The 64,579-nt window shown below is 33.2% G+C and overlaps 5 protein-coding genes across 6 annotated transcripts; 1 reads left to right on the top strand and 4 right to left on the bottom strand.

Annotated features, from left to right (window-relative positions):
- Positions 1-15,468: 15,468 nt before the first annotated feature.
- LOC128546036 (uncharacterized) lies at positions 15,469-31,321 on the bottom strand. 2 transcript variants are annotated; one of them, XM_053547859.1, is made up of 4 exons: positions 31,066-31,321; positions 25,323-25,589; positions 25,136-25,172; positions 15,469-16,140 (listed from the first exon to the last, which is right to left on the bottom strand). In XM_053547859.1, the coding sequence occupies exons 1-4, from the start codon at positions 31,066-31,068 to the stop codon at positions 15,524-15,526; spliced, it is 924 nt and encodes a 307-aa protein (XP_053403834.1). In that variant the 5' UTR covers positions 31,069-31,321; the 3' UTR covers positions 15,469-15,523. The 2 variants fall into 2 exon arrangements, with proteins under 2 accessions (XP_053403834.1, XP_053403833.1); XM_053547858.1 differs by lacking the exon at positions 31,066-31,321 and having other exon boundaries at positions 25,323-26,833.
- LOC123554634 (uncharacterized) lies at positions 30,584-33,146 on the top strand. The gene is made up of 4 exons (XM_053547861.1): positions 30,584-31,222; positions 32,153-32,410; positions 32,648-32,684; positions 33,028-33,146. The coding sequence occupies exons 2-4, from the start codon at positions 32,165-32,167 to the stop codon at positions 33,144-33,146; spliced, it is 402 nt and encodes a 133-aa protein (XP_053403836.1). The 5' UTR covers positions 30,584-31,222; positions 32,153-32,164.
- Positions 33,147-39,379: 6,233 nt separating this feature from the next.
- Positions 39,380-44,024, bottom strand: LOC123554630 (uncharacterized). The gene is made up of 5 exons (XM_053547076.1): positions 44,007-44,024; positions 41,663-41,881; positions 41,446-41,482; positions 40,312-40,410; positions 39,380-40,117 (listed from the first exon to the last, which is right to left on the bottom strand). The coding sequence occupies exons 1-5, from the start codon at positions 44,022-44,024 to the stop codon at positions 39,714-39,716; spliced, it is 777 nt and encodes a 258-aa protein (XP_053403051.1). The 3' UTR covers positions 39,380-39,713.
- Positions 44,025-51,256: 7,232 nt separating this feature from the next.
- On the bottom strand, positions 51,257-54,097 carry LOC123554627 (uncharacterized). The gene is made up of 5 exons (XM_045344880.2): positions 53,987-54,097; positions 53,269-53,493; positions 52,775-52,811; positions 52,554-52,652; positions 51,257-51,881 (listed from the first exon to the last, which is right to left on the bottom strand). The coding sequence occupies exons 1-5, from the start codon at positions 53,999-54,001 to the stop codon at positions 51,799-51,801; spliced, it is 459 nt and encodes a 152-aa protein (XP_045200815.2). The 5' UTR covers positions 54,002-54,097; the 3' UTR covers positions 51,257-51,798.
- Positions 54,098-56,568: 2,471 nt separating this feature from the next.
- LOC128558783 (putative protein TPRXL) lies at positions 56,569-63,634 on the bottom strand. The gene is made up of 3 exons (XM_053548997.1): positions 63,545-63,634; positions 60,270-60,402; positions 56,569-57,440 (listed from the first exon to the last, which is right to left on the bottom strand). The coding sequence occupies exon 3, from the start codon at positions 57,424-57,426 to the stop codon at positions 56,848-56,850; it is 579 nt and encodes a 192-aa protein (XP_053404972.1). The 5' UTR covers positions 57,427-57,440; positions 60,270-60,402; positions 63,545-63,634; the 3' UTR covers positions 56,569-56,847.
- Positions 63,635-64,579: the final 945 nt, after the last annotated feature.

Raw genomic sequence — 64,579 nt, 5'->3', positions numbered from 1 at the left:
GAACGATAGGAGGAACTGTAGCCCAAATTAGTCTGTTTCGTAGCCCATGTTCTCATTTAGCCCTGTATTTAGACGTTTGACCAAACACCTATGTAAACTACGGAGGGGAAGGAGATTTGTTTTTAACATTTGAACTGATCACATAAAAATGTTTATCAGGATATAACAGTCTTCCTGTTCAGGGACAACGCAACCATATTTTCATAGCATTTTTGTATTTGTGTCTTAAAGATATACTAGACCCAAATTTCATATTTGAATGCATTAGCAAATACTACATATAGTTTTTGTAAACATGAAGTTAACAAATTAATGTGTATGAACATGACTATGCATTAGTTAAAAAGATGGTACATGATGTAAACATGTATAACTGCACATAGCATGAATGTGTAAAACCAGTAAAAACTGGATTTTTAAATAATCGACTGTTACTGCAGCATATTTGATTTTGAATGTAGCTCTACAAACACAATTGACTGGAATATTTAATGAAGTTAATATTTGAAGTAAACATCTAAATGTACAATATGTAGAGAAAGAAAGCCATTGGATATCTTTATTTAAAGCATAGGTCAAGAACCTAATTTATCACATGTTTGACGTTGCGGGAGTGTACTAAAGCCATTAAATAAAAATGATAATACACTAGTGTAATAAAACTTTGACGTTGACGTCGTTTATCGTATATGAGACGTTGGTAAAACTGACTTGTTTCTATAATAAAAGAAAGTAGAATTTTTGATGTTTCAAAATGAAAAGTAACATGTGATAAAAAGAATATTTCATTTGTGACTTTCCACATTGAACTTATTAAACTCGTTAAATAAAACTGACAAAATGCTCGGCAGAGCCTCGCATTTTATCATTTTATTCAACTCGTTTAATAAATTCAATGTGAAAAGATACTCATGTATTATCCTTTATATAATGCAGTTCCGAATGGGTTGCAACGCAACGCATTTTAGTGGATACCATCCTGTTACTCATTTTTCTAGCTGAATGCCTAATAATATGAGTCATTCTCTCATCACATCTTTATCGTTGCACTTCACAGTTCACATTGTATTTGCAATTTGTAATTTGTGGATTCTCCTCTAAACATTTCATGTATTATTTTCTTTTGGTAAATTAGAGTACAGGGTTTTATGTAAATCTAGTATAACAGTAAACAGTACATGCATTTTGTTCAATGTTGTTGGACTACTTTTCCTGGCTGGTTCTGTTCATTTGCCATGAAGATCCTAAGCTTGCTACTTGAAACTATAAAGAAAAGTAAAAAAAAATTGAATTAAATTCAAGATCTGGCCATTTGTAATCTTTTTCTTTTCAATCAGTTTTTTTTCTGAACTCCAGTGTATTATGAAAAAATAAATATAATGGGGATGGACTTTCATTAAATACATAAACATCGGTATAGTCTTTGGAAAAATGCGACAGTCAAAAATAGTTCTTAGTTTTTCAAGTTATCATCACTTATTTAATGGGAATTAAAACACTTTCAAATGAAAAAAAAAAGAAAAAAAAAAAAGAAACTTCTCGTCCTCTATTAAATCGTCAAAGATTTCATCTATTTCAATTATATTTTGTTCTTCTAACACGTTGTCCTGGACAGGTTTTCTTGCTCTTATAATGACCTTTTTGTTGCTTACAGATGGTTGAATACGTTTTGATCACGTGTCAATAACAACGATCATTTTTCTGGTAACATTTTGACCAGTTTGTTTTTCATATCTGTCTCCATATTTAAAAATCGTTTAATTTCTCGTCAGTATTTTGATTTCTTACCATGGTGAATATATTCGTAAGTTTCAAGTTTTAAAGATTCGATAAGCTCGCAACTAGCTGCACATGTTTACAAAATAATGTTCTTTCATGAAAATAAAACGAATATCAAGTTAAAAGTAACATAAAAGATATGAAGCCATATATTGTCGTATTCTTAAATTGCCTATTCTCATATTGCCCAAATACTGATAATCCTTTTTTCTAATATTATAATAAGCAATGTATCAGACAACAAAGACAACTGAATATAACTAATTTACTTTTAGAGATTTTACATGGCACCACAGAATAAGAACGTAAAAATATCCAGGTATCACAGCTTATTTGTTTCAATCAGCATATCTGAAACTCGCAAATATTTTGTTTTATTTGTTTAGAGGCTATTTTTTTTTGCGAATATAAAGTAAAATGGGTAGTTAAAGGAAACCGATGTGTGGTAAAAGGTATGTATGTTGAGCATTGCTCAGAAAGGAAAAAAATTGATTTTTATGCGTAAAACTTACTCGGAACTGCATTGTGTTAAGTTTTTGGCCTACATTAGGAACAAACAGACCGGATTGATTCAATGAAAATACAGATGTATTTCTTAAAGGCACTGTTAACACCCATAACAGTCCAGCCATTATTAGAATATGAGTCTTTGTTTCTAAAACATTTTAAAAATGTCTAATCGAGTAAAAAATATAACCGCGTCGGGAATCGAACCCGGGCCGCCGCGGCAATAAAGAAGATTGTACTGCCGTTACCAATGTAGGGATAACGCATGTTTTTTCGTGTTATAACATCTGGAGAATCCCGAGGGATTGGTTGGTGCCTGAGTCCGTTAAGACGAGGGTACCAACGTATCCCGAGGGATGGATTCTGCAGATGTTATAACACGAAATAAACATGCGCTAACGCTATTCTAGGATTAAACGCGTAAAAACTGATGAATGAATACAATGTCACTCAACGTCATTAAATTTCCACGAAATGCGCAGGAATGTCTGAGTTGTTTTTTTTACGTGACGTCATTTCGTTTTGAATTATCCGCTTTGGGCCGTAATACGTTTAAGCTTTGCCACGGAACGCACATATATAAAAAGGTGTTATAATAGCACGCGAGCGCGAGAATCTCTCTATTAACACACGTTTTCTCTCCTGTTAAAACACCCCCGAAAAGTGACAAGAACAGCAGTTTTATGCTAGAATACAGCTATATAGACGATCTAGTTTCTAATGCGCGTTAAATATCGAGCAAAGCGCTACAAACGCTTTTCTATTTTCATCGTTAAAACAACTAATTCTCCTGTGTTTTCGTAACATATAGTCTGTCAGTAGTTAAGATTCAAAGCATTCTTAAGAAATATAGCATTTATTTCCAAATATCTAAAAAGTATTCCAACAATTACCAGATTCATTTTGTGAGATATGCTCAAAGGCTGACAAAAATCTCTTCCCCCGCTGGACTGTTATGGGTGTTAACAAATGCCGAAACGTTTGTTTGAATAAACATGTCCTAAGAAACAGATATATTTTATCACAAGTTCAGATGAGGATGATCGAAATGAACGCGAGACTGAAGGAAATAGATCCACATAGCCAACAACACTATACTGGTACAAGATATGTTTAAGCAATAATATATCTCATCCAGTGATTTGTCGTTGAATAAATCATTGTTCAGATGCGAAGGATATTTACATGTCTAATATTTACAATTATTTTACTGTGAGTCGTATGAATTTCCACAGCTAATGCGGTGCCCTTCTGGCTGCTTAGCATAAACACACACTGTGATACAACGTTATGTTCTTATTTGGTTCCTTCAAATCAGCATATAATATATATAACCCACGTGTTCCTACAAGTTAACACATTATTCACAGAGTACCTTCCAGAACATCAACACGTATCAGTTCAGCTGTAAACAGTTTACCACTCATCTGTTAATATATTTCTCTCCCTAGGACACAATAACAGCAAAACCTCTATTTTAGGACTCACAGCGGTAAGTGGCAAGTCAGCAACCTTAACCACGCGGCCGCAGATGCCTCTGTTATGAGTAATATTGTTAAAATACTCGGAGGAGGGATTATGACTTTAGAAGAGTTCAAACACAATGTTATTTGGTTCATGGACAGAGTACACGTTTGTCTCGTTGCCAATTTTCCTACGTATATCAAATTTGGTCGCCTTCATCCAACAATTGTAAAACTTGAATGAATAAGAAATAATTGATTTTGCATAAACAGAAGAGACAACTTTGACTTCTGTGGTTTAGCTATTAGATCTACAAATATGTCATGTGTAAGTTTTATTCCTTTAAATTTGAAATAAATGGGTTTGTTTAACAATATTATCATTTTCTACCTTTCACAGATACTGTCGGGCTTTAGCATACCACGTCGCCTTTTGCATTTGTAATTTGAGCACCTTCTTTCTCCATCGGCTTTACACGCGCAAAAATTGCGTCTTTCCTGGTAGCTTTCGTCTACGTGCAAAACTGAACCATCATGAGGATGAATGCACGCTGAAATGAGACAAATATAAATTTCATGTAATTTAATTAATATAATCGTAATTTCAAATTAAGCAGATGAAAATGCTTCTCAAAATGGTTAAGTACCAAACAGAAAACAGTAACACATTCAAAGTCATTAATAGCCTGCACACTTCTGTGACATATCCAAACTGATAATCAATCAACAGCTGATATATCTGTATGAATACTTTTTTAAATATACTCTTGATTAAACAAATTTTAAAACTAGGTCCTTAAATTATTCTGACTCTATAATGATAAAATATACTTGTACTTGGTTACAATGTTTGACATTGAAGTTTTCTGAAAACCTTCAAAGTGTTTAGCTTCAATTAGTCGCGAACTAAACGTGCTAGTTCTAACTCGATTCTAAATAGTTTGTGTCTACATTTCAAACTATTTTCATTTACTCTGTTTTATTAGGCTAATAGCAGTACATATTAGAAGCTGAAACGCAAATATTTTCTTTGTCAACGTATGAAATCTGAAAATTAAACGACCAATAAGCATTTATTCTAATACTACAGATATGAACTATAATTGTCTGCAAATTTATGACGAAACTTTAAAAAGGAAAACAATTTATATGTTTTATTTAGGAAATTTAAGGAAAAATAACAGAGGCAATAAAAATTGAATAACAATTCAACACGTGATCTTGTACTTCTTTTTATGTCTCTCTGAGATAGAGATATTTTAGGTGTTGTCGTGACTTTTCAACCTTTTTGGTAATAGAATGCGCGAGATGCCCACCCAGTATTTATTTCTAGTAAGGCCAGGCCCTTGGTAGAACCTTCGACCTTAAGCAGGCATTCAGTATAGCTTCTTTACATGTAAACTTCGACTTAATTAGGTGCTACAACTCAGAGCGGTAACAGGAAAGTGTTATATGGAATTCCCCTCTAAATAAAACTGGAGTAAAGAACTCCCCTCACTTGGTCTTTCCTTACATCATTTGAATACACATTTTCTAAACGCATGCTGCACACATAATAATTTATTAATGGTCATTTGTTTTCACTGCTAGAGGTGATGTATGCAACTAATCAATCATTTCATGATTCATACTCGAACGATTGTTCGCATATGAGCAATAATCTGAAATGGAATACAAATGTAGTTTGAATGGTTAAAATATTTGTTTATTAGAAAGTCAGGCTGATACAGGAAACAAACACATGCTAATGTTTCAGGGCAATAGAAAAACAAGAGATATCTAATGACTATATGAAAAAATTTATCACACCATACAGAGACATTTTACATATACCAAAACATTAAATATTCCTGGTTATGAAAAGACAGGTATTTAAATCTGTTTTATGTGAGTTTTGATAATGCTTAAGTATTGTGCAAACTTTAAAAGCATTTGGTCTGATATGTGCTGACATTCAGTTAGAAAAAGCATGGATTTATAAAATGTAAGTCAGGTCTTTGATGCCATTTCAAGAAGTCAAAATACTTGTGCGAAGTTTTAAATCATGCCGTGGAGATTTGCTGATAAACCAGATTACATGCTTTTGTTGTGATATCATTTCAAAATACACGAACAGTGCATTATGAAAAAAAAAACATCATTATTGAATTTCATACAAGGGCAAGTATACATGCACATTAAATAACTAGAACATTGATAAGAGTAGTTCCCCTTACATATCGGCGAATAGAGACAACTTCAGAATATAGAAATATGTTACAAGTAGATCTGAAAAAACTAAAACTAATTTATTTTTTCCTTGACGTGTTCTGAACATGTTTGAAATAAGAAATTATCAGAGATTGTGAATCAAATCCTAACTCCTATAGCATTTTCTTATCACTGGACAGAGTTTCAATACCAAAAATCAATAAACATACCACTTAACCTTAAACTATTGTGTCGGTGCGACGTTAAACCCAACAAAATAAATAAATAAATAACCTTAAACTATATTTCCATTTGTTTATGTCCATTCCCTACAACCAGTGGTTTAATCTCGCTATTTGTCGTTCATCTACAATCTAACAACCCAAGAAGCGTTCCTTATTTATTATTCTGCCATGCCGCAATATATGAATGTATTCGTTTTGTTTGCTTAACGTAGCACCGACACAATTATAGGTCATATGGCGACTGGGTACAACCATTGACCTTCCGTTAGCCAGCTGGATGGCTTTTTCACTTGAAAAATTCAACGCCGCGAATGAGGCTCGAACCGATATTGGTGAGGGACAAGTGATTTGAAGTCCTTAAGCACCCGGCCATGGAGGACCCCGACAATGAAAGAAGTTTTTATCTCTGCAAATGACCGCTTCATGCTCAACTACTACTGCACCATACCATTGAGTAAAACAGTTTTAAAGTCATGTTGAAAGGGTTAAACCACCAACTGCTTTACAGGCTCAAATTGTTCATACCGCTACTTGCTTGACCACTTCACGATCATTTCTAGAAAAAAATACACACCGCTCACATCCACCATGGATGAAGACCTGCAATTAAAAATGTACAATCTTATATTTATCAAGACATGATGTCTTTCAGACATAACTTATTGATAGCGACAAGCACTCACTGAGTTCTTCATCTGTCTCTGCAGAAATGATTCGATTATAATTGTACATTCTCTTTTGGGAAAGATAAAAATTGAAAAATTAAAATTATTTCTTGGTGTTCATCTATCACTAGAGCAAATGACAACAAAATCCTACTGCTAGGAAAACAAGAGAAAATAAATTCTGTTAAAAAAAAGAAGCAAATACATGTATAACCCTCAGTTTTATAGGTATGGGCTATTTTTTACTTCTGTATCCATCGCTTTTGGCGGAGAGATATACTTGTGTCGTTATCCGCTCGTCCTTTCGTCCGTCCTTCCGTCCATTGCAATGAATCGATTTGTCGCAATTTGAATAAAAGAATCTTAGAAATGTTAACTTCTATAATGAAAACTGCTCTGTATGTTTCAGTGAAATTTTCAGAGGACACTTTATGGCCCTTAGTACTTGTTTACATGTACATGTATAGTGTAATGATTTCAATGACACATGATCGAAATGTTAATTACTATAGGAAAATTTAGTCAGATAGTTTAAGGAATACAGGATTTGTGGTCCTTAGTACATGTATTCTGTTGATCTATTTTGACGAGAAAATTTGTAAACAAGATATTCCGACAATTGTTAATGTCTGTACATGGGTGATATAAACATCAAACCTGCTACATGTAAGTCTTTTTAAACTATTTTCACTTCCAGATTATATCAAGTATCTACTCAGACCTCACTCTTATGCCATTCTAAATCCCCCGCCCACTCATAAAAAAGCATACATTCGTGGAAAGGAGCGAAAAGACCACTTTTGGTATTTGCATTTCTATATTACTATCATGATTATACACTCAGTCATTGTAAACCTTGAGATTATAACGATCTAGTGTAGGTCGCCAGTATATTATACAAAACCTGAGTAAACAAGGAAGTTTTGCTAAGTTTATCAATAAAGCTAGACAGACATTAAATCGATAGACGCATTTAATCATGTTTTAGTTTCACGTAAACATATGGATATCAGGTAACTATTTTACTTTTCTATTTGAAGTATATATTTCACAATTTGTTCATGTTTAGCCCCATTCTGTCATATTACTTGACTATTACTATTTGCAAGGTTGTATATTTTGACCGACGTTTTAAACATAACAATATTTAAAGGTAATTCCTTCTAGCAACCAATTAAAGGCGATAGAAGTTCTATTGGGGATTAACTTAGTCCAAATAATAGGACGTTTGTAGACCTTGTGAAAACTTTTGACTGTCGCTGTCCCATTAGAGGGATGACAACTATAAAATAACAAATCATAAAATATTGGTCATCCCGATAAGCCAAATAAGTAAGACTAGGTTAAACTACGACAAGCTTATACTAGATTTTATACCCGGACATGTTTATACTAGTTTCCACTTGGTTCTGTAGACATGGTTTTGCTACTTTTCACATGATTCTATAGACATGAGTTTCCACGTCGTTTTTTTAGACATGTTTTTACTATTTTCTACATGGTTCTATAGACACGATTTTGCTAGTTTTCACAAGATTCCATAGAAATGTTTTATTAGTTTCCGCACGGTTCTGTAGACACGATTTTGCTAGTTTTCTCACGATTCCAAAGACATATTCTTACAAGTTTGACATATTTTTATTAGTTTCCACATGGTTCTGTAGACATGTGTTACTAGTTTTCGCAAACTTCTATAGGCATGATTTACTAGTTTTCACACGACTCCATAGACATGTTCTACTAGTTCCACATAGTTCTTTTAACACAATTTTACCAGTTTCCACACCGTTCTGTATGATTTTACCTTTATAAAGGAAGCGACCACTTCAAATATATGGATCAATGAAAATATTTTTAAATTAGATATTAAAATGCATTTTGTGAAAGTGCCTGCTGGTATGATATTGGTGCATATATTTTTTCTTTCATGTTTAAAAAGGTTTATACTGTTGCAATGCTTTGAAGCTTGACCACAATTATGTCATAGCCACTTTCCCCTTCTTTTGTGACTTCACTTTGTGTTTGTCAGCTTTTGACTGAGAAATCTTATTATAATATCTATAACATGCAAAATACCAACATAAAGTTAAACTCTAACACAAATGCACATGTATTGTAAATATTCTCAGTTCTGAAGCAAAATTATCATGTTAGATATCCATGGTGCGTTTCGTTCTGCAATGAAACCAACAGACTGTTTCTTTGCAACAATTATTATACACTTGATTCAAAACTGAAAAATGTGATGAACATCTTTCAATTCAAATAATACCGAAGCTAATTTTTAAATTGAGATTTCAGGTGAAATTTTGATTTTCAGCTGTGATAGTCACAAAATATGAAAAGTTAGATCATTCATTGTTCCGCCATTAAAAGATTCTGATCGATACATAGGTATTTAAAGAAATATGCCCCCAGATGAACATTGAAATTTCATTTTTTATGACAAGTAGCAAATTTAAGACAAGTAGCAATTGTATAAGTTGAACTGGAGGCGTGCATCTTTAATATACACACGAACGAAAATCATTTTACCTGTATTCGATTTAACTGTCATGCTGAGTTTGATTACTTATAAAAAACATTTATCTAATATAAAAAGTAAAGACCGGAAAACGTAAGAAATTCCTGTTGTCAAACATGTTTTAGAACATCATCGTATTATAACTTTTGTTCTATTCATTTTCTTTTTTATGATTACATCTTGCTTAGACTTATTGATACACTTAAAAAAATTAAAAACGTAACATCCGTCCTTTTGTGATACTCTATGTTTGATCTTTGTCACATGAGCACGTGGAGCTTTTGTTGAATGTAATTACAGCTCGTGAAACATGTATTCGGATAGGTCTGTATTAGGGTATTCAGCTATTTGATCATTGGTAATATTACTGATAATCTGTAAAAGTCACGATACCGTAAATGATTTATAAATTGACCAAAATGTTCAATTTTTGACGTTCAATTGTGATGTTGACCTGATTAAAAATGTTGGCATGTTGATTTCACGCGGTGTTTCCTGTATCGCAGGTTATCTAATTTTACTTTTGTGACCCAAACGTTCCAAAATAACTGGATATTAATTTAACATGTGACGTAACAATGCTTCAAACACCAGATGTTTGGAAAACGCTATTTTTTACATGAATAACATCAATTACGGTTTAATGAAAATGGGCTATAATTTTGAAAAGTTGGGCAATTTTGAAGAAATTGTGGCTCACGAGTTTGTAATCGGCATTCATGAACATAAGCTTTTGGAAAGTGCATGCTATAGATTCTTAATTCACGTGAGTTACAACACGAACTCCACATGCAGTTTTAGAATAATGATAAATGTTTTATAAATGTATATCAAATTTTTTGAATACAAGTAACAAAACGAAATATTGTCCACAATGGATGTTGCCTTTGTATTTTTCTAGGTTGTAAATTGTTGAATTGTGTTTACTTTTAGTAGAGGACATTTACCACATGCTCATTAAAAATATTTTAACATGTTAGAAAAATATTGAATTCCTTTTGTTCCATTTTAATCTATTAATAGTCATCTTTGGGGCATAATATTATCCAAAAGTTTTGACCTGGCACTCAAGAATGTTCCGTATATTTCCGTAAATTAATTTTCGATGTCCGAACATAAATAGCAATATTCCATATATTTAGTTCTTAATTGATGTACTGTCGCATGTGCAAGTAGTTGTGCGGACAAAGCGTTTAGCTGCCGATATCAAATTGTGTGTTCGAGTCCTAAGTCTGACCGGATATTTGTTCCCGTAATTTTATTCGCAAACTTACCTATTATTTGATTAAACGTATAGTGATATTTATGGTTCATTTATTAATAGTTATCATATTTCATAGCTGTAAAAAGAAGATAAAAAATGGTACTATTAATGTAATGAACTTTAAAAAATGCATGTGCTAAAAAGAAGTTTATTGCGGACATGCTTGTACGAGTTTGAGCAGGAAGAAATCACGTGGTTCATTAGCAGGGATTACATTTTTTTCTGAGTTCTATTGCCAGTTTGAAAGTTTGTAATTGATGACATCTTTGCGTGATCATCTGAATTTTGTTGGAATCTTGTTTTTCTAGCAGAAAGTTCTCAAGATGAGCTATTGCGATCACCCTGTGTTCTTCGTCAATATCTTTAGAATTTTTGTCTCTGTAAAATTGAGGGCAAGTTTAAAATTGGGTTATCTGCTGTCTTAATCTAGGTCACAAGGACATCTCATAGAAAAACGTTTTTTATTTCATTTCGGAGGACACTTTTTCTACTTGATCGTCATAAGTCCTTTAAAGAATATTTGTCTCTATTAAATTTGTGTCAAGTTGAAAAGTGGGGTGCCTCAAGTAAAAAACTATATCACTAGATTAAGTCATAGAAAATCTTGTTAACACTGTAGAGGCCACACTTTATTCTTGATCTTCATGATACATGGTCAGAATATTTGCCTGTTTGAAATGTAGGAAAACTTTGTAACTTTGACTCTTGGGTTAAAAATGACTTGGTTAATGGTTTGCCTGAGCCCGATTTACATAAAATATGGTAAGAAGTTTATTATTTTGAAATTTACATTAAATGATATCACAGAAATGCTTCTTTGGTGATCATATACCACATTTTGTTCAGTTATTCAACTTTATCATAAGGATAAAAAATTGTTTGTTTCCGGTAACATGCTAAACAAATTAGGGTAGGTAGGTCGGTAATTTTTCTTTGGGGTGGGAGGGGGTGGGACTTTCGGAAATAAGTTTTGTGTCAAAAAAAAAATACAAATGATGCTTTAGAGCATTAGTAAGTTGATTTCTTACATCACTGACCATGTTTAAAAGATAAACAGTGCAGTTTTGCAGTTTTTTTTGTTATAAAGGTGAGAAAAAATTCTCCAAGGCCATAAAACATTTAGGGTCAGGCCAAAAATTAAGATTAGGTAGGGATACTGGAAATAAACAATTTGTTAGGCCTAATTATGGCTGCCAGAGGGTTACAGGCCATCAGAGCTAAAAAAAGAAAAAATCTTAATCCAAACAACTTCTTTGGCGGTTCTTCATCGAATTTGGTCTGTAGCATATTTGTAATGTCCTCACCAAAGATTGTTCCAATAGGGGCACTTTACCCCTTTTAAGGGCTGCTAGTAGAGCTTAAAATGTGGTTAAATGACTTCTTCACATGAATCACTTGATAGATCTTCATCAAACTTGGTTTTTAGAATCAGTATAAAGACCTCTCCCAAGTTGTTTTAAAAGAGGGCGTATGGCCACTTTTGGGCCACTATAGTTTTAGGATGGAAAACTTTTTAAAGGGCCTTTTCTCAAGCGTTGCTGTTATGCAGTCCAACAATAATAGGATCTCTGCCCATTTTTTAACTTTGAGAAAAATTGGTATTTAAAACCTTTGCATGTAAGAAAGTGATGAGTTGGAACAGCCTTAAGTAGTCGATAGCTGCTCTTGTTAGTGTTTTATTATTGAAAAATGTGTTTGATATTGTTCACCTTTTCTTTTACTTATCACTTTGATGATACCGGATAATGTAAGTAACTCGATTATTTCAAAAATTCACAGAAATAAAGGCCCTTTAAACTAAACCTGTTTTGACTGCATCTGTTAGTCTTCAACGTATATAAAAAAAATCAAATGGACCAGTTTCTATAGATGGATAGATCATTACAGCGTTTACTTGTATGATAAACTGGGTAAACACGCTGGCTACCAATTTTGTATAGATCGACAGTATATTTGAGCAACAAGGAAGTATTTAAGGAAGTTAAATTTAACACGTTTTTACGAAAACTGCGTTTTTAAAAAAACATTGCACCTTGGAATGTCAGTAGTGTATAAACAAATACTGTTCTCAGCAGAATGGAACTTAAATCCTAGTGATAGAGTTGTGATAACATGTAAGTACTAAGATCTAGTTTTGGCTAATTAACGATCGATAGAGCTTGGGGTGTCACAAGGTGAAAATGTGCATTTTTGACTATTTCAGGGGCCATAACTGTAGAAATAGGGCGCAGACCCATATTAAAATTAGTAGGTGCGCAAGTTCATATCATGATTAAGACTCATGCAAGGTTTCATGAATCTATATCAAATACTTTTTGAGCTAGGCGTGTCACAAGGTGAAAATGTGCATTTTTGACTATTTCAGGGGCCGTAACTCTAAAAATAGGGGTGGGGGGGGGGGGGGGGACGGAGCCAGATGAAAAATAGTAGTTAGCACAAGTTCATATCATGACAAAGACTCATGCAAGGTTTCATCAATTTATATCAAATACATTCTGAGCTAGGTGTGTCACAAGGTGAAAATGTGCACTTTTGACTATTTCAGGGACCATACCTCTAAAAATAAGGGACGGAGCCAGACGAAAAATAGAAGGTGCGCAAGTTCATATCATGATTAAGACTCATGCAAGATTTCATCAATTTATATCAAATACTTTTTGAGCTAGGCGTGTCACAAGGTGAAAATGAGCATTTTGACTGTTTCAGGGGCCATAACTCTAAAAATAAGGGGCAGAGTCAAATGAAAAATAGGAGGTGCGCAAGTTCATATCATGATAAAGACTCATGCAAGGTTTCAACAATTTATATCGAATACTTTTTGAGCTAGGTGCATCACGAATTTTGGACGGTCGGACGGACAAGAGCAAATCTATATGCCCCCACCACTCATGTGGAGCACAATGATACATACAAAATGTATAAACAACTGGGTCATGATGACCATATATCGCTCACCAGACTTGACCTGGCCTACTGACCTAATTTTTTACCTCACATGACCCAGTTTCGAAATACATATACATGTATATCTAGAGATCATTAAGGCAAACATTCTGACCAAGATTCATAAAGATTGGGTCACAAATGTGGCCTCTTGAGATTTTCACAAGCTTTTCTCAGGCTTTCAAGCACTATTTGGCAAAAAATGAGGGCTATATTTGTAGAAAATAAGGGCTATTTTTGCCAAAAATAAGGGTTATTTAAGGACTAAATGCCCATGGGCAACATGTCAAGCCTGCTTTCCTTTGATCTGACCAGGTGACCTAGTTTTTGACCTTACACAACCCAGTTTCAAACTTGACCTAGAAATCATCAAGATAAACATTCTGATTAAGTTTCATAAAGACTGAGTAACACCTATTGACTCTAGAATGTTCACAAGCTTTTTCTTTGATCTGGCCTACTGACCTAGTTTTTGATCCACCATAACCTAGAAATCATCAAGACAAAGTTTACATTCTGACTAGGTTTCATAAATATTGGGAACTATGGCCTCTAGAGTTTTTTCCTTTGATCTGGCCTACTGACCTAGTTTTTGATCCAACATGACCCAGACTCGCACTTGACTTAAGAGATCAACAAGACAAACATTCTGACCGAGTTTCATAATGATTGAGTCACAACTGTGGCCTCTAGAGTGTTCACAAGCTTTTCCTTAGATTTGACCTATAGATTATCAAGACAAACATTCTGACTAACTCTGATGAGTTTCAAACTTAAATTGTGTTCTCGAAAGTGTTGACAAAATTTTCCTTTGATCTGGCCTAGTGACCTAGTTTTTAAACCACCATGGCCCAGTTTCAAACTTGACATAGAAATCATCAAGAAAAACATTCTGACCAAGTTTATAAATATTGAGTCACAACTGTGGCCTCAAGAGTGTTCACAAGCTTTTCCTTTGATCTGGCATACTGACCTAGTTTTTGACCCCACATGACCCAGTTTCTAATCTGACTTAGATATCAAATTTAACATTCTGACCAAGATTTGGGTCACGACTGTGGCCTCTAGAGCGTTCACAAGGCAAATATTGATGGACGATGGACGACGACCAACAATGACCAGTCACAAAAGCTCACCTTGAGCACTTTGTGCTCTGCTGAGCTAAAAATGAAATTAATTTAATACCAGGTTTACTGGAATGATAATTCATCTATATAGTAAATGTCATATCCAATCTTACAAAACGTGACATAATTGCATTATGAATAATTTCACAGCTGATACTGCTGGGATGTCACATTTTCTAAAATACATGTACTATTGATCATGTCTAAGATTTTTATAACTATAACAATTATTTGGATAGCTTTATTTTGTATATAAACAGCAAAAAATACTGGAACAAAAACTTACAATTCTTTAATTTTCTGCACTTGCACATTAACATCTATCACTACCAGGATTTCTTGAAATTTCCTGAGGTCAGAGGAAGATGTAAATTTTTTAACAAGAGGGCCATGATGACCCTAGGTGGGTCACCTGACATTCACATCTGGATCTGAATTTTGGAATAAAGAACAATGCTGTGAGATTATTTTTAAAATCTGACCAGCAGTTTGGGTGGAGATTTTCAAAGTTTTCCATATAGCGAAAACTAGCCCAAATCTCCATCATCCATTTTTTTATGAAAAAGAATGGTTTGAAGGTATTTAGAAGAGCGTCACCAAAGGAACATTTCACATTCCTTTAATGTTATTGTCTCGGCAAAAATGTGTCACAGACAGGCTTGTTTCTGTATCTCTTCCTGTACTGCCGTATGGGATAAAATTACAAAACATTATTCTTGTTCACAGTACATACACTCTTCTTCTGTGTAGACCTGTTGTTTATTAAACTTTGAGACAAACGCATTTCAGCCTCAGTAGTATACGAAATAAAAGTCGTTATATGTCAATTGGAGCACTGATTGTATCCAGCCAAATAAACTGCAGCCGTGTACATGTTTCTAGCTTATCGTAATCTGTAACATCTTTTTTGTTCTTCTCACCATAAACATTTCTAAACCTTAATTTCGACTCGTAAACTGCAATGCGTTCTTTTGCAAATTCAAAAAATTTTGCTAATGGTGCTTTGAGAATCATCTCTGTTGGACCAGAACAAAGGAATTTGTAGTGTAACGCAAACCACACTGCGATCACTGCTTCAAAGTCTATAACATCTTTAGGTATCTTGCAAGTAAATGAAAAATCTCTTGACTCCAGTAAAATGTCATTTTCAGCATCATAGAAAAATATTTTAAAGCGTTTATTTGATGCTGCAATGAATGGGGTTAAGAAATGTTGCCTTGCTGGACACCTCTGTTTTTGCAGAAAAGAAAATGTTATTGTCTGTGCTAATGCCTGGTCTCTGGCGTCTATGCTATCGAAACATTTAACTTTCTCTTCAGCAGAAGTCCTCTCAGCTGAACTTAAATCCTCGTCTTCTTCTGGAAATACCTGTATGCCTATATCATTATTTTCAAGAAGCATATCAACTTGTCCATGCCAGGCACTCCTGCATCCTGAAATATAAACCAGAGTCTGGACAGTTTAAGCACACATTTAACCAGATGCCCATGGGCAACATGTCGAGCCCGCCAGCTGTCAAAAGGACTAAGAGTTGCACATGACACCCTGTCTCACTGAGACAAACATTTATGCCAAATGAAAAATGATTGCAAAATGCAAAAAGTTACAGTTTAAGTTATTTGTAGTAACAAGAAAGGGAAAAGGTAAATTTTACCAATTAAACAAGACACAGACTCTTTTAAATGTGGGAGCCTTACTGAAGGGATAACGCATTTTCTTTTTGTGTTATATTATCTGCAGAATCCGGAGGGTTTGGTTGTAACCCGAGCCCTTTCAGGGGAGGATACCAACATATCGAGGGATTTTGTTATGACAAGAAATGAACATGTGCTAACGCTATTCTACCACAAAACAGGTAAAACCTGATAAATGAATATATTGTCACTCCGATGTCCGAGTTGACATCATTTCCTTATGAATGATCTGTTTTGGGGTTGTAATACGTTTACGCTTAGCCATGGAACACGCATATATAAAAAGGTTTTATAACAGAACATAAGTGCAAGAGTCTCTCTGTTAAAACATGGTTTCCCTCCTGTTAAAAAACACCCCGAAAAGTAACAAGTACAGCAGTTTTATATTTCATACTAGAATGGCATCTTAAACCAGATCTTGAACAAAATTGATCACAGTTTCAAACTTGATGCGAATGGTATGTCAACATATTTCTTATTATTCAAAATTTACCAAATCTATCAAGAAACCATTCTGTTAAGAGACCACTTTTGGCAGCCTCTTGGGTGGCCTCTTTATATGACGCTGACTGTAATTTTCATGATAAATATTAAACCATAGAGAAAGACTGAACTCTTGCACTAAGATCATCTGGAACTAAGTTAAAAGTAAAGCATGATCAGTACATCCTTATAACAGAAATCCACATCAAAATAACCTAAATGAATGTTGAAAACAAAGCAATGAATTCTTAGGTGAAATTACTCGGCTAACCAGAGCTGTCTGTAAGACAATGATCCACTCTTCGGTAATCTGACGGTAAAATGTATTCATGAAATATGCACATCGCCTTAATGAGGTGATTATTTGAGCCAAGTTTGATGAAAATCCTTCAAGAGGTTTAGGAGATACAGAGCTCAAACCTTTGACCTTGATTTGTGACTTTGACCTTGAGCTGACAAGGCTGACTCATGAGTTCTTGATGAGGTGATCATTTGACCCAAGTTTCATGAAAATCCTTCAAGCGGTTTAGGAGATTCAGAGTGGACAAAAAATGGAAGGCTCAAGCCTTAGACCCTAAGTTGTGACCTTGACCTTGATGCTGCATGGCTGACTTATGAGTTCTGCACATCGTCTTGATGAGGTAATCACTTGACCCAAATTTCATAGGTATCCTCCTTGGGGATTAGAAGATACAGAGTGGACACAAAATGGAAGGCTGAAACCTCTGACCCCGAGTTGTGACCTTGACCTTGAGCCAACATGGCTGACTCATAAGTTCTGCACATCATCTTGATGAGGTAATCATTTGACCCAAATTTTATAAAATTCCTTCAAGGGGTTTAGGAGAAAAAGAGTGGATATGAAATGGAAGGCAAAAACCTTTGACCTTGAGTTGTGACCTTGACTTTGATCAGGCATGGCTGACTCATGAGTACTGCTCATTGTCTTGATGAGGTGATTATTTGACCCAAGTTTCATGAAAATCCTTCAAGGGGTTTTGGAGATAAGAGTGGACAAAAAAATTCTGTACCAGTACAAACCTGGTGTTCTCCGCAAGTAACTGCCAACTTCCCCACATGAATCAGAGGTGGAGGACTAATGATTTCACAATATCGTTTATCAAATAGTCACGGAGAACATACGCCCCGCCCGAGGATCGAACTCGCGACCCCGAATCTGTAGACCAACGCTCTTACCTACTGAGCTAAGTGACTCATGTCATTATATTATGTTGTTCTAAAGATATATCCCGAAAGAGAAAATTGCCAAAAAACAATTATATACGAAAGGGGCATAATTCTTTAAAAAAAAAATTATTAGAGTTATGGGGGTTGTAACCACAGATTCAGATGATGATTATAAAGAAATATCTTAAATTTCAAGTCATTATCTTTTAAAGTACTAAAGATATGTCTATAAACAAAGCTTTCGAAAAAAATTACCATTAAAAGTTTTCGACGTATAACAACTTGGCGACCTTGAACTTGGGTATAAAGGGCCAAGCCCCTGCACATACTTTCTTTGTATGCTGGACAAGTTGCCATATGACCTATAATTGTGTCGGTGCGACGTTAAACCCAACAAAAATAAAATAAATGTTTATATGAAGTTACAGTAAGATTATAAGCAATAGTAACAAAGATATGACAGAAAAAGAAAGTTTGCCGAAAAACTTTACCCATAAAAATAACCTTAGTATAACACCTTGGTTGGCCCATTATATGTACAGTCAAGGTCACCCAGCCCCTGCACATATTTTGTTTGCATGCTGAACAAAAATTCTGATCCAAATATGCAGAACTACCTTAACTCATTACATTGACACAGTAACTGTTAAAGCGTCATATGGCGGTAACCCTTTGTGTATTATTTCATCAAAGTTTTTTTAAGCCAGTGGACGGCTTTTTCACATGAAGAGTTCTATGCACAAGTGAGGCTTTGAACCCAAATTTGTGAGCGGCAAGTGAATTGAAGCCAGCAACCGTAACCTCTCAGCCATGGAGGCCCCTCATAATAAGCTACATGAATTTGAAAATCCTTAAAAGGGCATTATTTTTAATACAGATAAACCCAACTCACAAACTAGACAAACAGGAAGCATGTGTTTTGACAGGTATAGGTAAATTGATTCCTTCTTAAGCCCAAATGTCCTAAAATTATTTTCTATGACCTATGTTTAAACATAAACAATCTAAACAGACTAAACAGCTCAAAGTCTGTCTGTTAACTTTTTTTTAACCTTTTTCAGGCTAAATTTCTAAAATGGATTGGTCTATCATTCAATTTGGGTAGTACTATTTATTACTTGAAGTAATGTTCACTGAAAATTTACTGACTGAGTAGCAAACAGTGCAGACCATGATCAGCCTGCACGTCCTTGGTTTTCACTGTTCTTAAAGGCAAAACCAATTACGGCAAGCAGGCTATAGGTTAATATGTTCAACTTCCTTACCAATAGAGGTTAAATTAATATTTCCGGTGAAAACAGTACTGTACATATTCTGAATGATAGACAAATTTGATAATAAGCTGAAGTAGCGCAAGGGTTCATGTTGCTTCCAACAATTCCAGAAATAAAGTATAGAACGTATTTAATATTGTTTGCTTACTGTTACCATTTTAAACACCAAAGGCTCAAAGTGAGCTTTTGTGATTGTTTGGTGTCCGTCGTGTGTCCCGCCACAATTTCTAAACACAGTCTTCTTCAGAACTGCTGTCCTCATTTATACAAAACTTCACAGAGGCCCCTTTCAACATTGCCAAAAGATTTAAAATACAAGTTTCTGTCCATGTATAACTTGTGCTTCAGTTACATCACGCCGACCATCTTTTTTAAAGATATTTCTTGGTTCTCTCTTTTTTTAAGGGTTTTGGTGTGTGGACTAAAACCGTATTTCCTACAAGTAATACAAGTAACTTCTACTATTGTCTAGAGTTTTAAGTTATTTTCAATAAAAGATGTTAAAACGTTATTAATTGCTCTTCTCGAAAATGCATTTCGGTTTATCATTTTAAAATATATGTGACATATTACAGGTCGAAGTGCATAATATTTGTGTTAGATAGGTTTGTATTCCAATATATATTTTATCCTCTTTAAGTGACTGGTGTTTGTTACCGCCTCGACATCCTATAGGTAGAGCGTCCGCTTCGAGAGTGGGAGGTCGTGGGTTCGATCCCCGGTCGCGTCATACCAAACACGTGAAAAATGGTACCAGTAGCTCCCTTGCTTGGCGCTTAGCATTAAAAGGGAAACTGGCCTCTTCTCTCACACCCTCGTTGCGATGGATTCCATCAGGAATGAGGTGTCGAGAGTGATTAATATAAGTTGTAGATCTTCCATCAAAATCGGCCTAAAATAAATTATGTATAAGCTATATATAAATATAATTGTTTTAGTATACGCTTGTTGAATGGCTTAAGTGTTGTTTACGCCGGAGCAAGGGTAGCATGAGAGATGCTGCACATTTCAGAACAGATTCAGTAAAATTGAGTCTTAGGTTGCATTCTATGCTGCTAAAGGATTTTTTTACAGATTTTACTAACTATCACAACCGCAATCTTTAAATGCCGTGTGGCGGCCTAAAAAATCTCCCCGTACTTGGATTAAGTCTTTTTATATTTTCTGGTCCTTTGGATCATGGAGTCAATTCAATAGAAATTTATGTGTAATAGAGTTCCGCTTATGCCAGTGCTAGAGGGCGTCAGGGGTGTTGCACATTTCATTACCTCTCATGAACAGACTCAATCAAACCGAGTCTACTATTATTCGTTTTTGGTTGCATTCTATGGTTCTAAAGAATCTTTTTATTTTTATTTTTTTTTAACTGTTACAACAGCAATCTTTAAGTGCTGTGTGGCGGCTGTAAAAAGTCTTCCCGTACTTGATTTCAGTGTTATTATATTTTCGGGTCCTATGGGATCGTGGTGTCAATTCAATAATATTTAATTCCGTTTAAGCCGGTCTTTTTTAGTTGCATTCTATGCTTTTAAGGATCTTTTTACAGATTTTATTGTTTGCCAATACTAAACACAATTGTTCGTGGTCCTAAGGTTAATAGATTTGACTATTGGTCGACAAGCCGTTAAATAAGTATTTTATAACATGACCTAAGGAATAAATTACAAAGTCTTTTTCTCTTACTTAAGCCCATCAAGCATATGTTGAACTATAGACCGTTCGCTAGCCCAAACTATAGACCGACGATTTATATTAGGAGTCAAGTAATAATAAAAGTTACATTTTGATAGTACAAACAAGACCTTCAACTTTAAAATTGTTTATATAGGTTCAGGATTGTAAACCTTCGCCACGATATCGGTTACACGGTTCATTTTACACCCCATTATCTAAAAGCGGAAGTTATTTAGTTTACTGACACATAAAACGTAGTTTATAATTGTATCTAAATATGGTAGTCATATCTGCTTGCGTAATTTACAATATCTCAAGGTGTTTATGAGTTTTCATTGAAACAAGACCTTCAACTTTAAAATTGTTTATATAGGTTCAGGATTGTAAACCTTTGCCACGATATCGGTTACACGGTTCATTTTACACCCCATTATCTAAAAGCGGAAGTTATTTAGTTTACTGACACATAAAACGTAGTTTATAATTGTATCTAAATATGGTAGTCATATCTGCTTGCGTAATTTACAATATCTCAAGGTGTTTATGAGTTTTCATTGATATTAAGTCTATTTAATAAGACTTAGAATAAAATTAACGTAACATTTTGAAATGTTTTAGGGTGACTTACTGCTAATGTGTGTAACTATGTTAATACTTAATACTGACAGAGATCTTATCACTAGCAGTAAGTAAGTGAAAAAGTACAACAAAATCATTTGATACTTATAGCTTTGATGAAAAGTATTCTGGTAAATACGAGGTGCCCAGTTACAATGTTCATTGTATGCATATTTCCTTAGAATGTTGCACCGCCATCAGATATAGTATTCTTACAGCAGTTCTTTAAAACTTCATTGTTTATTTTTAATGCACTTTTATACTTTACTTTTTCACGAGCTGTCAGAAATCCATAGTTTGTTGATATATTATCACTATTATCTACACATACATTATTCATGATTTTAACGTACTTTCACTAAGTTGTACATACAGACAACGAATAAATGCAACAGACCAAATACAGCTAATGATTTACTGTTTTTTATTCGATATTGTCAACAACGAAACATTACCAGAGAAAGAGTCTACACGGATGGTGTATATTTGATAAAAACACATGTTAACATAAAACATAAGATGTGAATATATCAAAACGAATATATAAAATAAGAATCCATGACACTGAAATTAAGAATCTAAGACGCCTGACCAAAAAAAAAAGTTAAAAAAAAGAGAAAAAAAAAGAAAGAAAGCAAAAACAAACAAACAAACAAGCAAACAAACAAACAAACAACAACAAACCCCTCCCCTCCCCCCACCAAAAAAAAATCCTCTAGTAAAACTCTAGTTATTAGGTTAAACAGCATTTATCATTGCTTACTCAACATGTATTACGTGATAAGACTTTTAGACATTTTCTGTTTTAATGCTGAATACAAATATTTACATAAAACTTTAGTAGAACGAAAACGGTGGTATTTGAAAACAGTGTTAGTTTTCAAAATATATTGTTTAGCTTTAACTTTATTATCACACACAAAAAAAACCCAACTGTTTGTTGGGGGCTTTTTAAATTGTCAATTGCAGACAGTCTGTAACATACAATTGCTAGTATGACTCAGTTGGTCGTCGGATTCGATACGTACAGAGGGGTGTATAAAGTAGATGTAGTCCTTACAAAACGATAACATATTCGATAAACTCTACTGTATTTATACACAAATCTAAGATTTAGCGTTAACGGAATCTTTTATAGAGGCATTTTCAAATGTAAGGAAGGTAATGAACGGTCAATTGGCGATCATAATAAAGATTTCTACAACAAGACCTTTCAGTACGACTTCCTAATGCAGTACCTTATTCGAAAAGTGTTTCATTACTACGACTGACGTTAAGAATGTCAAACTGATAACAATAGAAACAACCATAACTGCCAGTAAGTATGTCAACATTAACACATATAAATTGAATGGCATATTAAATCAGAACATCTTGATATAGTATTAGTTTTTGTTTCAGCAGAAATGTTTTCTTTTTTGAAAGGCTTTTACATTGAGAAACATCTAACTCAAATTCAACCACAATCCACAACGCATGCATTCATAGCAAAGTCATATAAGATTTATTTGCCGTCATGTTCAAACAAAAAATCTAATAGATTATAAAGGTAGTGAATCATTAGGAAGAAATATGAAAATATATTTACAACTTTAAAACGTTATTATGAAAATAAAAACAGGTGGCAAAATAAGGTGTTGAGTTCAATACATCCTTTAAATCTACGCGATAGAATAAAAACTGGATATAGTCACTTTCACTTCATAACACTTTTTGCCGATCATATTTTGATACTGATTCTTGTAACTAACTTCAAGACAAGCAGTAGCATCAAACACCAGTACTGACATGAGCGATATATCTTTATACACGGAGTATGCTAAAAAAATTGTTAGTACGGTCAGACATAACTTGCTCAGGATGTGATGTCGCAACATAAAGCCGGTCTCCTTCCACCAGCTCGAAGACGGCCCCAACAAAACTCGAAATTTCAGATCTTGATTCTGTCATATCACACCGCGACTTTGTGTTTTCCAAAAGTGTTGTTTCTGTTCCCTTTCGTGATATCAGATGGATGTAATGTTTCATGGTATTGTCGGTTTCAGTCGTTGTGTAGTCAAGTTTCATTTTGATTTGCGAGAAGACGTAATAAAAGCCTTTCTGTTCAACATTAATTGTACCATTATCTGGTAGATGAGTTAGTCCTGACAATGTGTATAACGGTGAAAGTGAATTCCAGATTAATTTGAAGTTCGTTCCAACTTGAACTGTAAAATAATCCTTGTAAAAATAAATTGTCCCTTACGCAGAATAGAATTTCGACATTATGATATCTGAAAAATTCTAAATGCCATATATTTGTACTTTAAATGTCGATAATATAGATAGAAGAGTTACATTGTTAAACTAAAATGAAATAAAACCATTTTACGATTATTAATCTGAAACTGTAATACTAGTATACCAGGTTTCCTGTCTGTAGCTAATCCTGCAAGTTTTGCGGCTGGTTGTTTCCCTTTAGATACATGACAGTTGTAATCCGTCAGATTAAGCGCAGTTATTTCTGTAGATTTAAAATATTGTATTACACCACTTTGATTTTTGCATTGAAATATAATTTTGTCCAAATATGTCTGTCTCTGTATTTCTGTTATTCATCCTTAGAGTAGTGGAGTTTACGTTTAACAAATGAAATAACTGACTGACATGAATAAGACGAATTCGAATGAAAATTTACAGAAAGAAAATCTTGCTATGTCAGAAACAATGCTCTTGTAGACAATTTCTAATTCATCATATCATGACAAATATTTGCTGTTACAAATGTTTATCAGCCACATAAAACTGTTCTAAATTTGTAATTGTGCTATCAATTTGATTTGATTAACCGTTCCCGATGTCAACTCCCGCTTTGTTTAATTATGTATTTTATTAGTTTGAAGTCTAAAATATATAACAACCGAGTTGATGAGTTTCTTGCAATATGAGTTTAGTGCTGAAAATAGTTTCTTTTAGTTATTTTAAGAAAATAATTTGGTAAAAATACAATTATTTCATTGGTGTTTTGGTGCTCAGACGTTGCCTCTTTCCAAACTGCCTTCTTCTGATGAATGTCACATCCCTACCAATGGCTTAATAGTCAATAATGATATATTGTTCACGAACCACCTGAAATAACTTTACATTTAGACCGATATCCAGTCATGCCTGATTAGTCATTCACATTGATAAAAAATCTGCATTGAAAATTAGTTGATGAGATGCATTGCATTGCATATTGCGAATTGTACCTTTTAGGGCAAAACACTTTAAACAAATTAGTACCTTAGATATGTATGATGCTTAAGATACTTCTCTGTGCAACATGTTAGTACGTACCTAAAACGTGTGTGTGTTTATTCATATTTACATACACTATAAGCAATGCAACGCTTTCCACACATCAACAATATATTTGTTTTTAAACTAGGCAAGTTTTATGCCTTTTTGTTTGTTTTAAATTGAGTTCACTCTATCAAAATTTACATAAGTTTTGATTGAAACCATTATGCACATACCTGGATTTGTATCGCTTTTATATCTAATGGGAGCGACCTGAAATTGAACGATTTTCAAATATCAAAGAACCTTGTGCATATTTACGCACACCAAAATTGTAAAATTTAATATGTAACAAGGAAGAGAAAAACGAGTTAAAAGAAGTTAGGTCAAATTGGTATAAAAATACATAGGAAGAGCGTTTACCTTTGAGACCAGTTTATCTAGCACAATGCTGAAATCTCCACAGCACACCGTGACGTTCTCCTTTTCCTTGTGTGCCTCTTTCAGACCATCCGGACACCTCTCTGTTTCTTCCTTGGAACCAAATTTGTCACCTGGAAAACATAGTTGTTGTTGTTTTGGAGCCAGAGGTTCATTCCTTGCAATTCTCCAGTGTGAAACCAATGTTACAAGAATGACAAGTTCCCCCACGGCTGTACAGACTAATATAACAACACAAGTTCTGGAGCTCTGTGACCATTTAATAAAAAGAAGCATTAATGTGACTGGATCTATCTATCTAATTCTTGTTTTAATAATTTACTGAATTAAGGCAAAGGCTAAGGAAAAATTGTAATGAAGTTTTATTTTTACACAACCATAATTGGCCTTGAAATTTGAATTATAATGAATAAGCCAAACTTCATGTCTGTTCCTTAAATAGTGTACATTTAGCGGACAAACAAGGTGAAACAAAATTTTAAACAAATCAAGCGTATTCGAGAAAAATATAATGAATCTATGCTAAACAGAGATATAACGAAGCGGGCGCCTGTTAAGTAAAAAGCAATGCTTGTCTGTCTGTCTGTCTGTCTGTCTGATGGATTTAAGTTTGCAGGAACACAGTGAAGAGAAAGCAATTTCACAAGAAAGATTTAAAATTGATCTTTACCATATTTATAACAAGTAAAACTACTGTGAGTAAATTTTAGCAATCCTTAAATATGCCAACCAACTGATGTATTTAACGAATTTACTTAATAGTTACCCCATAACCTGTTAACCTAAACCAATTTGAAAATCTCTGCCTGCAAACTGGACGGTTATACTTAAAATTTAAAGTAAAATATAAGGATCTCTTGTTAAAAATAGCAAATGTCTTAGAAAAAGACATAATATTATCAACGCAGATCTGTTGTCAGTGCTTCATACAATGGATGTTCGGAAAATTATGATACTAGTCTAATAACTGGTCGGAATAATGTGCAAGAAACATCATTAGGAATATATCTTTTCAACATTTAAAATGACACGCTGCAGGTATGCGTTGTGCAAACTTATTGAGAAAAGGCTAGTATTGTCGAGTGCACTGGTCTTTTTTGCCACTATACAGCTGAAAACAACATGTGAATAAAGTATTGCCAGTCAATACCAAGTCCCCTACTGGAAGGTGACCGTAGTTATTTCAACTGCAATATAACCTGATACTCTGATATCTGTCAATGATTTATATACAATATTGAGCTATATGATACAATATATTATAGCACACAATGTTTGGATAAGGATAATACACAACAATCTACAGATATTGGTTGCTTACAACATCTATAAATAAAAGTAGCACTTAAAGAACATTTTAGTTTTGAATTGGTTGGAAACTAAGAAAATACAATGTAATGAAATACTTCATCATATATTAAAGGGAAGTAATTCTGAAAGAAATACACCAACAAGTCTTTCGTAATTGGGTTCATATGACAAATAAGCTTGGTATTCTGAAAGTTATTTCGATAGCTTTGAGACTAATGAAATGATATATCTTTTCAACATTTAAAATTTACCCCATGGTTAGAAAGTGTTGCATAGCCGATGGAACTTATGGATCTGATATCCTTACTTTTTTGATATCCAGGCACTCCTGCTGTCGCTTTCATCCTGCGCTTTGATTTCGTCATATTTTGTGGAAATGGTCTGAAATTTATAAATTGCAAAATATAGAATAATCTTAAATCGACGAATATGTCAATTGTACTTGGTTTGAAATTTATATGTTCTTCGATTTACTTCTGGTAAACCACATTAACTTACTTTGACCTATATCGTACTGGTAATCAGGTATGACAAAAATGTTAAAAAAACCTTAACCTACCTTAATTGAATAGATAAGTCAGCTAAATTTAGCCATATAATTGCGCTTTTAAATCTATTGATTACTCCGATATCTTGATAAAACAGAGTTAAACCTGTACAATGCAATGTAGGATTGTATTAGTCACCGCTTTACGTTTTTTTCAAAGTACATTTAATGCCAAATTTAGTGGAAAAAACTTTCATTCTAAATGTTGACGAGTAGCTTTAATGACATTAAATACTTTTTATTCTTTGCCTTCAACAAAAATGGAAACCTGCTATGTGTAGCAATTCAATGATTCACATTTTGAACATTTAAACCATTTATTTGTAACTGTAAGTATATGTCCTCGTCATAGCAATGTGTCCCTTATTTTTTTCGCTTACCCCTGTATGACTAAGAGGTACATTTCAAACAAGATAGTATTTCGTATATGTGTATTCCGCATTCTGTACATACAGTGAGCAGCTTTTACCATTTTTCATAAGTTGTCAGTTTTACTTTTAGCCTTGACATTAACCGTTATTTCAAAAACTGCCTGTATTGTATGCAAATTTATTATTATCGGTATAAAATGTGAAGTAGAATGATCATCTTGTGACTGGTCAACTATAAAAAACAAATCTCTCAAATAATAAATCTAAGCGTTAGAAAATCCATTAAACGCAGTTCTTTTAATAATATATATATAGATGTGACGTCAAACCCGACGAGAACAAAAAAAGACAGCACAACTAATATTAAGCTCCTCCTCCTGTATGTCGGTTTATATATGGCAAGTACAGCTGCATAAAACAGAAAAGTTAAAACCTATTTAACTGTAAGTATTAATCATTCAAATATAGTGTCTCTGAGTCTAAAGTTCGTTTATGTCGCTTACCATATGTGTTTATGTAACAATTTTAAAACTTGCAGGAATATAAATTCGGATAAAAATATTTATAAATACCTTATTTATTTAAACATCACTTGGTGCCCGTATTTTGGTTAATATTGCTGCGTTTCAATAGACTGTAGAAGAATAAGTATTAGACATGTAGTATTTCTTCAAACTAGTCATGTTTGATGTTTGTTACAGTATTGTTGATATTTCCTGATAATTCAAAGATAATCATTTCAGAACATTGCTTATATATAGATATTCTCCGATGACAGTAGAATGTTAGACTTTATTGAAAATTACAAAAGCGGCAGCCACACAAACTTATAAAGTTAGTTAAATCCATAAAAGGCTTAAAAGTTACGCGGAAGTTTTGGAGTACATGCAAATAAATATGATTATAAATACCAATATAGAAAGGTTAAAGAGAAAATATTCTATAATGAGAATCTATCGTATCTGTTTTGACGTTAGTATATTTATTATTATATATTATTCAGTTAATTTTAAAACGCTACGTTCGTTTTGACATTGGTAGTGTCCGTCTCAATTTAGCAAACAGTTTAGGTGAACAAAACGCATCATTTAGATTATTACTATGTTCTCTTCAAATGTGTGTCTTTTATTAGACACATGGCTATTCCATTTGATGAAACACCAAGTCAACCTGTTGACCATAACGTTATTAGTTTTGCACAAACTCAAGAAATTATTGGAGCTATTCTACAACTAAGAAATGGTAAGTCGTTGTGTTTATTTGTTAATATTATATTGATGGAAACTATGACTTCAAAAAAGCCCTTTGTACCTTAACACTTGAATAATTTCTTTTCGCCTCAGTTAGAATATAAAACAGTTATATTGTTTAGTTTCGACAGTGTGTGTAATATGAAATTCAGTACATTTAATGCATGGTTTACAATTTTGATATTTAAAAAGCATAAAATGTGTGGAGATAATTTTAACGTGTAAGTCTATTTTTACGTTTAAGTGGTATCTGAATGGCAAATATAACATTGAGAATTGAATATCAAAAAATCAAACGAAAACAACTAACATGATGATGAGGACTTTATTTTCTGTTGATAGAATTTAAACAATTACGTGGTTGTTTAATTTTATTCTAGTATACTACATCATGTTACCCCTTCCCTCAAATAAAAAGATAGCTTCATGTAGTTGTCTATATCTTTCTTTGTTTTTAAGAGTTTTATATTCTAATTCATCAGTTTGACGAAACGAACCATGGTATGCGAGAAAAATTGTATTCAGAAGGTTTTTAGAACCTGCTTGACGCGAATCGATTTCAGTGCAGACTGCATAACATTGCTTAAAATATAGCATTGATTTGGCTTTAAAATTAAACAAAAATCGCATTTGATGATTTGTTTTTCTGTATAATAACTATTTTTTTGTTCAGTTTTTGATTTAATGTATCAATAACAAGTTTTTCATTGTAAGACACTGCCTAGAATCAAGAGTTCATGCATAAAGTCAAACCTGTATTAAGCATCCAGCCGAGGGAGCAACACAATCTGGCTGCTTATTAACAAGAAGAAATTAATACAAACTGTCAATTTGAAAGTTTATTTACAGGCTGTTTAGAAGTGTCCGCTAAGGCAGGTTCAACTGTATACAGTTAGGATTTTTCTTCATACCATAAACGCAAAAACAAGCATAGATAAAAAAATTATATATGAAATTTAAAATTTCATGACTAAGCACGAAATATATTGTAAATATGTAATTACTTTTTTTCAATGAATATTAAACCTCGACACATAAATAGACAGGAGGACCGGTATTTTTAAATCGGTCAAACAAAACATCAAGCAAACGACCCTAACGTCCTTTGCTGAATTTCCTTCAGACACAATGCTGCTTCGAAAAAAAAATGTTTTAATGAAATTCTACCATGTAGAACCATATCTGTATCAAACGTACATAACTACCTTAAACTAATAAATATTGAATTATATTTAAACGATATTCTTGTTTACAGTTACTCTACTCATCCTTATCCTACTGATATACCTTCTACTTCTTATCACTGGGTGCATTGTGTGATCAGTCGTTTATGGTAGAGGATTTCGATAAAAGCTAGGTATATCAATCAAGTTATAACACGAGACAAGGAAGCGGAACAATACAATTTAAAGCAGATTCGGTTTGATTTTAGCGGAAGAATATTTTACTCATTTGAACGTACATTCTTTACGGTTTTTATCTACTTGAATTTAAATGCTACATTCTCCGTGGCCGAGTGGTTAAGGTCGCTGACTTCAAATCACTTGCCCCTCATCGATGTGGGTTCGAGCCTCACTCGGGGCGTTGAATTCTTCATGTGAGGAAGCCATCCAGCTGGCTTACGGAAGGTCGGTGGTTCTACCCAGGTGCCCGCTCGTGATGAAATAATGCATGGAGGGGCACCTGGGGTCTTCCTCCACCATTAAAGCTGGAAAGTCGCCATATGACCTATTATGTCTATATAAAAAAAACCAAAAAAAAACAAAAAAAAATAAAACATTCTTTTTATATAAAGAGGTTTGATTACAGGACAATTTTAATATTATAATGAATAAAATTATTTGCTAGAGTTTGTTACATGGCTACTTGAAATATACTGCCAAAACATTTAACCTGATCTGCAAAATGTTCCATTTTATTTTGAAAAGAAACACAGGATAAAAACTTTATTTTCGTGACTGTTGGCAATATCAGATGCTGTAAGCAATGTTTTCTATTTCAACAGATGATGAATGTAAAAAAGATAGATCTGATCATCATGATATGTGTATATACATGTATGTTTGTCTACCGAAATCGAATGAACTATGATATTCTAGTTCAATACCAAGAGCAACCGTGTCACAAGTGTGAGATATTTGTCACTGCTAATGAAACAGGTTGTGCAATACCAGTGAAAACAACAAAAGAGAATTCAGCGGTTGCATTTGACAGCTTACTATCAAAGGTATTCATCTAGTACATACCATGTTTTATCAACTACTTTCAACGAAGATCATGTTAATTAAACTTGGGTTTGTCGTCAATCTATGGAAGCGTCCTGGTGCCAGCAGTGAGATTTGTAGTGAGTCCTACGTTTGGCGTATTAAATCTTGCATGCACGATTGACTTCCTACCTCCAACGTAAGTCATAATAACTCCTAAGTAGGACGTTACTAACTCATTAATGTGTATGAAATATATTAAACAGTTTGCTTAAATGATAAACATACCCAACCACAACACGCATACTTCCTTTTATCCGAAATGCAATTACTTTAAACCTATTTTAACCTGATAGGGAAAGACAAAAAGCAGAGCCTTGAAAATATAAACAACAAAATCCTTCTTGTGTACAAAAATGCATAGCCTTGCAAATATGCCGCGTGACTGTTTATTTTTAACCACACTGATCATTAATTTTATAGGGAGATAACGTTACATTTGTCGTTAGTTTACACTTACTGAACCTGACTCTTTTGCAACAATTAGTTTTGAGGTATGTTCGTTTCGTTTGTTTCTTAAGGAGGGGATGGAGTGGAAGAAGCATTCTAGACATGCTTCTTGTACAACTAATTGAACAAAATGTTACAGTATTTCATGTTTAGAAGAAAACATTAATACGGGACACAGCGCATAGAGCAACGTGTAGAAACGAAACAAAATGATCCCCGGGATATCATTTTTATCAAGCATGGGTTTGAGTCCCTCATTCGTCGATTTTTCCTGTCATTTTAAGCAATCACATAAAGTTTTCTTGCTTAAATTAGTGACACAGAGAATACGTTATGTAAACATTGAGAAATCGAGATCTGTTATCTTTCAAAGTTAGTAGTCACACTACTGAATGTTATACCTAGCTAAAAACAAAGACACGATTGGTAATATATTTTTTTACTTTCCGTTACTTTTATCCTATTGTAGTCAACACATTGCCTTCTATGAATGACATTTGCTATATAAGTTTACATACTTTCCGAACATAATAAACATAAACAGACATATACAGAGATGTTTTTAGGTATTACTTTTTCACGTCAAGTTTTTTACGTCATCTTAATCTTTCTTCTGCAGGCTCGTCATTGGATGTTAGCGTTTTCAGGTGGCTTAACATTTTCCGAGATGATACCACTACATTTGCTGCCTGTGTACTTGTGTGTACTTAGTACGGACTCAGCTGAAGTGATCTTCTGTTATTTTGTGGATGAGCTCAGATATGCCAGTAGAAATCCAAATTTACTAAAGCAGCTTATAGCGAAAAATGACAAAAACACGAAACGAAAACAGTACTGTGGTATCGCTAGTGATGTATTACACAAAATAGTTGCAAAGGTTTGTGAATATTTCTATTTAATCTTCCGTCTAATTTCTATTACAAACAGATATTCAAACAAAATCTTATGAGAAATAAAGCAAAAATATGACAAATATATACAAGATAAATAGTATATTGTATCATGTGTGATTTGTACGGTGTACATAACGAACAGTATTTAAGCTACTACAGTTCTTGCTGTTTTGATAATAAATCCATTTTACTAATTATTACATGATTTTATTATATTTCAGATGACATCTGAAAAATACAACTGCGATGCTGACCTAGGTACTTGTCTTTAAATTGTTAGTTTTTTGTTATACTTACATAATACAGTTTTAAACTTTATATGCTTATTTAGACATTTTCTCCTCATTACATTTTGGTGTTTGTATCAGATGCTTTTTTTTTCGCTGGATATACATGTATTGTGTCTCATTACGGGTTTGTTGTAAACGAGAAATCATGTGACAATATGTGCCAAAACTATCAAAACAGTACGTTTGTCGTCATGTATTTTCTTTATCTCTTGCTATCGATAACGGAATGTCACATGTTCCTATACAAATTTAACATGTTGTCTCAATAACATTCAGAATAAAAAAAAACTTATTTCTGTTTACAATTTCAGAATATCCTTCATTTAGTCCTGCAGACTTTAACTGCAAGACTTCTAAAAGAAAAGAAACTCAACTGCAGCTTAAAAAATGGGTTCACATGTTAAGCCCGCTAAATTCTAATTTATTCTAAAATTATTAAACCTTTCATTAGCAATATTAAGAAAGATAAAAATTAATTGTCATCCGAAATTCAAGATATAGCTCCATCAATAGCAAGACACCTTTGTTTCGTAAACCAGCACATTGAGACCAATCGCAGAACATGTTTTATAACCGTTTTCATTTTGGTATTAAACAAACGGAGAAAAAATAAATGTTTATATACAAGATTTTACCCTGTTTTGTGAATAGAATGTTGTTTTATATGTAATAAATGTATACAAACACCTAAATGTTTGTGCTTGGGCTATTTATTTCACCAAAACTTTCCTGCAAATTCAAGACTACCATGTTATACACAGTCTTATAAACATTTTGATATAACGTTTATTACAACGAACATAGGTTTTATGCAGCATATTTAAGCTTTCCCATATATCTTCAACGAATCTAATTTCTTTTCATCCCTTTTCTTTGTTAAATGTTCAGTGTCCTTATATTTGTAAAATATAAAGATTTTAATGATGTTCTTCATATCGTTTAGCATGTTATTTGCAGTTTTCTTATTTTTCTTTTGAAAACAAAAGCAAATAGAAATGAATAACGTTGATCGATAATATTATGGTCTCGGTTTATGATTTTATTTATTAAACTGAAACACTATATTTTATTTGTTAGGAGTATTGCTTTACTTGCAATTTGTTTTTGTTGTACATTTTACTTTGTTTTGGTAACAGGGAAGCCAACAAAAATATTTTGGAAAACAAAAATGAATTCAGTGGGCGGACTAAGGTATCTGAAAAAGGAAGAGAATATTTACATACAGAAATCTGGTTGGTACAACAAATCCACACAGCTAATTACAAGAAGGGAAAATGAAACTACCCATAGTGATGACCAAACAGTGAAACATCTGGAATATATCATCTCAGCTAATGAAGGGATAGAACACATTTTGCTTGAAAATGCAGCATCAGCATGCGAGATGACTGTCCAGCAGTCAGAGCAGTCAATCAATATAGGTGCAGTTTTTGAACTTAAAGCAACGGCTCGAATCTACGTTGCAACTTCCCATCCAAATCATATCGTCTCCGGCCGTGAAAGAGATCATTTAAGCATATATAAGTTATAATGTCTACGCTGTATCTACACCGCGCCGAACTTTACAGGCAATATCGCTCATATTAGAAATGAAACATTTTGTGTTTTTATTTAAAATTGTTACTTTTCCGTCCAGCAAATCTGGGAAAAGTTTATTCACTATATATAATTTTTAATATTTCTGTTGAGTGTTTGCATATCATATATTTTAGTCAATTGTTTTTATATTTTTCTCTTGTACTTATTACATTCTAACAGACTACAAGTGGACGTTGCTACATGGAACAATACCCGTTTTTGCAACAGAAATGTCCATACTGTCACATATTAGAAGATGAATTTCATTTTGTTCTTGAATGCCCAGCTTATAAAAACATAAGAAGCAAATAGATGCAGTCGTTTTAAAGAATTAGACCAAATATGCTAAAGATGCAGCTTTTGTTTATGTCAACTAATACAATAATTCCTAAGGGACTAAGCAAGTCACCCAGCTTTTGACCTAAGAAAGAGACTCATTTAGTTATATGTTGTTGTTTTTTAAGGATATTGTTTTACAGACAGACACTAGTTGGATAACAAAGTTGCCGTCGACATATGCGCGATTGTTGTTTATATAAACGGCATATATGGTAGGTCCTTCCCTAAGCGTTTCTAATGGTAAATATTTAATATCTTTGGTTTGAACATTACATATATATCTTTGTAAAAGTCAGTCATGATATTATTTGTGATACCATTTTTATTGACGTAACACATTTTGAAATTTTGAGATAGTATAGGCTATTATATACTTTTCGTGCTTTAACAACAGCGGAGGCCAAAAGGCTATATTTAAGTTCGTACCCAAGAGTTGACAGCTTTAACGCCGACTTTTGTTGATGTTAACGCAGGAAATAAGTGTACTGTTAGTATTCTTGAATTTTCATATTTTGAAGTTAAAATGTTTCTCCTGTGGAAATAGGACTATACTCGAATTGGAATAATAAATCTTGTATGAACAAAGACAGACAACTCGTATAGCAATATGTCACAGTTACTGTATTATAGCTAATTATTATGATTAATGTATATGACAATGGATCTTGGATTTTGAACTGCTTCATATGTTTTGTGCAAGTATATCAAAGAGATAGAGAATAATAGGTTAGTGCCGTAGATGAGAAAGTTTATCTGGCGAGGCGGAGGAGGTTATCGGGTGAGCCGAAAGCGAACCTGATAACGTCCGGAGCCGAGCCAGATAAACTTTCTCCATCTTAGGCACTAACCTATTATTCTATTTATCTTGTCATTACTTCATTTTCCGATATTTGGCAATTTATTTTACAAAAATAAGTGTGCGACAATGATGACGTCATATTCGTAATGACGTCACTTATATAATAACGTAATCACCGACAAAATGGCAATAATTTCTTCGTTTTTGAATAAAAACTCATTATTTGACCACTCATTTTCTTAGTTCGGACATATTTCGGATATATTTCCAACACAATGGTGATGGTTTCAATGCAAAATTTCTTATGACAACAGTATCGATCATAAGGTCACATGATCAACTGACCGTATATCACTGGTCACATGTCAACTGACGGTATATCAAAAAAGATATACGGCACCCTGATATCGGGTCAAAAATACTGCAAGTGACAGGATAAAAAAACCTATCTTTGTCAACAGTCTTTATGCCATATAATTCCTCTTTTATAATTGTGTACCAGTATTTTGGAAGAAGTCCGAAACACGCGTTTGAAACAACCATGATTATTAGCAAAACAGATAAGTTTTAACTGGTATCATGGTATTAAAAAGATGATTTATTCAACCTAACTGGTGTAAAAGTAAAAAAAATATACCCATTATAAAAATCAATATCAAAAAGCAACTTGGCAATAATACTTACTTTTAAAGGTAAGCATCAATCATAACTGTTAAATGAGGGTCGTTCGTAAATGTTGGGTTTTCATTTTTAATAAGATTTCTTAGTGTTTTTATTTTGCATTTTCTTATATTTCGTTTCTAATTTTCGTTTGATATTCTTCAAATATTTCTTTTTTTTAATGTGTATGTTTTAGCATCTCTACTACATCAGAGCAATAACCTTTTTAAGAATTCTTCAAATTGATTTCGGTCCATCTCGATGTGTCGGTATTTCAGTAGGAGTTTTGTTTGAAAACAACAAAAACGACCGAAAAATTCTAATTTAGTGGGTCATTTTGTTGAACTTGCTTTTTGTGCAAAACGTTGACTGACCTGAAAACCAGATCAGCCATCACAATTAGCCCAAAGAGATTCACCTCATGTGCCACCATGGAAGATATCATACGCATACAAATCTGTTTGAATTTTCTAACGTTGTAACGAACAACATTTGTGAAAAAAAAAAACATGGCGGTCGATATGTCGTGGTTATCAAAAAGAAGCAAATTGTCTTGACTTCGTGTAAACACTTTTTTTTCATCAAGTATATCTGATAGATTTATACTTTTTTGTATACACTGATATCTTATTTTTTCATATTATTTTTTATTCTTTATTTTGTTATGTTACAAATTATGTTGTAAATATGACTGCCTTTGGAAGATAATAAAACTGGTCTTTATCTACAGTTGGTCTTTATTCACATATCATAATTCAGTTAAATGTATAAATCGGAAGTTAAAATGGCTTTAGTGTCTGAATGTGCATTCAAATCGTTTGTACATGCGTACTTTCTGCATGTTTTAGCAAGCACTTTCACGAATAAGTGATCATATGCTTAATATGTTTGCATTTTGGCACTGCTAGTCTTTTTATGCCAATCGATATATGGAAGTGGTAAGAAACCGTTTCAAACGATTGACAGAAATTAAAAATAATGACTCTAAAATAGTACTTGGCAGTTACCAAATTGCATTTAGATACATTAACATCCTCTGCTATTTGTTGATGTTTGAATAAACAGTAAACTGCGTTTATAGTGAACCCCTCGGGATCCTATAAGGGACACTAAATGAATAATCGTTTTTTAGTTGATTTGTTTCAGTTTTTTTTTGTAAAAGTGTAGTGACTAATTACCAACATATAAGTTTGCAAAAGTATACTTCGTTACACATAACTTCATTGATACAGTCAATCTCCTATGCAGTGTAAGAGGCATCAGCCACCACATTGTAACAGAATTGATTTCTTCGTTTAATTTCAAGTTTTTCGTTTTTACAATTTTGAATGAGTAATTACAAGGAAAACTAGGCTAATATAGGTAAACACAAAACATATAATAAATACATATGACTTTTCCCAAAATCAACCCAACTGAAAATGAAATTCAGAAAAAAAGACAATATAAGTTTATATGTTAAGTAGTTAAGGTCGCTCACTTTGAATCACTAACCGTTCACCTCTGAGGGTTCGAAATCTAGTTTGAGGTTCAGAATTCCTTCATGTGAGGAAGATATCCAGTTGGCCTACGGAAGGTCTCCGGTTCTATCCAGATGCCTGCACTTGTTTTGAATAATGCCCGGAGAGTCATCTGTGGTCTTCCTCCACCATGGAAAGCTAAAAAGTCGCCATATAAACATATTTTATATCAACGTGATCTTCAACACAACAAACACATTTTACATCCTACAAGACACAATTTAGCCTAGCATGTCTTTGAATGTTCCGAATTATCCCAGGTATGGCTATATATTAGTCATAAAGGAAGCAACATTTTGTTAACAATAAATACTTCGACATTTTCTGTCTTATTTCATGTCCTATGAGTGAAAAGCACAATAAATGCAATATATGAAAAGTATTTTCGAGGACTTAAGAGTTTCCGCATAACTGTTTTATGTCCTTTACTTACAGTTAAGGATATAATTTAATACATGTAAATATCAATTGATCTATAAATTGTTTGTCCTTTCTTTGATAGTTTTCTTTTATTTTACACTTTGATTGAGATGTCATAACTAGGGGAGGTAATCGCTGCGGGCATGCTGTCATACATTTAGTTTAACTCCGTAAACGTTATCCCCTATTACGTGTTCGTGTAATGCTTTGTTCTATTCAAATGATAATAACATGATTTCCAAGAAAACGTCACGCTGTTAAAAACTGGAAAATGTGCAACTCACATGATTAGGAAGTTCTTTAAGGATCAGTTCTTACTGTTATTACATGCTGTTTATTATCGTGCTGTGTATTACAATGACATCAACAAAACCAGCAGAAGACCGATATATCAAGCAAGATTACGTATTGATAGAGAATTAAAAAAAGAAACAAAACAAAAACAAAAACAAAAAATACAAAACAAATAAACCCACCAACAACAGCAAGAAAACAAAACAACCCCCCCCCCCCAAAAAAAAAAGCCTCTAGTTAAACTCTAGTTATCATGGTTATTAGGTTAAACAGCATTTATCATTGCTTACTCAACATGTATTACGTGATAAGACTTTTAGACATTTTCTGTTTTAATGCTGAATACAAATATTTACAGTTTTTTATCACAAAAAAACTTTTCTGTTGGAGGCATTTTAAATTGTTAGTTGCAGACAGTCTGTTACATGCAATTGCTGGTATGACTCAGTTGGTCGTCGGATTCTTATGGAACTTTCCGGATATCTTAAGCAGCATAAAATAAAGGGTTTATATTACTATGTTTACAACATTCATTGTTCGAGAATTAAGATATCTTAAAAACTTTTAACGTTTCAAGTGCCATCTCGGATACGTACAGAGGGGTGTATAAAGTTTATGTAGTCCTTACAAAACGATAAAATATTCGATAAACTGTACTGTATAGATGCACAAACCTAAGATTTAGCGTAAACGAGGCTTTTATAGAGGCATTTTCAAATGTATGGAAGACAATGAACGGTCATTTGGCTATCATAATAAAAATGTCTACAACAAGACCTTTCAGTAGGACTTCCTAATGCATTACCTTATTCGAAAGGTGTTTCGACTGACTTTAAGAATGTCGAACTAATAACAATGGAAACAGCCATAACTACCAGGGAGTATGTCAACATTAACACTTTTAAACTGAATGGCATATTAAATCACGACAGAGCGTCTTGATAAAACATTCGTTTTTGTTTCAACAGAAATGTTTTCCTTGTTGAAAGGCTTTTACATTTAGAAACATCTAACTCAAATTCAACCACAATCCACAACGCATGCATTCACAGTAAAGTCATATAAGATACATTTGCCGTCATGTTCAAACGAAAAATCCGATAGATTTTAAAGGTAGTGAATGAAAAAATCGATCATTAGGATGAAATATGAAAATATATTTACAACTTTAAAACGTTATTATGAAAATAAAAACAGGTGGCAAAATAAGTTGTTGAGTTCAATACATCCTTTAAATCTACATGATAGAATAAAAACTGGATATAGTCACTTTCATTTCATAACACCTTTTGCCGATCATATTTTGATATTTTGATATTGATACTTGTAACTAACTTCAAGACAAACAGTAGCATCAAACACCAGTACTGATATGAGCGATATACCTTTAGACACGGAGTATGCTAAAATAATAGTTAGTACGGTCAGAAATAACGTGCTCAGGATGTGATGTCGCAACATAAAGCCGGTCTCCTTCCGCCAGCTCGAAGACGGCCCCAACAAAACTCGAAATTTCAGATCTTGATTCTGTCATATCACACCGCGACTTTATGTTTTCCAAAAGTGTTGTTTCTGTTCCCTTTCGTGATATTAAATGGATGTAATGTTTCATGGTATTGTCGGTTTCAGTCGTTGTGTAGTCAAGTTTCAAATGGATTTGCGAGAAGACGTAATAAAAGCCTTTCTGTTCAACATTAATTGTACCATTATCTGGTAGATGAGTTAGTCCTGACAATGCATATGACGGTGAAAGTGAATTCCAGATTAATTTGAAGTTCGTTCCAACTTGAACTGTAAAATAATCCTTGTAAAAATAAATTGTCCCTTACGCAGAATAGAATTTCGACACATGATATCTGAAAAATTATAAATGCCATATTCTTGTACTTTAAATGTCGATAATAGATAGCAGACTTACAGTATTAAACTAAAATGAAATAAAACCATTTTACGACTAATAATCTGAAATCGTAAAACTAGTATACCAGGTTTCCTGTCTGTAGCTAATCCTGCAAGTTTTGCGGCTGGTTGTTTCCCTTTAGCTGCATGACAGTTGTAATCCGTCAGATTAAGCGCAGTTATTTCTGTAGATTTAAAATATTGTATTACACCACTTTGATTTTTACATTGAAATATAATTTTGTCCAAATATGTCTGTCTCTATATTTCTGCTACTCATCCTTAGAGTGGTGGAGTTTAAGTTTAACAAATGAAATAACTGACTGACATGAATTAGAGGAATTCGAATGAAAACTTACAGAAAGAAAATCTTGCTATGTTAGAAACGATGCTCTTGTAGACAATTTCTTATTCATCATATCATGACAAATCTTTACTGTTTCAAATGTTTATCAGCCACATAAAACTGTTCTATATTTGTAATTGTGCTATCAATATGATTTGATTGACTGTTCCCAATGTCAACTCCCGCTTTGTTTGATCATGTATTTTATTAGTTTGAAGACTAAAATATATAACAACCGAGTTGATGAGTTTCTTGCAATATGAGTTTAGTGCTGAAAAATAGTTTCTTTTAGTTATTTTAAGAAATTAATTTGGTAATAATACAATTATTTCATTGGTGTTTTGGTGCTCAGACGTTGCCTCTTTCAAACCTGCCTTCTTCTGGCGAATGTCACATCCCTACCAATGGCTGAATAGTCAATAATGATATATTGTTCACGAAACACCTGAAATAACTGTATATTTAGACCGATATCCAGTCACAACTGATTAGTCATTCACATTGATATAAAGTCTGCATTGAAAATTAGTTGTTGAGATGCATTGCATTGCATATTTAGAACTGTACCTTTTAGGGCAAAACGCTTTAAACAAATTAGTACCTTAGATATACATGATGCTTAAGATACTTGTCTGGTCAACATGTGAGTACGTACCTAAAAAGTGTGTGTGTTTATTCATATTTAATACACTATAAGCAATGCAACGCTTTCCACAAATCAACAATATTTTTTTTTAAACTAGGCAAGTCGTTTTTGGTACGTGGCATTCCCTGTTTGATATTTGTCTTTGTTTTTATGCCTTTTTGTTTGGTTTAAATGTACTTTACTTTATCAAAATTTACATAGGTTTTGAATGAAACCATGCGCACATACCTGGATTTATATCGCTGTTATATCTATTGGAAGCGACCTGAAATTAAACGATTTTCAATAATCAAAGTACCTTGTGCATGTATACACACACCACAATGTATAACAAGGAAGAGAAAATAAAAGAAGTTAGGTAAAATTGGTATAACAATACATAAGAAGTACGTTTACCTTGGTGAGTAATTTAATCTAGCACATTGCTGAACGCTCCACAGCACACCGTGACATTTTCCTTTTCCTTGTGAATCTCTTTCAATCCATCCGGACACCTCTCTATTTCTTCTGTGGAGCCAAATTTGTCAAGTGGAAAACATAGTTGTTGTTGTTTGGGAGCCAGAAGTTCTTTCCTTGCAATTCTCCAGTGTAACACCAATGCTACTAGAACGACAAGTTCCCCAACGGCTGTACAGACTAATACAACTAGACATCCTCTGGAGCACTGTGAAGAAACAATTATCGGGCTGAATCTTATTCTTGATTAAGTGATTAGATGAAAGAAGGGTACCAAACATTGTAATAATATTTCACTCGTACAGAACCATACTTGAACGCGAAGAAATATGAATAATGAATTAGCGAAACTTCACGTCCCTTCTTGAAATATGTTTCATTTAAAAAATAGACAATAACATGATAAAAACAAATACCTAGCAGATAACTCTGTACGTATTTTTTAACAGCATATTTGTTAATCTAGAAAAATAATAAATGGATCAATGCTTCACGAGAACTTTGTCGCCAGCTTTGTACATTTATTTACTGTCTGGCAGTAACGGAGCACAGAGAAGTGACAGCAATGACTTCACTCACTCAAAGGTTAATGAAAGTCTATAACATATTTATAGTTATACATGCAAAGCTAAACTTAAAGGTCCATTACTAAGAGAAAGTGAGTTGGCAATTTTTTTCATAGCCAGTGCATAGACTTCTGCAAGACACTAAATAATGAAGACTGGCAGGTCAAAATTTACAGAAGGTCTTTGGAACTCAAAGAAATGTATGTGTATTATGTTGAAATTTCAATGAATCGATAGAATGACCCCCCCAGGTCTTTTTAACTTTCTTCATACTTCATAGAAAAATAATTGTACATGTACTGCGATTTATTTCGAATTTCTACATACCAACTTTCATTTTCCAATAAAATGAAATAGTTTCTGTGCTTTTTAAAAGAAATTAAAATGTTCACTTTCCTTAGTATTGGACCTTTAACGTTGCAATCCCTAAATTAGTGAAAAACCACATTAGCTTTAGGAATTCACTTAACAGCTACTGCGTAACCAATAAATAAGTCACAAAAAAATGAAAACGTGTATTCAAGTTACTATGTATCAAGAAAGTATTGCTCAGATGTATATCTCATATATTGTCTCATACTCAAATACCAAATATCAATGTATGTTATTACTAATGTATATGTTGAAATGAAAGAATAAACGGGTTGTTCCACGTTTGTGAAACAATTCCAAAAAGAAAAAAAATGAAAACGACTTGCTGCATACTGTAGACTTAGATTTTATAAAATACAACAAAGGGAGCACTGTGAAAATATTAACTATCTGTGAAAAGTCATAGAATATTAACAACGTCAACTTTGCGGATCAGTAGTCTTCTCCCGAGGGGTGTTATAAAATGACACCAAAACGTAGGCACGCGTTGTGCAAATTTACACTTGTCTTTTTGCCACTGTACAGATGAAAAAATAAAATATGTGGCCTAGAAATCAGGTACGTTTGTTTTAGTCTTCTTCCGAGGGGTGTTATAAAATGACACCAAAACGTAGGCACGCGTTGTGCAAATTTACACTTGTCTTTTTGACACTGTATAGATGAAAAAATAAAATATGTGGCCTAGAAATCAGGTACGTTTGTTTTATTTTATTTATTTATTTTCAAATGTTTCATGCTCTGCAATTTGCCTAATTGTGCTTAATTCAAAATAAAAATCAGAATATCAAAATGTTATTTTTTGTATTGAATGACTAAATTTTAAAACATTAAATTGATATAATGTAAATTTAAAACCTGCTGTATAATAAATATTCATGTTTATTAACACTAGAATAAATTACTCACAAACTTATAACTTTGATAATTCAAGCCTTTAACAGTGTTATTTAAGTTTTCATGTGATCGGAACTATCATATTGAAGTAAAACACTTCGACCAAAAATTATGTCAGAGATCTAAGTAATTTGATATTTCATCTGTGCAGTGTTGATAATCATCTTTATTACAAACTTTGTATTATACATTTGAAATCCTTGACCCACTTTATTTGCAATGTGTTCCACAATAACACGCTTATACCTCTATAAATTTATACCACAAAGAGATATATATACTGTACCTATTTTACAAGTAAAGTAAACTTATGCCGATAAGTTATAAATAGAACCTAGTTTAGGACTGAGGTCATTGTCGCAAATAAGTATAACATCTATATTAAAAGTACTGCACAAACTCTCGTCACACGAAAAATCTTTTAGTGTGCATTTTATCAATTTTATGTATTGAATAATGCATTTAAAAAAGTTTAAATCTCAAATGGTTTGTTAATCTTACCTTTAGATATTCCACCATATTGACAATGTCCTCGTCCCCGGTAAAAAATTATTTTTTATCAACAGCACATTTACAGCTCGATCGATTTGTAGTAAATAGTATTGTTCGTAAATATTGACCTTGCACTCATGAATATTGCGTATGTTTCCGTAAATTAATTTTCGGTGTATACGAACCTAAATAACGACCAGCTATATATATTTAACATCATCATTTTTCAGCTGAAATATAGCTGTGCGGAAAAAGCGTTTAGCTATTAATATCGGGGTTGTGGGTTCGAGTCCTATGTCTGATCATCATTTTTTTTTAAATAACCGTAAATTTGACAGAAAGAAGAATTGTCACACTTATCATGATTTATCGTTCATTTATTTTCATTTATTGAACGAAATACTCTACTATTAAACATTATTGTACGTACATATCAGTAAACCGTTCTACAAAATGTCATCTGCAGAACCGGAGAAGTGTTCGTTCATTCAACAGGCAATCGAAGGAGCTGTTTTCCTGTTTTCAGTACTTGAGAAAAATGTTTCATATAATAATGTAAGTATAAAAACAATATTGATCGAATAACTATACACTGAATTACAAAAAAGTGGCCTGAACTGAGTAAGAAGACATGGTAATTAACGCGCCGGAGATCTTACCACTTTACCATCGTGCCATTGTTTCTACTATGTCTCCTATTTTAATTAATGTAGATATTTACAGAATACAAATATCGCGTAAAATAACGAAAACGCCCGAAAATACCGGCGAGGATTAATGAGTGCCAGGTCAATAGTTACGGACAATACCGTGATATCATTGTTTATTTAGGTAATCTAATTTTCAAAAAAAAATGTTGTGCTTTTTCACTAAACGTGAACGTGAATAAAGTATCATGTAATTTTTATGTCAACTTACTGTTACTGAATTTACATGATACATGTAGATAAACCTTTTATTATTAGCCGTTTTCGTGTTCAAATGAAACGTGTTTGTAAATAACGTATAACAACCAAATGGACATATAGGAAATACTATTAACTGCGTACTAAAATGTCTTCTATGTATAGTGTCAATGTACCAGGTTTTATAAAAAACAATGTATACTACCAGTTATTTCTGAACCCAGATTTTGTAACAGACAGACATATGAACTATCATTATGAAAATGTGTACGTATTTTCAATAGATTCTTTAATTTGGTTTGATCTTTTGTTCTCTTTAAAATATGAGAGAATCCTCGTTTTTTTTACTGCTTTGACAAAAAGAAAACAAAAGAAAGAAACAGGAAAGTGATGAAATAAAGTAATGTACTTATTTCCATTTGCCTCCATAAAAACTGTTATCAAATAATTCATTCTGGTAATGTAATTGTTACCCGCATCGCATTCCTGATCTATAAACGGTAGCTTCAATGTTTTATCCAAAGGCCGAGGACACCATGTCTTGAAAATAAAAAAGATACCTTGGGAGCACAGAACACAACCTGACGTAATAAGATGTGATTGAGTCTCTTATGAGAAATAATGAAAATTGCAACACCATTGCGTCCCCTGGCAATGGCTTGAGCTAAGTCCTTTACATATCAGTACATTGAATGGACTCTATAATCCCAGTCAAGAAAATATAACAACAGCGAGTCAAAGTACGGGAATACATTTTAATGCTGCTGTTGAGATAGTTAATGAATTCTACAAGAGGACAGAATAACTGTTTTGTTTAACCCTTTCTGTTCTAACTGTGATAATCTTTCATTCTAAACAACATCCCTCAGTTGTCATATTTTCTATATGGACATAAGAAGGACATGTTCACATTTCACTTTACAAAATTTAGGAATTTAAGGTGCAAAATATTTTTTTCTTTTATTTTGATTGGTACACGCCTACGATGAACCGTGGTAAATTAGACAAGAAATCACAAGAAGGCCTTCATTGTTTGCATTCTGACATGTTCATTGAATAAGTTTGATAAATATTACGTTGGACCTAATCAACCCAAGGAGTAACTAATCAGGTGTCAATTTGACGTCATCTTAAGCTACAGTCACACATACGGATATGTCCGTGCGTTGAGGTACGGTGCGGATAGGATTAGTCTGTGGGTGTATAACTACGGAGCAGTACGTCTTAGTACGGGAAAAATGGTGAGAAACAGGAAACAAACAAAACAATACAGGACGCGAATAAGTACAGATAGGTACGAGGTACAACGTTGAATTACGTTTTACTGCGCCTTGAAACTTGCCAGGCGCAAGGACGGGTCTGCGGTAAACCACGTTGAACTATGCTTAAGTACGAGCAGCCTCGGATAACTACGTTCGGCTACGGCGAGGTACGTAACAGCACGGATACCTACGTTTAAGTACGTTTAACTACGGATGAATAAGTTTCAGCCAAGTTGGACTAAAGTCACGCTCAAATGGCTACGGTTTGCGCAAACTTTTGTGCATGTTCAAAAGTTGGAGAAACTTGCAAGTTAGGAATAAGTTTTGAATACGTTTTGACCACGTTTTGGTACGGATTAATACGAATGACTACTCTGAGGTACGGCTCAGGTACGGATCGACACGGATTACTACGTTTCTGTCCGTACCTAAACGTAGTATCCGCGCCGTATGTGTGACTGGGGTATTACAGGTCCGCGCGTCAACCGGTGTTTGTTGCAGAATATACAGAGATTGAGATCCTTTTTTGTTTAACTGGAAATCAAATCGAGCCATGTTGGAATGTAGTTTTTGCAAGATATTTGATTTTAGATAACAAAAATTATTGTACCGAAGGTAGTACACCGTGCAACGCTTTTGACATAATGCAAACAAAATAAATTTGCCTTCCTTGCATTTTTACAAATATCAACTTTATTTTCATTAACTTTTACATTTTTCAATCTCACATATATACATTCTATGGCAAAGGTGACCCCAAGTACCCATCCGTGCTTTATTTTATCACGAGTAGGAACCTTGATAGAACCACCGACCATACGCAAGCCAGCTGGATGGATCCTCACATGATGAATTCAAAGCCCCGAGTGAGGCTTAAAAACCACATTGGTGAGGGCAAGTGATTTGAAGTCAGTAATCTTAACCACTCGGCCACAATGGACTTTCACATTCGCATACTTTAATATATTTCACATATACCGATTTATTACATTTTTTGTTGAAAGAAAACACGATCAACTATTCGTATTATACATAACAAGGTACAACAGCTTAAACTGCATGTAAATTATACACCTATCAAATTTCGTTCGTACGTAGTTGCTAAATTTAATTCGGAAATAACCTAAACTTGATCTACATGTATATTTACTATCTTTATATCAAGCAGGTTTTTACCTCGTAAATTTACCTAAAAAAACCTTTCGGTATAAATTACAACCGTTTAATCATGATGAAAAATTGCAGTCTATACACTTAAACGTTCTAATTACGTTAAACATAGGTCTTACGTAAGCCTTTGTCAGTTTTGTCCATTATGTAGGTTTTTGTACCCACATCATTATTTTAATATATCAATCCATTATTATCCCTTAAACTTTGCATTCTTAAATCAATTTATATTATAAGAAAGGACAGTAAGCAGCTAATGGACATATATATTCAAAACCCTTGTGCGTTAAAAGGAGTAAGTACATCAACGCCTTCATAAATAAGTTTCGAACTACAATTATAGTCAACGTTTTACAAAACATATATCTTCAATAAAAAGATTTGAAGGGGAACGCATGACCTTTATCAAAATCGGCCACAAATTATCAGTACAAAAATGAAAATCATTTGGTAGACAGTAGTAAAATCCTCTTTTTATACCCCTAATACGCCATAGGGAAGTATCGCAGAAACACGCCTGTCGTGGCATTTTCGGCCGAAAATAGCTGAAAATAGGCAACGTAATGTACAAAAATATAATGTTCCTTTATTTTTTGGTTGACGTTTTTGCCATGATATACATTTATTGAAACATAACTTCTTCAGTACTTAACCACATGGGTTCTGTTTCTGCACAACTGAACTATCATCCGTCATAAATTAGACGACAACCCATCGAAGGCCTTGATTTTTTGAAAATTAACATTCACTATTATGTTTTGTATAAATAGATAAAAGCGTTTATTTTCGTATAAAGAACACCGGTGCAATGATATTAAAGGGACCCTTTTGGCGGAATTGCACGCGCGATTCGACGACATTCACAAATAGAAAATGAACAAAATGGCGTCGTTAATTTTTTTCTCAGAATTTGAGATACAATTTCAAAAAGACCACAAATACTGCTTTTTTCGGTTAAGATCAAAATCAAATCGACTTCACAATCATGATTTTCCTGACTTAAAGTCTATATCAAATATAACCCAGGGAGGCGAATTACAATATAACATGAGCCAGTTTATAGTTTTTTTTATCTAGACTTGGAAAAGATTGATATCCTTACATTTTTTTGATTTTCTGATGTTAATGGAAAGCAAACTAGTGAGTGGAATTAAATGTTTAGACGAGTATAAACCAAACTGGGACTTGTAGCTAATGGGTTTCCGAGAAGTCCCAGTTTAGTGTAATACCATCTAAACGCAAAAAATAGCATATAATATAGTATTAAAATACTATTTCGACGTGCTAAACATCTTACAACTTATCATTATGTAGAATTGAGAAATGACAATTCACTAATCTTGCAAAATAATCCGACATGTGAGTTTACAAGTAATCTCGCACTTGATCAACAGTCTAAAACTAGTTATGATATTTTGAATTATGCTAAAGAACGGATATGTTTGAAATATAAAAATGCACCCAGCTATGCCTACTTGTTTTTTCATTCATTGTTTGAAATTGTTGCAGATTGTTTTATTACGTCATAGTTTACTCACTTATGTATGTGAGTATGTGAAGGTCACATACTTAGCTTAATAGGGAGAGCGCAGATCTGCGTCGGCTAAATGGTTCGATCACCGGGCGATGGATATATTCACCGTGACGATTGATGAAAGGCAGTTTGTCTGAAATCATTCGTTCTCAACGGGAAAGTTTACAGCTTCTTGCGGAGAACATGTTTGTACTAGTACAGAATCCAGTGACACCGGTTAGGCTAACTGCCCGCTGTTATAACTAAAATATTGTTGATAAAGGCTGATAAATATGACACAGACAAGCAAGAAAGCAAACAAACAAGCAAGCAAACAAACAAACAAATACACACAAACAAACGAACGAACAAACAAACAAACTCTATATCATGAAAAACGTATAATATACACTCGTGGACAATAACGTTACACAATGGATTGAATCTGATTAATCACGCCACTAAGCGAATAAAAAAAATGAGACTTGTAACTTAACATGGGATAACCATGAACTGAAAAAGTATAACAAAGCCTGACTTTACGAGGAGAAGCCCCCCCCCCACCCCGATTCTATTTCTGAATTAATATTGTATCGTATGAATCACATTGTGATAATTTAAGATTAATATGGGTGGGAATATTTTATAGTCCAGTTTATGGTGTTTAAATGATTTTAATAAATTCTACTACAGATATTGCAATTTACCTGTGGGCTTCTTTTTCACAGCGGTCATACTGATCTTCCAGATCTTCCAAAATCGAGCAGAAAGGTGAGAAAAACCAAATTACAATAAACAACCACTTTACGGTCATTCCAGTCTATTCAATATTATTTCAGCATGAACATGTATTGACTAGTCTGCAGTGACCAGATATAACAGAAATCAGCCGGATGTTACTTGAATGTGTTACCTGACTTAACACAACCTTTCATTTATCACGGCGTGTACTTTTTACAGCACCGCCATAAATGTCGGACTGATTATACCAAACAGAAAGCGACTACTCAGTGTTACATATGAAGTAGTCCAAAATGTAATGCCATGCTGTTGGCGAAATCTGGTATAATGAGGGGATGTGACAGTTATAGTTTTGGCTTAGTTTTATTGCTTATTGTATTGAAAAAAGCTTTTGACCATTTTCATTGTGATTTTTTCAGGTATGAATTTTATTATTTGAGAAAATGTCTCCATACGAGTAGTTGCTAAACTGTTTTTTTCATGGGAGCATTTTTAGAGGGTGACGTTTCTCAGAACAGATTATTTTTCTTATACGTAACATAACATGTCAATATTTTGTTTTTATTTTTGATAAGAAGACATACATACTGCATGACTATGTATGATTTTATGCTGAAATTGAGGTCTGAATATTTCGTTGTTTTAATGAAATAAAGAAGGAAATGAATGGGTAGAATGTAACCTAGAAGGTGAGCAGGGGTAAAAATTGAAATGTAAATGGGTTAGTTTGGTCAGATTATGATAGAAAATGACAATTTTAGTGCAATTTTGCAGAGAAAGTGTTGAAAAACTAAAAGTATTTTAATTTCACTGTTTAGGGTGTATTTTTACTAAAATGCATATTTACTGACTAAATATTGCTAAATGTTCGGTGTCAGTGGTGAAATTGAGTATATTTCACAGTGATAGTGTGTGGTTTCAGTGCAGTTTATGGGAAAAATGATAAAATATGGCAAAAATAAGTCCTATCAAGGAAAAGTGGTCGTAAATTATGTCGCGGCATTTGTTTTGAAAGAAATTTGACGCGCTAGCATACGTTCCTGAAAAAAGCCGTAAAACCTTGAAAATTGACTTTATCAAACGGAAACTGGTATTTTTTTCATGCATTTACTAATAGGTTACTGGTACCATTTATGTAAAGAAAACACTTTTAGAGTATAATTTTTCCGTTAAGGACTGATTACACCAAACAGGAAATGACTACTCAGTGTAACATGTAAAGTAGTCCAAAATGATGTTCCATGCTGTTGATGAAATCTGGTATAATATGTCATATGAGGATGTAACAGTTATATATTTGGCCGAGTTTTATTGCTTATTGCACTGAAAAAGATCTAGACCATTTTTATTGTGAATTTCCAGGTATAAGCTTCTTTGAGAAAATGTCTACATACGCGTACTTTCTAGACGGTTATTTTCATAGGAGCATTTTTGGAGGGTTATGTTTTTCAGAACAGATTATTTTTCATATATGTAATGTAACATGTCAGTACTTTTTTCTATTTTTGATAAGAAGAAATGTCATACTAAATGACTATGGACGGTTTTCATTTCATTGAAGTGCTCTAAAATGCTGAAAATGAGGTCTGAATATTCCATTGTTTAATATATGAAATAAATAAGGAAATGAATCGTTAGAATGTAACCAGGAAAGCGACGAAGACGAGCTTCTGGGTCTGTCAGAATATTTTACTGTTTAATAATATGTATTTGATATAAAACATTTTGAAGGAAATGTGTGTAAATAAGAAAAGAAACAATTAAGATATTGTGAAGTAATAATAGTCCAAAAAGCCATTTTATTGTGAACATAATTGTTCAGCATATTAAATGCAGAGAGTGTGAATATCAACGGCAAGTATATTTAAAATAGTCTAGTTTCTCTTTTTCTATGTCTTGAGAATACTAAGATAGTTGACGCTGTCGCCTGATAGCAGATGGTACGGATGCGATGTTGCTACGTAGATTCGATCCCTTTCCTCAAGATAGAATACAGCACCCATAGAACTTGTATGCTCTGACATCTCGACAGCTAATTCACATGGTGATTTGGTGTCTTCAAGCAAAGTTCTTTCTGTACCATCTCTATATGAGATCAAAAAATATTTTAATGTTTGGTCATTATTTTCACCGAATGTCTTGTTCTCCACTCTTGATGTCAGCTGGGACGATACATAATAATGACCTGACGTCTGTATGTAGATTGAACCTTAATCCTCTAAGAATCGCATATCTTTCGTTTTGTTTAATGCTGTTTTTGATTTCCAGTATATTTGTGTTGGTTTTCCAGGTACTGAAACATATCAATGTAAAAACTGTCAAAATTAAAGCAAATGCGGTAAAGGCTAAAACTTTTGCATTGAAAAATATCTAAAAATCATTATAAATCAGTGCTTTGAAATGTTAAACAAGTCGTACCACCTAACATAACGTTTTAAAAGGAATATACAAAGAAGTATGGTCCATTTGATGCTGAAAAATATCTCGGCATTTAGAGAAAAGTGTAAGGTCAGGTTTTGCAAAATCTGTTTAGGCATTTATTTTAAAATAAATGCTATTGTTGTAAGACTAAGAACTATTCTGAATACTTAGTTAAACTCAGCTGTGTTACACAATTTAAATTTGTAAGGAAGGAAGGAAGTAAATTATTTATATATAGACGGTTACCAATTTACTAAGGGCTTTTTTAAACTACAGGTATAATTAACAAAACAGTATATTGTTAAAACTTAAATTCTATGAATCTTACACACAATTATGACAAAACTTTCACCAACCTGTAATAAAAAATATATTTCATCATATCCTATATAGGGATGTGTGAAATGAGAACTAGACACTGAACACTTTAGGTCAAAGTCATGAATATAGGAATTATTTTATCAAAACAAAATGCAATTTATATGTGAAGCAGACAGTTTTTATCTTTATTTAATTATGCATATTTATGTACAATATAACTTACCGGGTTTAGCATGCAATGAAATACTGTCTAATTTCAACAATGACGCATCTGTGCCGGAAGTTGCACAGCTATCTCCTGTTATGTCTAGGGTTGAATATTCTGAAATGAAATGAAACATTAGCAGTGTGATTTTCTATCATAGTTTTTTTAATGCTAGCAAATGCAGTTTACTCTAATAAGGTATTTCTTGGTTAAATTCAGATTTGGATGAAAATACCTACCTGGATTTGCGTTATTGTTGTATTTGTCTGCAACAGTCTGTGAAATTAAAAAAAAATGCACTAAGATAACAGAAACAATCATTTTATAAAATACACCAAAAATTAAGATAATACATGTAACAGTAAATATGAAACAATATTACTTGTTATCATTATACCACATGCTTAAAAAAATGATAAAAACACTTTATCATAATGATGATAATGATAATTATAGTAATAGTCATCATATTACATGCATTGGTAACTGAAATAAAGTAACAAAATGATGAACTAAACTGCAGACATTTTGATAACAAGAGCCCTCTTCTTCATGAACTTTATTTGATGCTTTAAATAGATATGAGAATATTCATTTATTAAATATTTCTCTGTAATGTTTATAATACTACTTTCTTTTGTCAGGAAGTCAAGAAATTTGCAGTACTTACATGTGGTTACTTTGGCGCCTGAAAACAATGTTAGAAAAGAGAAAATAGCGATTATGGGCCTACCTTGTTCACAAGTATATCTAGCACATAGCTGGCATTGCCACAATACACGTCATTCTCCTGTTCCAACTTTTGTAAAACATTAACATTACTGGCGAAAGCAGATGACGGAAAACACAATCTTGGCTGTACTGGGACCTCTCTAGCAACTCGCCAGTAGACTACCAGTCCAAAAAGTGTTGACAGCTCTATTACTGTTGTCAGTATTAGTGCAAGTAGAATGGTTCTCTAATAAAACAAATATAAACAAATAGTAACGAAACTATGGAGGCCGATATAGGAAATTTTGCTATGTCGCATAGGCTTACGCACAATTTATGGTGTCGTTCTGGCGCATGCGCCAACGTATCGTAACGGCACATCGAAATGTGCTACATACACCTCGCGCACACCATCTAAATTAGTGGCCATACGAAATGTGGTTATTAGTCTTTACATTCAATAATTTATCCAATATGCTTGTGATGATTTGAGTGAACAGTTTCTACCAAGACTGACCCATCATCTAGGTAATGTTTTTATACTGTCCTTAATTTATGTGCCTTGGCTTAAGATGAAAAAATGAAACAAAGAAGATTACGAGTATAACTGTAAAATATCATCAAATTAAATAAGAATTAGTCATTTTATCAATCTATCATATGTTTGCCTGTTTATAGATATTTTAATGGCTAAATACTGAAGAATGTATCAGCAATATTAAAAGAAAAAAAGGTCTTACCAAGATAATATCCATTTTGACGCAAAGTTGAGTCAGTTAATTTAAACAGGAAGGTAAATGAATAGTTGGTAAAACGGGGGAATTTGTAAACATAGTTTAGATGACTTGTCGATCTCTTTGTACATACTGATATATAACGCATTGTTGTAATTTAAAAGATAGGGTCGTATGAGCTTTTTAAATACTGTAAGGTGAGTGCGAGGGAGAGGCATGACGCGGACAATTTTAATATTTCTAATATTTATCCTGTCCTTTGGAGTGTTTATAGAGAAAGAAATCTCTATGTCATAAACGTTTTGTATAGGTTTTACCTGGTTAAGAAGTATATTAAACACTAAATTCTTGATATTTTGGTTGTTGTTTTGGCTACGTTTATCTTCATATTTTTAAATGCCAAATCCTGATACCTTGCCGTTTAAGATTTATAATGATGACTTTGGAAAAAGATAAATCTTCGTAGAAACTTTTGTTGTATATATATTTGGATGTGTGAATCTTGTGGGAAGTGGAAAAGGGATGATTTAGAATAACTGAAAAACAGAATTCTCAATTATGTTGCGATTTTAGGATTACATTATCAGTGTCATGAATAAGAATATTGTCTGAAACCGGTGTTGTCAATGCATATATTACCCCTCTTTCTTCTTTGAAATTTTGAAAGATCTAACCCCATTTCATACACATTTGAATTACATACAAATGTATAGGAGCGTCATCCACGTTTGGAGAAGGAGTCGAAAATTTGGATGTGGTGAGGGATGTGTGCAGACTGTCAACCCTATCAAACACAAAAAAATAAAACATAGAAAGGAACGTTCTTCTCATTCCTGCCTAAACATTTTAAATTTTAAGCGCAATAAAACTGAAATTGTTTTATCTTCATATGAACTGAGACAATAGCATTTCTCTTCTAACATAACATCCAGTTTGACCACGTCTTAATAACAGAGCCATCATATAATGTAAGCTTCAGAATATAAGTCAAGGAAAACACATGTTTTGTAGATGATAGATTCATCTGGTGAATAGATGATTATTCTGCCTGTATAAAATAAAGCGTGTAGAAAAAAAACACAGCTATTAAAAAATATTCTTGTACATACTGTGTTTCGCACTATGCACTGACGTGCTTGTCCATGAAATTTCATTTCGGTCTTTCATAAAAGAACTAGCAAGAAGGAAAAATATAGATGTACATGTTATATCTTGAAATTAATAAAATTATATAAGTTGATGTTAATTGTTAGATGTGCTTTTCAACAACTGCTCTCCAGAACGGGATGTGACTTTATTAAAACAATGATATGATACTGCTGTGACGTCATCAGTGCCGACCACATGTTCATCATATACGTTCGTCGGGGACTTTGTGTTGGTACTGCGTTGGTGCTCATCGTATGATATAATACATAGGCAAGAGTAAGTTCGCTATTTAGAAATAACTATTCTATTCAGCATTTAATCAGTACTATGTTGACAATCAAGTTTGTAAAGCTAGCTATGCTAACAATCATGTCTGGAAGATAGAAGTATCTCGATCATGTCAACTAGAAAATGCCGTTGCTCGTGACATATTGGGCAGACTGTCAGGGAGGGCGGTTAAGGCAAAATAATGCGACCGTAATCAGATTATAGATGACATTTTTGCACAATATGTGCAAATGTTACAAATGTATATGTAAAACAAAATGGCGTCATTCAAACTTCTAACGGAAGTAACTTCTCCGTTTTGGCCCTCTCACTAGAACTAATCAAAATGCTTGATTGTTATTGGCCCTGTTTTTTCGTATTGTCCCTGATTTTCTCATATTGGCTCAGTTGAGTTTGGTATTAGCTCAATCTATTTCATATGACTTGTATAATTTATCTTATATTGTGTCTAATATTTCATTGTTGTATAATTATACATTAGTCAAATCGTGGATTGGTCAGTTTTCTTATATGACATGTCTACAGGATGGTCAATATTAATTTTTTTTCTGTCATTGTGCTAACGGCAACAATATATATATATATATATAGGAAAGTTACAGACATTTAGAAAAAAGAGACAGATAAAATAAATTGACCGTTAAGCAAAAAGGAAGTCATCAAGAACAGCCGAAAATTTGGATTTTGCTGAAAACAAATGAGTGTCAAATATTTACTTTTAAAATAAACATATTGTTATGGATAAGTGTCTTTCTGGATTATTTTCTTTCAATCCAGATGAGTTTTGAAACGGAATTCGAGATTTTTTTTTATTTTCACTCAAGCTAACTGGTCATATACAACACACCTTGTACACTTAGATAACTTTAAATTTATTTTCGATGTTAGGTAATAAAACACGTATTGATTTCTGTTGGTCAGTCGTCAAGAATTTACATGTTAATAAGGTCATGAAATAACAAAAGCTGAACTCTTATTGTAAACATATAACATGAATAATCCACTTTTATTAAAATGAACACAAAATGTTTAGTTATTAAAACGAACACAAAATGTACTAATATAATAATAATAATAATAATAATAATAATAATAATAATAATAAAGATAATAATAATAATAATAATAATAATAAAAAAATATAATAATAGTTTAATGAAAAATCGGCTCATTTTTCCCCTCCATAACTCTGTATGTCAATAATCTATAATAACTATGTTTAACTATGTTATGTCATTTTCCATTTAGATTTTTTGTCACTTAACGAGGAATTCGACGCAAGTCAAAGATTTTTCGAACTTGTTCAATGGTTTGAATTATTTGTAACACTTTGCCATTTACATGCCTTGAAATAGATATTAGATTTACTAAATACTTCTCCTAAACGCTTTTCAAGAGTTACGACGCTTTTCGGTTCCATCTATAAAGTTCTATGTTCTTTTCGGGTTAAAATCATCCTCGTCATCAGAAAAACTTTGGATAGAAGCTGGGCTGCCTGAACTGCTTGTTTCCTTTCTTTCTGTATTGAACTCGCTCATGTGATTAAAATCTTCATTTCTAAAATTATATCCTTTGTCAGAAGATTGGACGTCATTATCTGAACTTGATACCTGACTGGAGTCAATAGAGCTGCTAGATGAAGGTGTCGAAGGTGCTGTTGGTGAGTGTGAATCTTCGTTGGGGTCTAACGTTGACTGTGGTGACATAGGTGTCTGCTCGTCAACAGAGCTACTAGATGAAGGTGTCGAAGATGCTGTTGGTGCGTTTGAATCTTGGTTGGAGTCTAACGTTGACTCTGTTGACATAGGTGCCTGCTCGTTATCAGAGCTGCTAGATGAAGGTGTCGAAGATGCTGTTGGTGCGTTTGAATCTTGGTTGGAGTCTATCGTTGACTGTGGTGTCAAAGGCGGTTGTTCGTCAACAGAGCTGCTAGATGAAGTTGTCGAAGATGCTGTTAATGAGTTTGAATCTTGACTCATGTCTGAGGTCTCCTGACCTATTTCTGCCATATTCTGTATTCAAGCTGTAATGTTAAAAAGATTTGCATATAGATACATCGAACAAATTTTAAAAAATTGTTTGAGAAAATCATGTTTAATGGGAGGAGTTTAATTTTGACAGCAAAACATTACCGGTACGTAACGTTATTAAGGTACTGGACCCATAATAGTAATGTTTAAAAAAATGGTTTTGCTAGGTATATTCTTAAAGTTGACTGTGTTGCAAAGTTTAAACAACTTTTACCGACCGTGCAGTTTTTTTTATACATTTTGTATAATTTATGGTATTTCCTCAAGCTGAAGTAGAGACAAATTGCAAAGTGATGGCCACTGTCCCAAACGTTTGCAGAGAATTCATGATACCATTAATTTTAATAAAAGAAACACCAACCTATAGGTAAACAATAATAAAACACAAAATTAAACTGCCAATATCATTTTTCTAGGGTGCCTCAAGTAAACGGATTTAATGAGACAGAATTCTAACTCCAACATTGAAAAATTATGATTGTGTCCTGTGGGACTGTTTTAAATTTTGCACCCCTTATTCAAAAAAATCTTGGGGCAGAAATAAAACCTATCTACATGTAATATAAAGAGTAAAGGCAAAATAGAGAACTTTTACCGCATGTAACTCAGTATTTTTAAAGATGTCTAACTCTGCCCCTTTCTGTTTCAGAGGTAAATTCACTTTGAACAGCAAGAAATTGCTTATCAAATGAAAAATTTCCACTTTTGTACAATTAATCAATAATAAGTCTTGAAAATAGTAAAAACTTACTAGGAAGAAAATAAAATAAGGGGGGGGGGGGAGGAAATTGGTCCCAGTGGGGCTTGAACCTATGCCACCTGGAAAATTTAAGTCAAAGTAGGTTTATTGTAGGAATTGAATACCTTTTTATTCATTACAAAACTGCACAAGTTTGAATATGCAAGTTTTGAACATCACCATCAAGTATTTTAGAACATAGATATTTTACAATGTTGTATTTACGTTAATTCAAGAACTCAAATGACAAGCATAGTCACATTAGACATTGATATGATATAACGTTGACTTTCACATGAATAAAACAGACTATTCCCTTTCTGCTTGTATGATCTGATTGTGAGGGAGTCTTTCGCATTCTATTGATGTTCTATATTTGTACATTCGAAATCAACAATAGAAAATATTTCAATGTTGTTCCATTGCTTTTACTTAATGTTTATAGCTGTATAGCTGAACGCCTAGCAGTGAGTAATTAGAAGAACTCTGTAGGACACATTATTAACAAGAGCAGTTTGACTCATTTTGTGTTTAAAGTAAACATGTTATAAAAGATTAAACTAAAACGGAACAAATTGAATAAAGACAAATATCGGACTTAATTTCTCTACGTAGCGTAGAATTTATCTATATTCGTATATGTATATGAATAACATTAATATTTTTAGCTATAGGCTCCAGACTTTGTGTCCGCACCATTCAATTAAATGTTTCGTAAAATACGTCTGTCATATAAGTGTTGACAAATACATCTTTGGTTTAACTTTGAGTGTCAAATTACTAAAAGTGGGCCTGCAGACTCAAAACGGAAGTTTTCAAAACTTCTCTGTATAGATACATAGCGGAAACTAGCCACAAACCTACCTGGCTCTGTTTTCGAAGAATCAAAACGACTGGGACGTTTTGGGAGATGATTAAAAATCAGTAGTTCTGTGAATTTAATCTAGAATTAAGACACACTTTTGCAGCTTCGTTTGCTTATAATGTTACTCAGGCAGTATATTTCGAAATCCATTGCACACAATAGCCACGTTCAAAACGATAGAAATAGTCATGTGCCCATGTTGTAAAAGTTTGTGGTAAAAGGACAGATTAATCAGTACTGTATTTAGCTGAATTTATGGTTTTCCATTCATCCAAAATTTTTCAATACACTGAATATTTCACTAATATTCATTTACATCGATCAAATATGAGTATAAAACCGATAGGTACAAAAATACATGAACGCGAATGCAAACTGCCTCCTAATATGTATGTAATTTTGGCTTAATGTATACAAACAAGTATAAAAAACCAAGAATAAATACTCAAATATTTTAGAATTTGAAAGAATAAAAGATCATTCTAATATGATAAGTTCTTTTTAATCAAAATTCAAAATAATTTTATTCAAGGAAGTACAAATCAGTACTCGTTGGAAACATCCCCACCGTGACTAATTTTAGCATATATTTCAGAAATAAACCATTTCGCACGTTAAAGGAAACGCTGTAAAGTTAAGAGAAGGTGCCGTTAATACAAAAATTGTACAATACAAATACATGAAGGAAAATTAGTGTACGAAATAAAACTATTGCAAATCCGTATACATTGTACTACTTGCATTTGAATTTGTAGGTAGAAATATCAAGAATATGACCAGTCACGTTTGTACCAATGTCTTTGATCATGCAATCTTAGGTGACACGTCCTATTTGCGAGATAAGGGTGCTAATATTACGTTTGATTCAATGCCTGTTAATATGAATGTACGAAATGTGATTTAGTTTCCTAGATTTATAAAAAATTACATGGTTACAATAACTTTTCTGATCCGTCTTCATCTGTAAGAACATTACCTTTTCAAAATATAATGATGATATGGTTTAAAAATGATTTAGTGAAACAGGAAAGTTTAATATGTTCAAGGAACTTAACAAAGAACAATTGATGTATGTAGTATTAATAAACAAAGTTGTACAATTTAACATGCATATGCTATAGATATTAAGACGTATCTTCAAATGTTGATACCCATGTTGTTCGCAAGTAAAATAGATACATGTGTTATAATATTATGAGTATTTTATATATTTCTTACTTTCGAATTCCGTTTGATGTAAGATGTGTGGATCGCAACTGTTGAGGATATGTCTGTCTTTTTAGCTTCAGGAGTAATTTTCCATTCAGTTATCCAGGGTGTGGTGGCTTTTGGTCTGGTGGAACTCGCCTGCCTAAAATGACACGACATACCCGGAATATATCCTTTTGTGACTTAAAAGTTTCTTAATTCTGTTCAAATATCCTTCGTATAACTTGAGTTTAAAACGTGTGATAATAAATGCTTAAATCATGTAAGCACAAACATGTAAGTAACTGGATATTTAAACAAATTAAGTTCTAACAACATTTGCAACATAATATCTAAAATACGATACTGTTATAAAAAATTTGATAACTGAATAAATTTATCAAACTATGTTTTACCGAATCATGATTACGTGTATTTTTTAAAAAAAATTCCTTCTTCTGTGTCTCCACCTAGGATATGCAAAAACAATGATAAAATGGTAACCAATCAAATATCTAAAGTATAAAATTGACCAGTGATACGGTGTAAACTTGAAAACCGTATTCTCGGCTATCTTTAGAAATATGATGTGACTGAGACAAGGAAGTAAATAAACAAGTAGATGTTTTTGTAAAAATCTTTTAAAATGCTTTGCAGTATGTTTGAACCTGTGATAAGAAGACAATCGCTACCATCTCGGTTTAATCACCCCTTGGATATGGTGCCTGCTTTTTATTTTTGTCTTTTGGCAGTTCCTGTGATATGCAGGCTCCATAACCTCAGATCCCCTTTCTAAATTCCAGTTTGTTTAGTTCTGCCCATTGTTTTCTCGTATAGGGCAAACCCATTATTTTAACTGGGGACCATACGCCGCTTTTCATGGAATTACACACTAGTGTAGCATTGAGGGTTCCATGTGCATCGTCTTATGAACACATCTGCGGGTGTATCTAAATTGTTTTTTGTACTTTTAGCATGTGTAAATGTTGAGTTCTGCTCAACCCGGGGCTAGAGGGCGTGGACGGTAGCATACATTTCCACTACCGTCCATGAACAGGCTCAATCAAACCGAGCCTGCAACATTTTCGTTTTTGTTGTGTTGAGCGACCTGTGGAGTTTCCACTTTCTATTTTAATACATATAATTAAGTCAGTCAGTCAGTCAGTCACTAAAACACATATAAATGATTCAAAACATTCAGTAAACGATCCATAAAAAGTAAACAAATCTGTGTCTATCATGCAATCTTGGTTCATCATCCCGTTTGTAAGTCGGCCATTTGCATATGTGGATATTGTTGTTGTCATATTTAGTATAATTTGATTCATGCCATCAACATTTAATAACAATAAGAACTGACCGTAAATGTACGTTTTATACATGTCAACCTTTTAACCCCTTAAGCTGACACCATTTTAAAAGCGTTTATTATTGCGTACTTTAATCCTTCAAGGGAGATAACTTTCACGGTGATGTAAGGATATAATTCCACTCAGCAATTACCTCTCATTGGTGTGAATATCTATTCTTCTTCTTTTCCGCGGGCAGTGCAAAGCTATTTTTAAAATATCGGGCGGTGCTTGACGTTCGCTTCCAGTTAATCCCGTACTTAAAAATCGAGCAACATAGATAAATATTTGCGAATACAAACTGCCCAAGCAGAGGTAGTAGAAGTTTTGCTAAGTGTATCGAAAGTTTGTGGTGAATAAAAGAGCAAAACCATAAAGCCAGTTTCGTAAAATTCTGGTCATCTTCCCTTCCACCATAAAAAAGGCTGTGTTTGGATGCTCCTCTTCCGACACTGCATTCTTGTTAGGTTCTTTTCATTTTAGTAATCATTGTTTTATGTGAAATATGAGTTGTTTACTTTAAACTAATCTATACTAATTGTATGGAAATAATGGCAAAATGGTTAAACAGTCACTCTTATGATATACAAAACATATTTCTACATCTAATTTTACACTAGAAATATTCATTCCTTTACACAAATTAAGGCAGAAATTTCCATGACAATATCTTGACATAAATTATTGTTCATTACATTTTAATGTTGCAGAGGAATATTTTTGTTTCACTATAGAATTACACTGGGAACACTGCAGTAAGTTCATATACATAGTTAGGATGATGGACATTAAATTTCAATTTGTTTCTGTAAAATAAATCTGACAATTACAAAGATCGGATATTGTATTAGTTGTGTATGCAGTGGCCATTTTTTTCTAGGTAAACTATTTTGTTCTTGCTTAAATTTGACGAAAATAATTCAGTTAATCAGCATAGCATAGGCACTGTTTACGGATAAATATATATTCTTTTGCGGAGTCGAGTTAAGGCGAAACGTGTATCAAAATATATAGTGGCAAACATATAAGAAATCACACAAATGATTTGCATGCATGTCTTTAAAGATATCTTCATTTGCTGCCAAACGAAGACTTTATTGATCTCGAACAGAAACCACAATACGACGTCCAGTCAAACCTGTGCTACGGACCTACTGTGAGTAAAGAACACCTGGCTGTGAGACAACTGGTTTCTCTTTCGATCTATACAGTTTAAGAATTACGATCTGAGAATAAAAACCAACTATTGATAAAGACTAGTTTTTCCCCCCAAAATACATTCTTCTAAACAGCATTGTTTGTAGAATAATAAAGTAAATAATAACAATAATATAAAAAAAGTTTAACAATCGATATATATCTTATACATAAAATGTATTCATTTATTTATCACAGATATGCTTGATGAAAAAAAATGTGATGACAAGAAGCGAGACATAACGTTTCCTTTCTGTTAACTACGGCATAGTGATCGTGCGTTTAACCTGTGTATGTCGTGAGTTTTACCTGTGTAGTTCGTGTATTTTACATGTGTAGTTTGTGTGTTTTAACTGTGTATTTCGATACAATTCAGATGTTTATATCTATGATAACTTAAACGAGCTCCTCCGTGATAAATTTCTGGTCTAATTGAGATTGTTGATTAGGCCTGTCAAAGGGTTCGCACAGCCAAAGAAAGCAACATTATCCATAAAATTATAATGCTTCATGCTAACATGCTTCAGAATATGACTTATGTGTTATATTCCGTCTTAAATGTTATAATGAAACAACTAAGGTTATAATTGCTTTTCATAATTTAAAGTTTTAGGTACTATCTCTACATAATATAAACAAACAGAAAGTGGAAGGGTAATCGCTATATTATGCTCTCAGAATATAAGTATTTACTTTAATTTGTTATCATTGTTTCTTGTCATACAAAAAGAAATAAAACTAAAATGAAAAGGCAGATACCATATGATACTGATGTGTAAATAAGATAGTTCCAAATCCCGGTTATATTCACCAATGTCAGATTGTTTTTACTTCCTTGAATGCACTTTCTCACGCAGTCATGCGAGATTTATACCTTGGGAAAATATTTTACTATTGATATATAGTAATGTGTACGTCTGAATGAATTTCGGAAAATCCAATAAAAGGTTGTGCATATATTTATGGAAGAGTATTGAAGCAAAAATTGCATATTACTTTGTTACACATGGGGCGTAACGAAGGCGTCCAATGTTTTTTTGAATAAGAACAACAACAAAATATAACAAAGTCATGTTATAATTTAGCGAACAATTACAAAGGGATCATTTCCAAAGTTCAATTAGATTTGAATTGTTCTAAATTATAATATAGAACAATTCAAATCTAATTGAACTTTGGAAATGATCCCTTTGTAATTGTTCGCTAAATTATAACATGACTTTGTTATATTTTGTTGTTGTTCTTTCAAAAAAACATTGGACGCCTTCGTTACGCCCCATTCAATTAAACCGAGCCTGCAAAATCTCATTTATGTCGTATTGGGCGACCTATGTTTATCCACTATTTCTATGGACAGTTTGCATACTCCTACGTTTTAATAGATAAGTTAGAAGTGACATTTGAAATTTTTAAAATGAAATTGTCTTTCTTATAAGAATGGACACATTTGCTTTAGATAATGACTAATAGCTTCCATTATACAGACGTGACAAATAAATAAACATACGACTAATCTGAACACTATATGCACCCGTATCGTCCACCAGACCAGATAGTATGATCAAAATATTTCATTTATGTCATGTTAACATGCAAAACACTGAATGAATCTACTCTATAACGTCAGGGAGTGGACCAATGGTCGAGTACTCATTTCAAAACAATTACATTCAATCAATCGCCAAAAACGCCAGTCTTTTTCTTATCATTTCGCTGCGGCTCTTTCGGCAATTTCTCATATAGGGTTGTCGTTCTTTATTTGCCGTTCAAGAAGCATTCGCCTTACCGATTTCT

The sequence above is a fragment of the Mercenaria mercenaria genome, chromosome 7 (genome assembly GCF_021730395.1).
Source record: "Mercenaria mercenaria strain notata chromosome 7, MADL_Memer_1, whole genome shotgun sequence".
NCBI lineage: Eukaryota > Metazoa > Mollusca > Bivalvia > Venerida > Veneridae > Mercenaria > Mercenaria mercenaria.
The sequence above is the reverse complement of the archived record's forward strand: the minus strand, read 5'-3'. Positions and strand labels throughout refer to the sequence as shown.

Excerpts from the sequence above, each read along its gene's own strand:
- LOC128546036 (XM_053547858.1), bottom strand. The coding sequence starts at position 25,616 with ATGCTTCTTTTTATTAAATGGTCACAGAGCTCCAGAACTTGTGTTGTT. Across the intron at positions 25,173-25,322 it reads TAGATAAACTGGTCTCAAAG|GTCGCTCCCATTAGATATAA; the intron begins GTAAACGCTCTT and ends GTTCAATTTCAG. Across the intron at positions 16,141-25,135 it reads TAAAAGCGATACAAATCCAG|GATGCAGGAGTGCCTGGCAT; the intron begins GTATGTGCATAA and ends TTTATATTTCAG.
- LOC123554634 (XM_053547861.1), top strand. The coding sequence starts at position 32,165 with ATGTTAGCGTTTTCAGGTGGCTTAACATTTTCCGAGATGATACCACTA. Across the intron at positions 32,411-32,647 it reads TACACAAAATAGTTGCAAAG|ATGACATCTGAAAAATACAA; the intron begins GTTTGTGAATAT and ends ATTATATTTCAG. Across the intron at positions 32,685-33,027 it reads CAACTGCGATGCTGACCTAG|AATATCCTTCATTTAGTCCT; the intron begins GTACTTGTCTTT and ends TTACAATTTCAG.
- LOC123554630 (XM_053547076.1), bottom strand. Across the intron at positions 41,483-41,662 it reads AGGAAAAGGAAAATGTCACG|GTCGCTTCCAATAGATATAA; the intron begins GTGTGCTGTGGA and ends GTTTAATTTCAG. Across the intron at positions 40,118-40,311 it reads AGCTACAGACAGGAAACCTG|TTCAAGTTGGAACGAACTTC; the intron begins GTATACTAGTTT and ends ATTATTTTACAG.
- LOC123554627 (XM_045344880.2), bottom strand. Across the intron at positions 52,812-53,268 it reads TAGATATACTTGTGAACAAG|ACTGTTGCAGACAAATACAA; the intron begins GTAGGCCCATAA and ends TTAATTTCACAG. Across the intron at positions 52,653-52,774 it reads CAACAATAACGCAAATCCAG|AATATTCAACCCTAGACATA; the intron begins GTAGGTATTTTC and ends ATTTCATTTCAG.
- LOC128558783 (XM_053548997.1), bottom strand. The coding sequence starts at position 57,426 with ATGGCAGAAATAGGTCAGGAGACCTCAGACATGAGTCAAGATTCAAAC.